This window comes from Myotis lucifugus, unplaced genomic scaffold (assembly GCF_000147115.1).
Source record: "Myotis lucifugus unplaced genomic scaffold, Myoluc2.0 scaffold_106, whole genome shotgun sequence".
In the NCBI taxonomy this organism is placed as follows: Eukaryota; Metazoa; Chordata; class Mammalia; order Chiroptera; family Vespertilionidae; genus Myotis; species Myotis lucifugus.
In genome coordinates, this window is record NW_005871154.1 from 465,841 (window position 1) to 537,929 (window position 72,089).

The 72,089-nt window shown below is 39.8% G+C and overlaps 2 protein-coding genes and 6 non-coding genes across 8 annotated transcripts in view; 7 read left to right on the forward strand and 1 right to left on the reverse strand.

The window, feature by feature from the left end:
* The first annotated feature begins 21,823 nt into the window (after positions 1–21,823).
* Positions 21,824–21,930, forward strand: LOC111826868. Its single transcript, XR_002830296.1, has one exon. It is a non-coding gene; the product is annotated as a U6 spliceosomal RNA (small nuclear RNA).
* Positions 21,931–27,378: 5,448 nt separating this feature from the next.
* Positions 27,379–27,485, forward strand: LOC111826860. Its single transcript, XR_002830288.1, has one exon. It is a non-coding gene; the product is annotated as a U6 spliceosomal RNA (small nuclear RNA).
* A 5,445-nt stretch (positions 27,486–32,930) lies between these two features.
* LOC111826862 lies at positions 32,931–33,036 on the forward strand. Its single transcript, XR_002830290.1, has one exon. It is a non-coding gene; the product is annotated as a U6 spliceosomal RNA (small nuclear RNA).
* Positions 33,037–37,382: 4,346 nt separating this feature from the next.
* Positions 37,383–38,283, forward strand: LOC102429506 (V-type proton ATPase 16 kDa proteolipid subunit-like). The gene has a single exon (XM_014459303.2). The coding sequence runs from the start codon at positions 37,422–37,424 to the stop codon at positions 37,749–37,751; it is 330 nt and encodes a 109-aa protein (XP_014314789.1). The 5' UTR covers positions 37,383–37,421; the 3' UTR covers positions 37,752–38,283.
* Positions 38,284–39,638: 1,355 nt separating this feature from the next.
* Positions 39,639–39,744, forward strand: LOC111826861. Its single transcript, XR_002830289.1, has one exon. It is a non-coding gene; the product is annotated as a U6 spliceosomal RNA (small nuclear RNA).
* Positions 39,745–50,809: 11,065 nt separating this feature from the next.
* Positions 50,810–50,916, forward strand: LOC111826867. Its single transcript, XR_002830295.1, has one exon. It is a non-coding gene; the product is annotated as a U6 spliceosomal RNA (small nuclear RNA).
* A 4,689-nt stretch (positions 50,917–55,605) lies between these two features.
* Positions 55,606–55,712, forward strand: LOC111826857. The gene has a single exon (XR_002830285.1). It is a non-coding gene; the product is annotated as a U6 spliceosomal RNA (small nuclear RNA).
* Positions 55,713–62,782: 7,070 nt separating this feature from the next.
* The window catches only part of LOC102429206 (glutamate carboxypeptidase 2), a 50,907-nt gene continuing 41,600 nt past the window's right edge, over positions 62,783–72,089 (reverse strand). The window contains 4 exon segments of the mRNA XM_006092872.3: positions 62,783–63,102; positions 65,336–65,428; positions 69,316–69,397; positions 69,665–69,929. Of these exon segments, the coding sequence (XP_006092934.1) occupies positions 62,913–63,102; positions 65,336–65,428; positions 69,316–69,397; positions 69,665–69,929 (630 nt within the window). The 3' untranslated portion in view covers positions 62,783–62,912.

A 72,089-nucleotide genomic window follows, 5' to 3' on the forward strand; every position in this document is an offset into this window, starting at 1 on the left:
CAGAGAAGTGAAGTGATGCAAGTAGATCTAGGTTTCCAATATCACTCATTGCCCCCTGTTATTCCCAAGGAGAGATCTGACCATTTGTCACAATAAAATCAAGACAGGGCATCCAATGAAAAACAGAGAGAGCTTTAAAATTGATTGCCAAATTCTAGAAATCGTGCCTAGGCAAGAGTCAAAACCTCAATGTCTTTAGCAAGTTGCTTTTATGGCAGTAACAGAGAGTGACAGCAGATCAGGTGAATGTAAACAGAAAATTGTAACAGCAAAGTTAATGTTGCCATGCTGAGAGATTGACTGAATTTGGACAATCTGTCTGTGGAGGTAGTGCTTTAGATTACACTGAAATCACCTTATCCTATGTCAGCTACTTAGGCAAAGAGCTCCCAAAGATTACCAGGATACAAGAAAATAAGTGCCTGACTGGATGGACACCATGATGGGAGTCCAGGAGCATAATCACTTAGCTGAGGGTAATGGTGTATGCAGGCATCATAGCCACATTGTCCAGAAAAGTATTCCAGTCTCAACTGATGAACATTCCCTTCTCACCTGGAGCAGCTCCACATCGGACTTGTGGCACATGTCCTTCAGCTCTCTGAACATTTCTCTCTGGTTTTCTATCTGTTGGATTATTCTGATTTTGCTCTCCTCCAGTTTATCGAGGTACTCATTTGCTTCTTTCTCCATAACAACCAGATGGAGGCGCTCTTCCTCACAGAGAAATTGATGCAACTTCTGATATTCAGCCCTGATCATCACCTTCCTAATGTCCACATACTCCTGCACAGATAGAGGATCAAAGGGCTTACACATTCTCACTCGAAAAAGATTGTCAAACTTCCATTTTTTTTCCCTTAGTCTCAGCAAGAAACTTTTTGTCTTATAACCTCAAAGTGTCTTGAATATTTGCAAGCCCTTCTGTTCACCCTGACCCTATGTTCCTAGTCTCTTTTCTTATTAAATCAAGCCCTCTTAAGGCTCCAATTCTAGCCAACCCTGTGTTGCTCAGTGGTTGAGTGTCCACTATGAACCAGGAGGCCACGGTTCAATTCCAGGTCAGGGCACATGTCAGGGTTTAAGGCTCGATCTGCAGTAGGGGTGGTTAGGGAGGCAGCCCAACAATGATTCTCTCTCATCAATGATGTTTCTGTCTCTGTCACCCTTTCTCTCTGAAACCAATAAAAATTTTAAAATCCTATATAATAAAAGCTTAATATGTTAAGTGTTTGGTCAACTGGTTGGCTGTTTAACCAATCAAAGCGTAATATGCTAATGATATGATAAGGCCACTCAACCACTTGCTATGACATGCACTGACCACCAGAGGGCAGACACTCCAACCCATAGATTAGCTTGCTGCTGGGGTCTGGCCGATCAGGACTGAGAGAGACATGCCAGACATGCCCAGGAGCCCTCCCACAGTTCCTCCCTGGCTGGCCAACCTCCCGTGTCCCTCCCCTGCTCCAATCATGCACTGGTGGGGTCCCCGGGCCTGGCCTGAACCCTCTCAAAATCTGGGACCCCTCGTGGGATGTCTACGAGCCGGTTTTGGCCTGATCTTGCAGACCAGGCTGAGGGACCCTACTGGTGTGCAAATTCGTGCACTGGGCCTCTAGTAAATAAATAAATAAAGGGTCCCTGGAATGCTTCTTCACAGTTCTTACTCCATCAATTATTTCTTCTCCTTTACCTTCTTTTTTATTGCTCCTTTGCTTGATTTTTTATTAAGTATTTAAAAATATTTAAGTATACACCATAATATACAGAATTTTTTAAATTCTCTATTTTTTTTCTCTTGGTCCTACTTTATTTTTCTCCTCTCCTTCACAGTCAGACTTAGTGTGGTTTTGTCTTATACTCTGTTTCTGAAAAGATTTATCAAACCTTCAAAGTTATACTGGGAATACCTCTCAAGCCTTGCATACACACAGCTGATTGACCCTTGAACAACATCTATGTGTGCAGGTTTCCTTGAAGATTCATGTCGGCGCAGACCAAAGATGATATATTTGACCTGATGTTGCAAATCCAATAATGCAGAAGGTCAACTGTATGCATTGTTTTACACAATTTTATATAAAGGACTTGAATATCCCTGGAATTTGGGTCCTGCAAACAATGCCTCATAGATAAGAAGAAATAAGGAAATTGTGGGAAAGTCAAAAGTTATATGTGGATATTTGGCTGCAAGCAGTTGGGACCCTAGCCTCCTGCCCTGTCAACTGTATTAGCATTCTTTCCTCTAGCTTCCATGAGTGCAGAGGGTGAACTGCATGCATTGTTTTACCATATATATATATATATATATATATATATATATATATATATATATATATATTAAAATGACTAATTTTTCCTGGGCAGAAACTATTATCATTTAAGCATTATTCATTAACTTCAATTTACCGAAAACTATAAACCAGAATTTCTCAATCTGCATAAATATATCAAAGTAAAAAATAAACAGAACATATTCATTATTACCTCCAGTGACTCAGCTTTGCAAGTTTCTAGCTTCAGATTGTTTTGCAATTGTTTAGACATATTCCATAAGTCAGCCATCCTCTTGAGAAGTTTCTCCTGCAAAATAACCATGAAGTTTAGTGACACCTAAGATGGTTACTGTAAATTATATCCTCTTTTTATGGTTACTAGTAAAGGCAGACGTTGAAAACACTGTCACCTTGAGTTAAAATGGAGAGGTCTGATCTTTTCATATTAATCTCATTTTATTCTTATATTTTGAATATCAGCGGTGACAGAAACATAACAATGAGTTTGGAGAGACCCTACTGAAAATAACCATTTCTTGAGAAATTGGCACCCAGATTTTCATCTATCCTGACTATGAAGAAGACAAACTTGCATCAGAAGCTAGTGTTCCCGGTGCTAGCCACCTGCCCCACAATAGCACCAATCCTACATATTTAGACAATATACCTAAGGAAATCTCCGTTAGTACAGGCTTAGCACAGCTCTGGTTATAGTGTCCATGTTGGCCAACAGCTTTGCCCGGATACATTTATATTTTGGAATTTACATTGAAACATCAACAGTTCCACCAGCTCTATTCTCATCAATAAATTTTTTTAATCATCATCCTCATCTTTCTCTCTCATTTAGAAGCCTACATCTACCAAATTGTACGAGAGGCACCACTTACCCTAAATTCCTCAGCAGCCCGTTGGGTTGGGCGGTGATTGTGAAGCATGTGCTCCAGGGAATCAGAGCAGAGCCCACAGAGCAGGTTCTTGTCAGCGTCACAGAAGACCCACTTTGCAGCATCGTGTGCCTCACAGATCTGCTCCTGAGAGCCATCGACAGGATCATCTCTGGCCTGTCTGGCCAGGGAAGCCATGTTCCTGAGTTGGGTGTTGGTTTTCAAATCTGACTTCTTCGACACTTGTCTGCAATGAGGGCAGCACATGGGAGTCTGGGTTGCATCCCAGCTGAGGAACAGGCAGGGACGGCAAAAGCTGTGCCCACAATCTAAGGTGACCGGGTCTAGGAAGTAGTTCATGCAGATGGTGCAGGTGAGTTCGTTCTGCATGACTTGAAAGGTATCTGAATCCATGTTTCTAAAACTAAAACAAAAGGCAGACAAAACAAGAGAGGGAGGTACAGAAAGTCATTCTTCTTCACAGATGAGGAAAGAAAGATCGTTGGATAAAGATATGTCTGCTTGAGCTCTGTCTACCTGTTAAGTAGGTATCTAATCTTCTCATTAATTTACCACCAATACAAACGTAGACAAAGCAAATCTAGACATGTTGGGTTTATATAAAAATAATCAAGTAATCTATTATAGCAAATATCAATATATTGCAATGCTCTAATCACAGATATTTTAAATATTGATGTCAATTCAATTAACTAGAAAATCTACTTGTTAGCTTGGAGAAGATCCATGCATTCTAACAAATAAATGGAAAGTATTTGTATAAGAGAACATAGGCATGAAGATATTTACTTTAAATCCCATACTCACCAGATTTTAAAATTAGTTTACTCACCTCTGGAAGTTCTTTCGAAATCAGAGTCGTAGGAACTCTTTGCGCTCAACTGGCAGCTCCGACTTTAGTCAGCCTACCCTGGAGACAAAGTGAAGTGGCCTCTGAAAAGACTGGCCTTTTATACCTAAGGCCACACCCACTTGCTGGGGTTGGCTTATATCTTAAAAAGGTAATAGAATAGTAGGATTCCTGGGACAGTAGGATGGCTGATTAAATTTAGAACTTATAGAAAACAACACTAGGGGGCTGACACCCTAACACAGTGGTCGGCAAACTGCGGCTCACGAGCCATATGCGGCTCTTTGGCCTCTTGAGTGTGGCTCTTCCTAAGCCTTAGGAGTACCCTAATTAAGTTATAACAATGTACCTACCTATATAGTTTAAGTTTAAAAAACTTGGCTCTCAAAAGAAATTTCAATCGTTGTACTGTTGATATTTGGCTCTGTTGACTAATGAGTTTGCCAACCACTGCCCTAACAGAATGTAAATGTGTTTTGCGATAAGATGCATGAAACTTTCAATTATGCAATACCGTATTATTAACTATAGTCCCCATCTTATAGATGCTGTAGAAAATCATTTTTAACAGAAGTGCCATGCTCCATGGTACCAGGTCAGTAAAAAGGGACCTTCAGTACACCTCACATGGCAGGGTGGGGACAGGTGGGAGGTGCTCTGAGAACCACGGAAGAAGCAGCAACACAGCCATCTGAACTGTAACAGGGATTTTAACATGACCAGCGCAAGACTCCCTTCACATTCTGGCACCTGTACATCCTGAGCAGAGCCGTCTGATTTTGTTATTAACAACCATTGATGAATTCTATTTGACATCAGTGTGATTGAAAGGATGAGTGACCAAGTTACAAAATTGCTTTCAGGACTCCTTGGGAAACTAGAGAGATGTGCACAGCTACTTAAGAAAAACAGCCCCAAAGAGGCTCACCTGGTCATCTGATGTTCAGCTGATAGGAGCCATGCTGACTGGAAGATCCAGAACAGACCCAGCCCTAAGCCAGTTATCAACTTGGCTTTCTCATTATGCTGGTAGAAACCCCCTGAAGGCAGCAGCTTCAAGCTCTATCAGAACTGGGTTTCAGGTGAACATTTTTCAGGGAAATATGTTACCGCCCCTTCAGATGCTATATCTCTTCAGAGGACAGTAACCCCTAGCATGTTTCCCAATAGGGCTGCGATGCACGTACTCACTAGCATACTTGGGATTCCACTTACAATATTTCAGAGGTTTTCCTGGGTCAAATGGGAGTTCAATTTTTAATTTGTTTGAAGAAACTCCAGTAATCCCACTCTTAGGAATATATCCCAAGAAACATGAAACACCAATCAGAAAGAACATATGCACCATTATGTTCATAGCAGCGCAATTTACAATAGCTAAGATTTGGGAACACCTTAAGTGCCCATCAGCAGATGCGTGGGTTAGAAAACCATGGTACATCTACACAATGGAATACTATGCTGCTGTACAATAGAAAGGACCCTTACCATCTGCAACAGCATGGATGGACCTGGAGAGCATTATGCTAAACAAAATAAGCCAGTCAGAGAAAGATCAGTATCACATAATCTCACTCATTTGTGGAATATAATGAACAACATATACTGGTGAACAAAAATAGATCCAGAGACACAGAAACATGGAACAGATCATCAAACCTCAGAGGGAAGGCAGGGGAGATTGGGCGGGGGGTGAGGGGGAAGTTAGAGGGGGGGAGCGGGAAGAGATCAATCAAAGAACTTGTATGCATATATGGTAAGTATAACCAATGGACACAGACATGTGGTGTGAAGGCCAGGGCTGGGGGGCAGGTGCAAGTGGGAGATGACAGTAGGGGAAAAGGGGGACATATGTAATACTTTCAACAATAATGAATTTATATATATATGTATATATATATATATGTATATGTATATATATATGTATATATATATATATTTCATTCAGAAGTACTTATGAAACCCAATGTAGCTATAGCTTTTGTAAGACGTGTTTTTCAAAGAATATGTTCATAATCATCTAAATTTTCAATTGCATAGGCACAATATTGTTCATAAAATTCTCATATTACCTCATTAATGTTTGCCTTCTTATTATTGATCTTATGTTCTTGATTTGAACACCTTCTTTTTCTCTGATGTTTATCAATTTAATTGCTTTATACAAAGAGCCAATTTTTCATCTTATCTATTGCATTTTTTTTTCAATTTCAGTGTTTCCTGTGGTTATGATTATAATTTTATTCCTAATTTATTTGGCATGGATTTTCTTTTCTTTTTCTTTTTTAAAATTGATTTCAGAGAGGAAGGGAGAAGAAGAGAGAGATAGACACATCAATGATGAGAATCATTCATTTTCTGCTTCCTGTATGCCCCACAGGGGGGATTAAGCCTGCAACCCGGGCATGTGCCTTGACCTAGAATTGAACCGTGACATTCTGGTTCATATTCCGTCGCTCAACCAATGAGCCATGCTGGCCGGGCAAATTTGCTTTTCTTTACCTCCTTGAGATAGGCTTTTCTTCTTTTATAATATATTCATTTAGTAGCCCATATTTTTCTCTAAGCATTGCTTTAATTGCAACTGAAAATTTTGTTTGGATGCATCCTTAATTTTACTCAAAAATACTTCCAAAAATATACTTCCATCATTGTTTTTCCTTTAATCCATGCAGTTGCAAGGGAACCACATAGGAGAACAAATGCTGTGCCAACAAGGATGGACTGTGCCTGGCTGGGACTTGTATGTGCTCAGCCTCTTTCCTCACCTCCTGGCTCCTTATCACAGGTAGCCCGACAGCACAGGCTGAGACTCCCAAGCTTTTCACAAAGTGGTTTCTAGCGCACACTGGAAGGACATTAGAGGGTGAGAGGAAGGGAGAAGCACTGTATTTCTCCACCCTCTCTCTACCTGGAGCACTGTCTCCTTCAAGTTCCAGGTTCCCTCGTGAATTTTGGCCTTGAGGGCTGGTAATACGTGGCTTTACAATATTTGTTATACGTAGAATTTTCCCAGGCAGAAGTGAAAAAATAACTCTTTGTGGAGATAATGACCTTAAGGAGAGAGAGAGAGAAGGTGTGTTCAGGAATAAGAGCGTTTGGCTGAAGTATGATGGACAGATACTGAAAGCACAGGAGAGAAAGCTGGAGAAGGCTTTGATCACACAGTGGAGGCCCTTCAATGGTCAGCTGGGGATGTTGCACTAATGAGTTGGCAGTGAAGGAGGCACCAGCATTTCTCAGCAGCACCGTTGCCACTCAGGATGTCAGAAGTGGGTCTTTCTTTGAGAAACATGGCAGCCTATATGCTTAGAGTGAAGGGTCAGAAGCACCAAAAACTTACAAAGATATTTCAACAAAAATGTCCATTTGAATCTCTTTTTAAGAATATCTATTATACACTTAAATTGCATTTGTGAAACATACTTGTTTTTATTCAAGTCTTTCAGTTGCTCGCTGAACTTAGAAGCAATTTCTGTAGTGTTCTTCACAGCAGAAAAGAGTGAGTCTGAAAGAGAAATTGGGACTTAATGGTATTTCTCTACAGCTGAAGCAAATAAAACAAAAAAGTAAACTGTTTTCTTGGTATTTTACAAGGTATTTACATTTTGTATATTATAAGATAAGCATGAGTGAAATAAAAATATATTTATAGACATGAAGAAAATATTTGATCATATAGAACAGCAATGAATAAAACTGGACCTCAGGTAGGTCATCATATTTTAGAGATTCAGAGAAACACACAGAAAATGAATTCTGAAAATGTATAGCATACCAAAGGACACACTGTATGTTTTCATTTCCTGTGGGTGTTTCATTGAAATGTAGATTTTGTCAGCTTACTGTCTTAAAACTACAGCATAATCTCAACAGTCGAAAGGGAGCACGATGGAATTGGCTAGTTCATATTCCATCCCTCCTCCCACCTGGGCCACGGCATGGTGATACCTAAAAAGGTGGATCATACCACTTTCCACCAATCCATACGTTTCATAAACACTGTGATACAGTGGATAGCTGCTGAATTTGTTTATTGCCTACAAAAAAAGCAAAGAATAAAATATATCTCTTGTAAGATAGCTTATAATAAAATACAGTGCCATATTTACTATTAATATTAGTGAGACTATTTTGGACAATAATGAATAAAGGAAAGTGTTTAAGTACCCCAATAAGCCACTTACTAAAGGGTTAATATAATATGAAAATATGTCCCAGGTGTTTACTACAGTAAACCCTACATTTTGGGGACCACGATTTAATGGGCTTTGGCTGTGATAGACAAAAAGTTCCTGTCCTTATGTCACATGTGAAAATTCACATCCTGTCAATTTTAAAATGCTTTTAACCAAGATTTGCTTATAATTGAATTTACAGGTTATTTTTTGTTATTAATTCACTGTTATTTTGAACCAATTTTACAAAATAGGCCTTATGTTCAAAAACAACAACACTGTAGTCATCTTACCACATCAATACATATTACATGTCTACAAATATAGTCTACATACTTGAATCCAAGTGGCACCACCCGAAATCAAGGAATGATTACCACGTGACCACACTGCATCCCATGCATTAATTGCTTCTGTTGTCACTGAACTGATTTCTACAGCAGTGTTAAAGTTGCTGGCTGATTTTCCACATACAGGGAGCCACCCCACAGCTGTGAGCATTTGTTTACTCCTGGTGACTTGTGAATACAAGCATTTGAGAGCTATTCAGTATAAATTTAAAATTACAATGTCTCTCTCACATCAATATTTTTCTGTCTCTGTCTCTCTTCCCCCATCTTCCCTCCTCCAAGTCTCTAAGAAAAAAAAGAAGATACTAAAAATCTTCTTTTAAAAAATATCAGAGACAAAGGAACTGGGATCAAATGGCCCAAAATCTCAACAGCAATGCTGAAGGCTGGAAAACAATGAAGCCATGAATTCAAATTTCTGAGGGTACAGAATCTTCAACCAAAAGTTGATGCCCAGCCAAACCATGGAAGACTTGTGTGTGGCATAAATAACGTTTTCAGACATGCATGGTCTTTAGCTTTCATACACCTTTTTCAAAAAGTTCCTGAAGGAACAAGTAGAGCATATACAAGAAACAGGAGGATACAAAATCTGGAGAACAGAAGATGAAATAGAGGAGATAAATGAAGGTACCCTCAGATTTCTCTGTGAATGGAAATTTCCAAACTTATCACAGCTCAAGGGAGAGAAAAACATGCAGTGGAGGCCAGGAGCCTGAGAGATCAACACAGAGGGGCACCTTCTCCAAGCCTCCAAGGTGTGGCTGGGGGCAGGCCCCCAGCAGACACACACACACTCTCTCTCTCTCTCTCTCTCTCTCTCTCTCTCTCTCTCACACACACACACACACACAGCGCCTGCTCTGAGCCTCCAATGCGGCTGGGGGCAGGCCCCCAGTGGACACATAGACACACACATACACACACAAACACACACACACACACACACACACACACACACACGGCGCCTGCTCCGAGCCTCTGCTGCCAGACTGTGGTCATCAGTAGGACATCCACTGAGGGCTCCAAGACTGCGAGAGGGGCAGTCTGGGCTGAGGGAACCCCACCACCCAGTGCACGAATTTCATGCACCGGGCCTCAAGTTATGGAATAATGATGAAGAAATTGTTAAGAGAATGTTCTATTGCATAACACAAAGGTAATATACTCCTACATCTAGCTCCCAGGATTGCCTACCTTGTTCCAAGTCTAACCCCCTCTCCCATAAAGGTAATCATATCTTGGTGACTAATAAGCCCTGATTCTAATGATCATATCTTGATATTTATATAAATAAAATCATATGGTATATACCCTCTGTGTGTGATTCCTTTTGTTTAAAAGTATGCTGGTGAGATTGATATATTTCCCTCTGTATAACAATTATTTTTATTGTTTTGTCTCAGAGTATTCCACTATATGAGTATACCACAATTTGCTCATGCTACTGTCGATGAACTTGCTCATTTCCAACTGGGTAAGCATGAAACGTGCTTCCATGAAGGCACTGCACATATCCACTTTGTGGTCATACACATGCATTGCTGTTGGGTGTGTAACATGGACTGAAATCATTGGGTCATAGTGTATTAACTTGTACTAACAAAGAGTTTGCCAAAGTGACTATGCCAGTTTACTTTAAGCAACAGATGAGAGCTTTGTTTCCTCTATTCTGCTTCCACAGTTCCTTACCTATTTTAATATCTGTGTCTTTTTGTGTTGGACAGTGCATTTACCTGATGACAAATGCATTTGAACACGTTTCATAGGCTTATGAATCTATGGATTCTTTTCTTTTAGCTCAAATTACCCCTTCCAATATTTTTCTGTCTAGTTGATTTGTCCTCTTCTTATTGACTCTTGGAATTCTTTCTGTTCCTTCTATAGAATCATTTGTTGGATACAGATATGTCAAATATCTTCTCCTATTATTGTCTAGCATTTCAATGGTGTCTCAATGCATACAGGCTACTAATTGAATACATTCCAGTTTATGTTTAATAAGTTATGTGCCCCAATTAGGAAAAACTTCACAGTTACATGGGAGTAAGCATACTGCACATTTATTTATTCGTTTTTCACCTTATATTTATTGCGATTTATTTTCTAAGTGTTGCATTGAATAGTGGGAAAAGGTAGTGACTAACACAAATATTGTCTTTACTCTTAGAATTTTCAGTCTAGTAGCAATAAATAGTTACCAATTTAATGAAAGTTTGTTGACTATTATGATAAGACTACTAGCCCATTGTGCAGTAGGCTGCCCACTGCTTCCGTGGGAGCTGGCAGGAACCCCAGTGCACTGCCCGGAGTTGCGCTGCTTCCACTGGAGGCAGGAGGGAGCCGCACTGATTCCGTGTGAGGTGGGAGGGAGTCACACCACTTTTGCTGGAGCATGGAGGGACTCATGCAGATTCCGTGGGAGGCAGAAGGGACCTGTGCTGCTTCTGCGGGGGGCAGGCCCACCGTCTCCTCTCCAGGACTGCGATCAGCTGCAGAGGCTGCAGGCCAGCCCCCTGTCCCTGTCCATGTCTGTTCCGGCCCGAGCTGCCTCCAAGCCTTTGTGATCAAGATCACCGGCTGCAGACAAGGAGGCTCCTAGGTCTCAGGGGTGCTGCCTTGCCTGCGGCCGGATTTCAGATCACAATCAGAATCATGGGCAGCAGGCAAGGTGGCTCCTGGCTCCTGGGGGTGCGGCCAGGCTTTCTGATCACAATCACCGGCTGGGGGCAGGCAAAGGCGCCCTGGTTCTCCGATCCAGGGTCAGGAGGCAGGGCAAAGGTGGCCCCCAGTTCTTGCCTGCCACCTGGGTTTCTGATCACCGTTCTTCCATCCTTCCCCTTTCGCCTCCCATCATTGCACCTACATATGCAAATTAACCATCATCTTTCTTGGCAGTTAACTTGCATATCACCCTGATTAGCCAATGGGAAGCATAGCAAACATATGGTTAATTACCCTGTTTGTCTTTTATTAGATAGGATACTATAATGTGCTCAGAAAGTTTGGATTAAGAAGAACTACACAGGTCTGTGGAGTCAGGAAGGCATCCTTCAAAAACTCTTATTTGAGCTGAAAAGTCATGAGCAACTAGATTTAGGGAAATGATCATTTATGTCAGACAGTGGGATCTACCCAACTGGTCAGATTGAAGAAGAAATTAAGCACCATTTATTTTGTTTATTAACCTGAAATATACACCTCTTTATTTTTCTATCAAATCTGGTTCAGATAGTCAAGTAACACACATCAGAAAATACTATGCCAAGTGAAAGGAGCCAGATGCAAAAAGCCACACATGGTGTGATTCCATGTACTTGAAATGTATATACTAGACAAGTCCACAAAGATTGAGAGTCAGTTCTGGGTTGACAAGGAGGGCGAAAGAGTGAATGGGAAGTGCATATTAATAAGTAATTGTTCCCTTTGGGGTAATGGAACTGGCCTGAAATTAGACAGTTTTGATTGTTGCACAACCCTTTGATATTACCAAAACTACTGAATTAGATACAGTAAAGGGGTGACTTTTATGGTATCAAATTTATCTTAGTATGATTGTTTTTTTCTTAAAAGCCATTGATTCATTGATTATATTTAGGAATAAATGCTCCATCATAAACATTTTTTATTAAAAGACAATTTATAAACATAGGGGTGCACATATTATTTCTGATGAGTATTTCAAGTTTTAAGGCTATATTCCCAGAAGTGGGCTGGTGGGGTCAAATGGAAATTCCATTTCTAATTTTTAGAGGAAACTTCATAATGTTTTCCATAGTGGTTACACCAATGCCCATTCCCAGGAGTAATGAAGTAGTGTTCCCTTTTCTCTACTTCCTTGCCAGCACTTGTTGTTTGTTGAATTTTTGATGATAGGCATTCTGACAGGTGGGAGGTGATATCTCATTGTGGTTTTAATAATAATTTCTCTGATGATTAGTGACTTCGGGAAATTTTTTATATCTCTTGGCCATTTGTATGTCCTCTTTGGAGAAATATCTAATCAGTTCTGTCCATTTTTTTAAGTGGATTCTTTGTCTTCCTTTGTTGAGTTGTATGAGTACTTTATATATTTTGGATATTAACCCCATATCGGATATATCATTGGCAAATATGTTCTCCCTTACAGTGGGTTCCCTTTTCATTTTGATGGTGGTTTCTGCTGTGCAAAATCTTTTTATGTTGATGTAGTTTCATTTGTGTATTTTTGCCCTAGTTTCCTTTGCCTAATAGCTAAGCTTTGGAAACATCCCAAGTGCCCATCCATAGATGTATGGATAAAAAAGCTGTGGGGTATTTACATGATGAATACTATGCAGTTATAAAATACAGGTATATCTAACCCTTTGGTATAGCATGGATGGACTTGTAGAGTATTATGCTACATGAAATAAGCTAATCTGAGAGAGACAAATAACACATAATCTCACTTTTCCTGTGTGGAGTCAAACAAAAAAAAATAAATTCACCAATAAAATAAGACCAGAAGCATGGGGGAGTGGAACAGACTGACATACAATGATGTGGGAATTGGAGAATGAGAAGAGAAAACAAAATAACATATATGTATAGCCCATGCAGCGGTGGAATATGGTGGTGAAGACCTGGGGGCTGGGGAGTGGGTAGGGCTGGGAGGCAGGATGTAAAGGGGGGGAATGGGAGACATCTGTAATACTATCAATAATAAAAAATATATATAAGAAGAAAAGACAATTTATAAGTACATTTATAAATTTAATGTGCTTATGCCATTTTATAAACATACAATAATTATATATCCTTAAATTACAATGTGCTAGGTATCACCCTGTTGCCTCAGAGGTCATTTCCTGAAAATAGTGTACAGAGTTATGAAAATTCATCAAATAAATGGCCAAATCTTAACTTTTCATAAAGCTTCCAAGCAAAGGAAAGGCTTCATAGGGGAAGAGAAGGAGGAAGAAGCTAAACTACATGTGAAGGAGCCATCTCCAGCATTATGGAAGCTCACAGTTCCACTGTCATAATCCAGAAACACTCCAATCTTACCCACAGGCACTTTCACATGATGAACTAAGAGTGGGCGGTTAGTGAAGAGATAATAATGATCATTCACCTTCAAGGAAAATAGAAGAGATGCTTCTCTCCAATCAATAAAGAAAGTGTTATCCCTCATGAAGGAATCTTTACAGACTCCCAGAATCCAACTCGAGGAACGTGGCACATCCACCTCCCAGTAATGTCTACCAGAGGTGAAGGTATGAGTTCCCCATGTCACAAAACTCCGCACTCTGGGGCTCCCTGGACATGTGATGGACAGCTTGAAACAGCACACTCCCCACATCCTCAGAAAGGCTCATGCAGAGACAGATGGTTCCAGGACATTATCCACTGCAGAAAGAGGCAAAAATCAGGTCAATAAATGGAATTTCCATGGCCAGAGGGGCAGGGTGTCTTCATTTGTCCCTCCTCCAAGGAAATACAAACTAAAGAAAGCAAAGAGAGTGCAGACTGGCTCATATACAAAGAGCAAATGATATCTCTTCCTCTACAGCACACGGAAGTCGTTCACAGTACACAGAAGAGGAAAACAAAACCTCTGCACATACCACAAAGAGTGTGACTGTGGGAAGCAGAGATTTAATGTCAACCTCTGGGTAGTTTGTTTCAGGTCACACATAAAACCTTTTCTTTCCTTTAGAAAACTCTTCCTGTGTTGATTGTCCTTGACATTATTTAATACATAGATAGCGCTTTGCTTTTATGTGGGTTGTTATTGGAGTATAAGTGGCACCGGTTACACTTTCTTTTTTTTATATATTTTATTGATTTTTTACAGAGAGGAAGGGTGAGGGATAGAGAGATAGGAACATCAATGAGAGAGAAACATCGATCAGCTGCCTCCTGCAAACTACCTACTGGTTATGTGTCCGCAACCAAGGTACATGCCCTTGACCGGAATCAAACCTGGGACCCTTGAGTCTGCAGCCCGATGCTCTATCCATTGAGCCAAACTGGTTAGGGCGGCACCTGTTACATATTCAAGAATATAAATATTTGATGGAAATACATATTATGCATAAGTTAGTAATTGCTGAAGAGAATGCTTTGGATTTTCATTATCTGTTCAGACCCTGCATTCAGTCTAATCTGAATTTCATTTCTGAGGGTTGAGATCTGCTCTCTAATACGAGCCTAATATGATTGGACCATGGTCACAATCCTTCTCTTTCAGTGGTTTTGACATTGATATAACAGCACTAAAATTATTCTGCTTATAACATTTTCAGTCCGTTTTTGGACTTTCTGATTTCATAAATAATAAATATTCTTAGTGCAATGCATGATATATGCACTTACAATATACAACAGATTGCTATCTATCAATGTCATATTTAAACATTCAAAAGTGGAGTAACTGATTAAATATATAATATTGATGGCTAGTCTGAGAACTAAATATTCTATCTCTTCGTGACCACATGGTCAACCGCATTGATCTTCTCTTCCTCTATGTATACCAAACATCAATAAAAATAGGTATCTTGCTTTGTATTTTCAATAAGTTGCAAAGTTCATTGTGATGTGACTTAACAAGGGAAGAAGATACTGAGTTTGGAAAGTGATGGACTGCCTTCATGACAGAAAAGACAAAATTAAAATAGAAAAAGAACCTATAAACCTAAGAACCACAAATAAATTGAGGCCTAATGCCACAGGGCAAGCTCTGACCTCTGAAACTGTTCAGCATGTCTAGGAGTCCAGTACAGTACCATGAGGTGACCTCAGGATTCACTGGCTGAGGCTTTTGATTCTGCACTAATTCAGTCCTATAAACAACGACACCAGTGGCATTTGGAGGCAAAGGTTCGTCACACAACCACTCTAAATATCATAGCTTTTCATTCAGGATATTTCATCAAGATCCTCCCACTCTAAGGGAATGGGGTATACATTATAGTCTACCCTCTTAGGGATATAAGAAATGTTACCTTACTTTTTTTCTAAATGTATCAATTATATCACATGTCAAATTCCCCATTCTCCTCAGATATTATTGCATTTCTAAAATGATTCAGAATCATTTCCTCCATCTACACCACCCCAGAGAATGCAAACCCCTGGGTATGTGACAGGGAGCAGAACATCCAGGCAGAGCCTTTGGGACTTGAGTTTCAACGTCACCAATGAGATATTCAGTGTCTGAAAGGGGAGAGTCCACAAAACAGAGAGCTCTCCCCCTTTTTTTTCTCAAGCAAGGAAATGTAACTCCTGCCTGGCAGCCTGCTCCTGAAGGTCTAACTTCTTAGGGGGCACCAACAGGTCATTCCCCTGAGGTCTGCCCAGCAGTGATGGAACAGGCTGAGTCATTGCTAGTGCTGGGAACAAATCAACCCCCATACATTCATAGCAAAGCTCCCATTCCTGCTCTTTTCACCTTCCACCTGTGCAGTGTAGGTACCTTTTCTGTGATTCCTTAAGAATCACTCCTGTGATGTTTATTGTGCTAAATAGGGAGAGGATAGGGGTGATATGCTGGAAGAAAACCCAGAGTTAAGATGTTTTTAGGTACATACAAATTCAGGCACATGGAAAGGAAACTTCGGAGACCAGAAGGCCTCAGGGCCACTTTAGAAAGAAAACAGGAAATACCTACAGAAGACAAGGTTTCTAGCTCAAAACATGTACAGCTCGCTCATCCAGAAGAGAATGACTTTCTCAGAAAGAATTAGTGTAAGCTCACCTTTCTAACACAGTTCCCAAATCCTGCAAAACAAACAGAAAAAGAAAGTAAAATTGCAAAGTGTGTCCTTTTATATATTTTCTCGAGTTTGTTTTAATAATGTACCTTTTTCTATTCCCCTTTAAGGAACAACCAGAGGCCATCTTAATAACAACACTTAAAGTAAAACCACAGAGCTTTTTTATAGTTTTCTGAGCATGGCAGAAGGTCAGGCAGAGAAGTGAATGATGCAACCAGATCTAGGTTTCCAATGTCACTAATTTCCCAGTATTATTCCCAAGGAGAGATCTGACCATTTATAACAATGAAAGCAAAACAGGGCATCAAATGAAAAACAGAGAACGCTTTAAAATTGATTGCCAAATTCTAGAAATCATGGTTAGGCAAGGGTCAAAACCTCAATGTCTTTAGCCAGTTGCTTTTATGGCAGTAACAGAGAGTGAAAGTAGATTAGGTGAATGTAAACAGAAAATTGTAACAGCAAAGTCATGTTGATGATTCTATCCCATCAATGTTTCCAACTCTCTATCCCTCTCCCTTCCTCTCTGTAAAAAATCAATAAAATATATATTTTTAAAAAAGATACATGTACATGTGTATATGAGGACATTTAATAAGTTAATGTGGGGAAAGGCCTCAAACATTTCTCAATAGGTTGCAAGTCATTTACATAAGGTATAGAGAACGAAATGTCTACTGTTCTCATTTTTTAGTTCATATCAAGTATTATGTGGGCAGTCTATTACATGGTGCTGTCCCTTACAGGGACTTGTCCAACCTTCCCTTGCACTATTAATTCCTGAATTTGTGATTGTGTCACATAGAATTTTAAAATTCTAAAACCTGAGCCCTGCAATCTTATTCCTTCTTCAAATAATAAATACAGACAGTAAGCCATCCTAACTAAGTTTTTCTAGGTAGCAGAGTAACTACAACAACATGTAAAGATAAAAATGTAAAAAGTGAAAATCTAATAGGATCTTGAAAAAAGGTATTATTTGTTAGGCAAAAAGAAAAAAATACTAGTATTTCAAATATCAGACACTTTGGAAATAAAAAACAGAAGGACCAAAAGCTATTTCCAAAGAACACTAATGCTCTGTAATGTAATACTTAGAGTTTCCCTTAGATTTCAGTTCACTAAAAAGGGACCTTCAGTTGACTTCCCATGGCAGGGTGGGGACAGAGTGGGGATGCTGTGAGAACCCAGGGCAGAAGCAGCAACACAGCCATTTGAACTACAACAAGGATTTTAACATGACCAGTGCAAGGCTCCTTTCACAGTTTGGCACCTCCACATCCTGAGCAGAGCTGCCTGACTTTGCTATTAGCAACCACTGATGAATTCTAGTTGACATCAGTATGATTAGAGAGAAGTGTTGGCAAGTGTTTCTAGCAGAAGGTGAACAAGTTACCAAATTGCTTTCAGGACTCTTTGGGCATGTAGAGAGAGATGTGAACAACCAGTTATGAAAAGCAGCCCCCATCAGGCTCACCTGGTCATCTGATGTTAAGCTAATAGGAGCCATGCTGACTGGAAGATCCAGAACAGACCCAGCCCTAAGTCAGCTATCAACTTGGCTTTCTCATTATGCTGGTAGAAACCCCCTGAAGGCAGCGGCTTCAAGCTCTATCAGAAGTGGGTTTCAGGTGAACATTTTTCAGGGAAATATGTTACCGCCTCTTCAGATGCTTTATCTCTTCAGAGGACAGTAACCCCTAGCATATTTCCCAATAGGGCTGCGATGCACGTACTGCTCATGAGCACACTTGGGATTCCATTTACAATATTTCAGAGGTTTTTCTGGGTCAAATGGGAGTTCAATTTTTAATTTGTTTGAAGAAACTTCAGTAATCCCACTATTAGGAATATATCCCAAGAAACGTGAAACAACAAACAAAAAGAATATAAGCACCACTATGTTCATAGCAGCACAATTTACAATAGCTAAGATTTAGAAACAGCCTAAGTTCCTAGCAGTAGGTGAGTGGATTAGAAAACCATGGTACATCTACATAATGGAATACTATGCTGCTCACAATAGAAAGAACTCTTTCCATCTACAGCAGCGTGGATGAACCTGGAGAGCTTTATGCTAAACGAAATAAGCCAGTCAGAGAAAGATCAGTATCACATGATCTCACACATTTGTGGAATTTAATGAACAACATAAACAGATTAACAAAGATAGGTCTAGTGACACAGAAGCATTGAACAAGACCATCAAACCTAAGAGGGAAGGCTGAGGAGGTTAGGCAGGGGGTGAGGGGGCAGTTGGGGGAGGAACTCATGAGGCCAGAATGGTGAGGGATTATCTGCTTATAACATTTTCAGTCCCTTTTTGGACTTTCTGATTTCATAAATAATAAATATTCTTAGTGAAATGCATGATCTATGCACTTACAATATACAACAGATTTAAATCTATCCATGTCGTATTTAAACATTCAAAAGTGGAGTACCTGATAAAATATATAATATTGATGGCTACTCTGAGTACTAAATATTCTATCTCCTCGTGCCCACATGGTCAACCTCATTGCTCTTCTCTTCCTCTATGTATACCAAACATCAATAAAATAGCTTTCTTGCTTTGTATTTTCAATAAGATGCAAAGTTCATTGTGATGTGACTTGACAAGGGAAGAAGATACTGCGTTTGGAAAGTGATGGACTGCCTTCATGACAGAAAAGATACAATTAAAATAGAAAAAGAACATATAAATCTAAGAATCACAAATAAATTGAGGCCTAATGCCACAGGACAAGCTCTGACCTCTGAAACTGTTCAGCATGTCTAGGAGTTTAGTGCAGCACCACGAGGTGATCTCAGGATTCTCTGGCTGAGGCTTTTCATTCAGCACCAATTCAGTCCTATAAACAATGACATCAGTGTCATTTTGAGGCAAAGGTTAGTCACACAACCACTCTAAATATCATAGCTTTTCATTCAGGATATTTCATAAGGATCCTTCTACTCTGAGCGAATGGGGTATACATGATAGTCTACCCTCTTAGGGATATAAGCAATGTTGCTTTACTTTTTTTCTAAAAAATTTATAAATTTTATCACATATCAGCTTCCCCATTCTCCTCAGATATTATTGCATTTCTAAAATGATGGACAATCAGTTCCTCCATCTGCTCCATCTCAGGGGATGCAAACCCCTGGGTATCTGACAGGGAGCAGAACATCCAGGCAGAGCCTTTGGGACTTGAGTCTCAGAGTCGTCACCAATGAGACATTCAGTGTTTGAAAGGGGAGAGTCCACAAACACAGACAGCTCTCCCCCTTTTTTTTCTCAAGCAAGGAAATGTAACTCCTGCCTGGCAGCCTGCTCCTGAAGGTCTAACTTTTTAGGGGGCACCAAGAGGTCATTCCCCTGAGGTTTGACCTGCAGTGAAGGAACAGACTGAGTCATTGCTAGTCCTAGGAACAAATCAACCCCCATACATTCATAGCAAAGCTCCTGTTCCTGATCCTTTCACCTTCCACCTGTGCAGTGGAGGTACCTTTTCTGTGATTCCTTAAGAATCACTCCTGTGATGGTTATGGTGCTAAATAGGGAGAGGATAAGGGTGACGCGCTGGAAGAAAACCCAGAGTTCAGATGTTTTCAGGTACATATGAATTCAGGCACATGGAAAGGAAACTTCTGAGACCAGAAGGCCTCAGGGCCACTTTTGAAAGAAAACAGGAAATAACTACAGAGGACAAGGTTTCTAGCTCCAAACATGTACAGCTCCCTCATCCAGAAGAGAATGACTTTCTCAGAAAGAATTAGTGTAAGCTCCACTTTCCGACACAGTTCACAAATCCTGCAAAACGAACAGAAAAAGAGTGTAAACATGCTAAGTATGTCCTTTTATATCTTTTCTCGAGTTTGTTTTAATAATGTACCTTTTTTTATTCCCCTTTAAGGAACAACCAGAGGCCATCTTAATAACAGCACTTAAACTAAAACACACAGAGCTTCCTCAAGGTGTTCTGAGCATGGCAGAAGGTCAGGCAGAGAAGGGAATGATGCAATGAGATCTAGGTTTCCAATGTCACTAATTTCCAAGTGTTATTCCCAAGGAGAGATCAGACCATTTTTAACAATGAAAGCAAAACAGGGCATCAAATGAAAAACAGGGAGAGCTTTAAAATTGATTGCCAAATTCTATAAATCATGCCTAGGCAAGGGTTAAAACATAAATGTCTTTAGCCAGTTGCTTTTATGGCAGTAACAGAGAGTGACAGTAGATTAGGTGAATATAAACAGAAAATTGTAACAGCAAAGTTAATGTTGCCATGCTGAGAGATTGACTGAATTTGGACAATCTGTCAGTGGAGGTAGTGCTTCAGATTACACTGAAATCACCTTATCCTATGTCAGCTACTTAGGCAAAGAGCATCCAAAGATTACCAGAATACAAGAAAATAAGTGCCTGAATGGATGGACACCATGATGGGAGTCCAGGAGTAGAATCACTTAGCTTAGGGTAATGGTGTATGCAGGCATCATAGCCACATTGTCCAGAAAAGGATTCCTGTCTCTTGATAGACCCTCCCCTCTCACCTGGAGCATCTCCACATCTGGCTTGTTGCACATGTCCATCTGCTCTCTAAACATCTCTTTGAGGCTTTCTGTCTGTTGGGTCATTCTGACTTTGCTTTCCTGCAGTTGTTGGAAGATCTCCTCTGCTTCTCTCTCCATTGTATCAACATAGAGTCGCTCCTCCTCACAGAGAAATAGATGCAACTTCTGATATTCAGCTTTGATCATCACCTCCCTAAGAGCCACATAGTCCTGCACAGATAGAGGATCAAAGGGCTTACACATTCTCACTCTAAAAAGATTGTCAAACTTCCATTTTTTCCTTAGTCTTATCAAGAAAATATTTGAGAAACTTTTTGCCTCATACTGAAAAGTGTCTTGAGTATTTATAAGCCCTTCTGTACATTCTGACCCCATGTTCCTGGTCCCTTTTCCAGTTAAATCAAGCCTTCTACAAGGTCCCAGACTAGCCCACCTGATGTGACTCAAGGGTTGGGTGTCCACCTATGAACCAGGAGGTCAGGTTCAATTCCAGGTCAGGACTCATACTGGGCTTTAGGGCTGAATCCCCTGCAGGGGATATAAGGAAGGAAGCTGATGAATGATTCCCTCTCATCATTGATATTTCTCTTTCTTTCTCCCTTCCTGTCTGAAATCAATAAGTCTAGAACTTATAGAAAACAACCATGGGGGCTAACAGCCTAAAAGACTGTAAATATGTTTTGAAATGAGATTCATGAAACTTTCAAATATGGAATACAGTGTAATTAACTGTAGTGACCATCTTATTGATGTTGTAGAAAATCATTTTTAACAGAGATGCCATGTTATTTGTATTTTGTTGCCACCTATCACAAGTTAGGAAATCAGTGATTCCCCGGCCATGTAAGTTGTTTCCCTAAATGATCAAATCTTTGAGAATTTAGCTCGATTTTATGAAAGTAATCTAACCTTGCAAGAAACATGAAAAGTAAAAATCTAAATAAAACTCACCTGTGCTCGCTTTGGCAGCACATATACTGAAATTGGAACTAAATAAAGAAGATGAGCATGAACCCTGGGCAAGGAAGACATGCAAATTCCTGAAGCATTCCATATTTTTAAATAAATAAATAAATAAATAAATAAATAAATAAATAAATAAATAATTAATTAAATATCACCTTTGAAAATCTATTGAAAAACAAATAATAAAAGCCATCAAAGTCAACAAAGCCCACATATCCTAGAAAGAGTTGAAGCAGCTGATCTCTTAATCAGATTATAGAAATATAAATTAACCCAAGGTTCATTGATCAGCAATGGCATTTCAGGCACTGTTTGCTGAGGAGACCAAGGAAAAGAAAGGGAATAGGGCATATCCTATTAAGATACATGGCCCTAATAGGTTTTGCTCAGTGGACAGAGTGTTGGCCTTGGGAATAAAGGATCCCAGGTTTGCTTCAGGTCAAGGGCATGTACCTTGGTTGCAGGTACCTTCCCAGTAGTTGGTGTGCAGGAGGCAGCTGATTGATGATTCTATCTCATCGATGTTTCCAACTCTCTATCGCTCTCTCTTCCTCTCTGTAAAAAATCAATAAAATATATATTTTTTAAGAAGATACATGTAAATGTGTATATGAGGACATTTAATAAGTTAATGTGGGGAAATGCCACAAACATTTCTCAATAGGTTGCAAGTCATTTACATAAGGTATAGAGAACGAAATGTCTACTGTTCTCATTTTTTAGACCATATCAAGTATTATGTGGGCAGTCTATTACATGGTGCTGTCTCTTACAGGGACTTGTCCAACCTTCCCTTGCAGTATTAATTCCTGAATTTGTGATTGCCTCATATAGCATTTTAAAATTTTAAAACCTGGGCCCTGCAATCTTATTCCTTCTTCAAATAATAAATACAGACAGTAAGCCATCCTAACTAAGTTTTTCTAGGTAGCAGAGTAACTACAACAACATGTAAAGATAAAAATTTAAAAGGGAAAATCTAATAGGATCTTGAAAAAAGGTATTATTTGTTAGGCAGAAAGAAGAAAATACTAGTATTTCAAATATCAGACACTTTAAAAATAAAAAACAGAAGGACCAAAAACTATTTCCAAAGAACACTAATGCTCTGTAATGTAATGCTTAGAGTTTCCCTTAGATTTCAGTTCACTAAAAAGGGACCTTCAGTTGACTTCCCATGGCAGGGTGGGGACAGAGTGGGGATGCTGTGAGAACCCAGGGCAGAAGCAGCAACACAGCCATTTGAACTACAACAAGGATTTTAACATGACCAGTGCAAGGCTCCTTTCACAGTTTGGCACCTCCACATCCTGAGCAGAGCTGCCTGACTTTGCTATTAGCAACCACTGATGAATTCTCGTTGACATCAGTATGATTAGAGGGAAGAGTTGGCGAGTGTTTCTAGCAGAAGGTGAACAAGTTACCAAATTGCTTTCAGGACTCTTTGGGCATGTAGAGAGAGATGTGAACAGCCAGTTATGAAAAGCAGCCCCCATCAGGCTCACCTGGTCATCTGATGTTCAGCTAATAGGAGCCATGCTGTCTGGAACATCCAGAACAGACCCAGCCCTAAGCCAGTTATCAACGTGGCTTTCTCATTATGCTGGTAGCAACTGCCTGAAGGCAGCAGCCTCAAACTCTATCAGAACTGGGTTTCAGGTGAACATTTTTCTGGGAAATATGTTACCGCCTCTTCAGATGCTATATCTCTTCAGAGGACAGTAACCCCTACCACAGTTCCCAATAGGGCTGCGATGCACGTACTGCTCTTTAGCACACTTGGGATTCCATTTACAATATTCAGAGGTTTTTCTGGGACAAATGGGAGCTCAATTTTTAATTTGTTTGAAGAAACTCCAGTAATCCCACTATTAGAAATATATCCCAAGAAACATGAAACACCAATCAAAAAGAATATAAGCACCACTATGTTCATAGCAGCACAATTTACAATAGCTAAGATTTGGAAACAGCCTAAGTTCCCAGCAGCAGATGAGTGGATTAGAAAACCATGGCATATCTACATAATGGAATACTATGCTGCTTACAATAGAAAGAACTCTTACCATCTGCAACAGCATGGATGAACCTGGATAGCATTTTGCTAAACTAAATAAGCCAGTCAGAGAAAGACCAGTATCACATGATCTCACACATTTGTGGAATATAATGAACAACATAAACAGATTAACAAAGACAGGTTTAGAGACAGCGAAGCATGGAACAGACCATCAAACCTAAGAGGGAAGGCTGAGGAGGTTAGGCAGGGGCTGAGGGGGTAGTTGCGGGGGGTAGTTGCGTGAGAAACTCATGAGGCCAGAACGGTGAGGGATTATTCTGCTTATAACATTTTCAGTCCCTTTTTGGACTTTCTGATTTCATAAATAATAAATATTCTTAGTGAAATGCATGATCTATGCGCTTACAATATACAACAGATTTAAATCTATCAGTGTCGTATTTAAAATTCAAAAGTGGAGTACCTGATAAAATATATAATATTGATGGCTACTCTGAGTACGAAATATTCTATCTCCTTGTGCCCACATGGTCAACCTCATTGCTCTTCTCTTCCTCTATGTATACCAAACATCAATACAAATAGCTTTCTTGCTTTGTATTTTCAATAAGTTGCAAAGTTCATTGTGATGTGACTTCACAAGGGAAGAAGATACTGAGTTTGGAAAGTGATGGACTGCCTTCATGACAGAAAAGAAACAATTAAAATAGAAAAAGAACCTATAAACCTAAGAATCACAAATAAATTGAGGCCTAATGCCACAGGACAAGCTCTGACCTCTGAAACTGTTCAGCATGTCTAGGAGTTTAGTGCAGCACCATGAGGTAAGCTCAGGTTTCTCTAGATGAGGATATTGATTCTGAACAATTCAGTCCTATTAACAATGATGTAAGTGGCATTTTGAGGCAAAGGTTAGTCACACAACCACTCTAAATATCATAGCTTTTCATTCAGGATATTTCATCAGGATCCTCCCACTCTGAGCTAATGGGGTATACATGATAGTCTACCCTCTTAGGGATATAGGAAATGTTACCTTAATTTTTTTCTAAATTTATAAATTTATCACATATCAGCTTCCCCATTCTCCTCAGATATTATTGCATTTCTAAAATGATTGACAATCAGTTCCTCCATCTGCTCCATCTCAGGGGATGCAAACCCTTGGGTATCTGACAGGGAGCAGAACATCCAGGCAGACCCTTTGGGACTTGAGTCTCAAAGTCGTCACCAATGAGACATTCAGTGTCTGAAAGGGAGAGTCCACAAACACAGACAGCTCTCCCCATTTTTATTCTCAAGCAAGGAAACCTAACTCCTGCATGGCAGCCTGCTTCTAAAGGTCTAACTTTTATGGGGCAACAAGAGTTCATTCCCTGAGGTCTGACCTGCAGTGATGGGACAGGCTGAGTCATTGCTAGTCCTGGGAACAAAATCAACCCCCATACATTCATAGCAAAGCTCCTGTTCCTAATCTTTTCACCTTCCACCTGTGCAGTGTAGGTACCTTTTCTGTGATTCCTTAAGAATCACTCCTGTGATGTTTATTGTGCTAAATAGGGAGAGGATAAGGGTGATGTGCTGGAAGAAAACTAAGGGATCAGATGTTTTCAGGTACATATGAATTCAGGCCCATGGAAAGGAAACTTCTGAGACCAGAAGGCCTCAGGGCCACTTTTTAGAGAAAACAGGAAATACCTACAGAGGACAAGGTTTCTAGCTCCAAACATGTACAGCTCCCTCATCCAGAAGAGAATGACTTTCTCAGAAAGAATTAGTGTAAGGTCACCTTTCCAACACAGTTCCCAAATCCTGCAAAACAAACAGAAAAAGAAAGTAAAATTGCAAAGTGTGTCCTTTTATATACTTTCTCGAGTTTGTTGTAATAATGTACTTTTTCCTATTCCCCTTTAAGAAACAACCAGAGGTCATCTTAATAATAGCACTTAAACTAAAACAGACAGAGCTTCCTCAAGGTGTTCTGAGCATGGCAGAAGTTTAGGCAGAGAAGGGAATGATGCAATGAGATCTAGGTTTCCAATGTAACTAATTTCTAAGTGTTATTCCCAAGGAGAGATATGACCATTTATAACAATGAAAGCAAAACAGGGCATCCAATGAAAAACAGAGAGAGCTTTAAAATTGATTGCCAAATTCTAGAAATCATGCCTAGGCAAGGGTCAAAACCTCTATGTCATTAGGAAGTTACTTTTATGGCAGTAACAGAGAGTGACAGAAGATTAGGTGAATGTAAACAGAAAATTGTAACAGCAAAGTTAATGTTGCCATGCTGAGAGATTGACTGAATTTGGACAATCTGTCTGTGGAGGTGGTGCTTCAGATTACACTGAAATCACCTTATCCTATGTCAGCTACTTAGGCAAAGAGCTCCCAAAGATTACCAGGATACAAGAAAATAAGTGCCTGACTGGATGGACACCATGATGGGAGTCCAGGAGCAGAATCACTTAGCTGAGGGTAATGGTGTATGCAGGCATCATAGCCACATTGTCCGGAAAAGGATTCCTGTCTCTATTTAGGGACCCTGCCCTCTCACCTGAAGCATCTCCACATCTGGCTTGTGGCACATGTCCATCTGCTCTCTAAACATCTCTTTGAGGCTTCCTGTCTGTTGGGTCATTCTGACTTTGCTTTCCTGCAGTTGTTGGAAGATCTCTGCTTCTCTCTCCATTGTATCAACATAGAGTCGCTCCTCCTCACAGAGAAATAGATGCAACTTCTGATATTCAGCTTTGATCATCACCTCCCTAAGAGCCACATAGTCCTGCACAGATAGAGGATCAAAGGGCTTACACATTCTCACTCTAAAAAGATTGTCAAACTTCCATTTTTTCCTTAGTCTTATCAAGAAAATATTTGAGAAACTTTTTGCCTCATACTGAAAAGTGTCTTGAGTATTTATAAGCCCTTCTGTACATTCTGATCCCAAGTTCCTTGTCCCTTTTCCAGTTAAATCAAGCCCTGTACAAGGTCCCAGACTAGACCACCTGATGTAACTCAGGGGTTGGGTGTCCACATATGAACCAGGAGGTCAGGTTCAATTCCAGGTCAGGACTCATACTGGGCTTTAGGGATGAATCCACTGCAGGAAGGAATGAAGCTTATGAATGATTCCCTCTCATCATTGATATTTCTCTTTCTTTCTCCCTTCCTCTCTGAAATCAGTAAGTCTAGAACGTATAGAAAACAACCGTAGGGGCTAACAGCCTAAAAGACTGTAAATGTGTTTTGAAATGAGATTTATGAAACTTTAAAATATGGAATACAGTGTAATTAACTGTAGTCACCATCTTATGGATGCTGTAGAAATCATTTTTAACAGAGGTGCCATGTTATTTGTATTTTGTTGCCGCCTATCACAGGTTAAGAAATCAGTGATGCCCTGGCCATGTAAGTTGTTTCCCTAAATCATCAAATCTTTGAGAATTTAGCTCGATTTTATGAAAGTAATCTAACCTTGCAAGAAACATGACAAGTAAAAATCTAAATAAAACTCACCTTGTGCTCGCTTTGACAGCAGGTATACTGAAATTGGAACTAAATAAAGAAGATGAGCATGCCCCCTGGGCAAGGGTGACATGCAAATTCATGAAGCATTCCATGTTTTTAAATAAATAAATAAATAAATAAATAAATAAATAATTAAATAATTAAATCTCACCTTTTAAAAAATTTGAAAAACAAATAATAAAAGCCATCAAAGCCAGCAAAGCCCACATATCCTAGAAAGAGTTGAAGCAGCTGCCCTCTTAATCAGGTTGTAGAAATGTAAATTAACTCAAGGTTCATTGATCAGCAATGGCATTTCAGGCACTGTTTGCTGAGGAGACTATGGAAAAGAAAGGGAATTGGGCATATCCTATTAAGATACATGGCCCTAATCAGTTTTGCTCAGTGGATAGAGTGTTGGCCTGGGGACTAAAGGATCCCAGGTTTGCTTCAGGTCAAGGGCATGTACCTTGGTTGCAGGTGCATTCCCAGTAGTTGGTGTGCAGGAGGCAGCTGATTGATGATTCTATCTCATCGATGTTTCCAACTCTCTATCCCTCTCTCTTCCTCTCTGTAAAAAATCAATAAAATATATTTTTTTAAAAAGATACATGTACATATGTATATGAGGACATTTAATAAGTTAAATTGGGGAAATGCCTCAAACATTTCTCAATAGGTTGCAAGTCATTTACATAAGGTATAGAGAACGAAATGTCTACTGTTCTCATTTTTTAGTTCATATCAAGTATTATGTGGGCAGTCTATTACATGGTGCTGTCCCTTACAGGGACTTATCCAACCTTCCCTTGCAGTATTAATCCCTGGATTTGTGACTGCCTAACATAGCATTTTAAAATTCTAAAACCTGGGCCCTGCAATCATATTTCTTCTTCAAATAATAAATACAGACAGGAAGCCATCCTAACTAAGTTTTTCTAGGTAGCAGAGTAACTACAACAACATGTAAAGATAAAAATGTAAAAAGTGAAAATCTAATAGGATCTTGAAAAAAGGTATTATTTGTTAGGCAAAAAGAAAAATACTAGTATTTCAAATATCTGACACTTTGGAAATAAAAAACAGAAGGACCAAAAGCTATTTCTAAAGAACACTAATGCTCTGTAATGTAATGCTTAGAGTTTCCCTTAGATTTCAGTTCACTAAAAAGGGACCTTCAGTTGACTTCCCATGGCAGGTGGGGCCAGAGTGGGGATGCTGTGAGAACCCAGGGCAGAAGCAGCAACACAGCCATTTGAACTACAACAAGGATTTTAACATGACCAGTGCAAGGCTCCTTTCACAGTTTGGCACCTCCACATCCTGAGCAGAGCTGCCTGACTTTGCTATTAGCAACCACTGATGAATTCTAGTTGACATCAGTATGATTAGAGGGAAGAGTTGGCGAGTGTTTCTAGCAGAAGGTGAACAAGTTACCAAATTGCTTTCAGGACTCTTTGGGCATGTAGAGAGAGATGTGAACAGCCAGTTATGAAAAGCAGCCCCCATCAGGCTCACCTGGTCATCTGATGTTCAGCTAATAGGAGCCATGCTGTCTGGAACATCCAGAACAGACCCAGCCCTAAGCCAGTTATCAACTTGGCTTTCTCATTATGCTGGTAGCAACTGCCTGAAGGCAGCAGCTTCAAGCTTTATCAGAACTGGGTTTCAGGTGTACATTTTTCTGGGAAATATGTTACCGCCTCTTCAGATGCTATATCTCTTCAGAGGACAGTAACCCCTACCACAGTTCCCAATAGGGCTGCGATGCACGTACTGCTCTTTAGCACACTTGGGATTCCATTTACAATATTCAGAGGTTTTTCTGGGACAAATGGGAGCTCAATTTTTAATTTGTTTGAAGAAACTCCAGTAATCCCACTATTAGAAATATATCCCAAGAAACATGAAACACCAATCAAAAAGAATATAAGCACCACTATGTTCATAGCAGCACAATTTACAATAGCTAAGATTTGGGAACAGCCTAAGTTCCCAGCAGCAGATGAGTGGATGAGAAAACCATGGTACATCTACATAATGGAATACTATGCTGCTCACAATAGAAAGAACTCTTACCATCTGCAACAGCATGGATGAACCTGGAGAGCATTTTGCTAAATGAAATAAGCCAGTCAGAGAAAGACCAGTATCACATGATCTCACACATTTGTGGAATATAATGAACAACATAAACAGATTAACAAAGACAGGTCTAGAGACACAGAAGCATGGAACAGACCATCAAACCTAAGAGGGAAGGCTGAGGAGGTTAGGCAGGGGCTCAGGGGGTAGTTGCGGGGGGTAGTTGCGTGAGGAACTCATGAGGCCAGAATGGTGAGGGGTTATTCTGCTTATAACATTTTCAGTCCCTTTTTGGACTTTCTGATTTCATAAATAATAAATATTCTTAGTGAAATGCATGATCTATGCACTTACATTATACAACAGATTTAAATCTATCAATGTCATATTTAAACATTCAAAAGTGGAGTAACTGATAAAATATATAATATTGATGGCTTCTCTGAGTACTAAATATTCTATCTCCTCGTGCCCACATGGTCAACCTCATTGCTCTTCTCTTCCTCTATGTATACCAAACATCAATAAAAATAGCTTTCTTGCTTTGTATTTTCAATAAGATGCAAAGTTCATTGTGATGTGACTTTACAAGGGAAGAAGATACTGAGTTTGGAAAGTGATGGACTGCCTTCATGACAGAAAAGATACAATTAAAATAGAAAAAGAACCTATAAACCTAAGAATCACAAAGAAATTGAGGCCTAATGCCACAGGACAAGCTCTGACCTCTGAAACTGTTCAGCATGTCTAGCAGTTTAGTGCAGCACCACAAGGTGAGCTCAGGATTCTCTAGATGAGGATATTGATTCTGAACAATTCAGTCCTATTAACAATGATGTAAGTGGCATTTTGAGGCAAAGGTTAGTCACACAACCACTCTAAATATCATAGCTTTTCATTCAGGATATTTCATCAGGATCCTCCCACTCTGAGCTAATGGGGTATACATGATAGTCTACCCTCTTGGGGATATAAGAAATGTTACCTTAATTTTTTTCTAAATTTATAAATTTATCACATATCAGCTTCCCCATTCTCCTCAGATATTATTGCATTTCTAAAATGATTGACAATCAGTTCCTCCATCTGCTCCATCTCAGGGGATGCAAACCCTTGGGTATCTGACAGGGAGCAGAACATCCAGGCAGAGCCTTTGGGACTTGAGTCTCAAAGTCGTCACCAATGAGACATTCAGTGTCTGAAAGGGGAGAGTCCACAAACACAGACAGCTCTCCCCTTTTTTTTCTCAAGCAAGGAAATGTAACTCCTGCCTGGCAGCCTGCTTCTAAAGGTCTAACTTTTTAGGGGGCACCAAGAGGTCATTCCCCTGAGGTCTGCCCTGGAGTGATGGAGCAGACTGAGTCATTGCTAGTGCTGGGAACAAAATCAACCCCCATACATTCATAGCAAATCTCCTGTTTCTACTCTTTTCACCTTCCACCTGTGCAGTGTAGGTACCTTTTCTGTGATTCCTTAAGAATCACTCCTGTGATGTTTATTGTGCTACATAGGGAGAGGATAAGGGTGACTCGCTGAAAGAAAACCCAGAGTTAAGATGTTTTCAGGTACATATGAATTCAGGCACACGGAAAGGAAAATTCTGAGACCAGAAGGCCTCAGGGCCACTTTTGAAACAAAACAGGAGATACCTACTGAGGACAAGGTTTCTAGCTCAAAACATGTACAGCTCCCTCATCCAGAAGAGAATGACTTTCTCAGAAAGAATTAGTGTAAGCTCACCTTTCCAACACAGTTCCCTAATCCTGCAAAACAAACAGAAAAAGAAAGTAAAATTGCAAAGTGTGTCCTTTTATATATTTTCTCGAGTTTCTTTTAATAATGTCCTTTTCCTATTCCCCTTTAAGGAACAACCAGAGGCCATCTTAATAATAGCACTTAAACTAAAACACACAGAGCTTCCTCAAGGTGTTCTGAGCATGGCAGAAGGTCAGGCAGAGAAGGGAATGATGCAACCAGATCTAGGTTTCCAATGTAACTAATTTCCAAGTGTTATTCCCACGGTACGATATGACCATTTATAACAATGAAAGTAAAACAGGGCATCAAATGAAAAACAGAGAGAGCTTTAAAATTGATTGCCAAATTCTAGAAATCATGCCTAGGCAAGGGTCAAAACCTCAATGTCTTTAGCAAGTTGCTTTTATGGCAGTAACAGAGAGTGACAGTAGCTTAGGTGAATGTAAACAGAAAATTGTAACAGCAAAGTTAATGTTGCCACGCTGAGAGATTGACTGAATTTGGACAATCTATCCGTGGAGGTGGTTCTTTGGATTAAACTGAAATCACCTTATCCTATGTCAGCTACTTAGGCAAAGAGCTCCCAAAGATTGCCAGGATACAAGAAAATAAGTGCCTGAATGGATGGACACCATGATGGGAGTCCAGGAGCAGAATCACTTAGCTGAGGGTAATGCTGTATGCAGGCATCATAGCCACATTGTCTGGAAAAGGATTCCTGTGTCTTGATGGACCCTGCCCACTCACCTGGAACATCTCCACATCTGGCTTGTGGCACATGGCCATCTGCTCTTTAAACATCTCTTTTAGGCTTTCTGTCTGTTGGGTCATTCTGACTTTGCTTTCCTACAGTTGTTGGAATATCTCCTCTGCTTCTCTCTCCAATGTATCAACTTAGAGGCGCTCCTCCTCACAGAGAAATAGATGCAACTTCTGATATTCAGCTTTGATCATCACCTCCCTAAGGGCCACATAGTCCTGCACAGGTAGAGGATCAAAGGGCTTACACATTCTCACTCTAAAAAGATTGTCAAACTTCCATTTTTTCCTTAGTCTTATCAAGAAAATATTTGAGAAACATTTTGTCTCATACTCACAGTGTCTTGATTATTTATAAGTCCTTCTGTACAGTCTGACCTCAAGTTCCTGGTCCCTTTTCCAGTTAAATCAAGCTATCTACTAGGTCCCAGACTAGCCCACCTGATGTGACTCAAGGGTTGGGTGTCCACCTATTAACCAGGAGGTCAGGTTCAATCCCAGGTCAGGACTCATACTGAGCTTTAGGGATGAATCCCCTGCAGGGGATATAAGGAAAGAAGCTGATGAATGATTTCCTCTCATGATTGATACTTCTCTTTCTTTCTCCCTTCCTCTCTGAAATCAATAAGTCTAGAACTTATAGAAAACTGTGATGGGGGCTAACAGCCTGAAAGACTGTAAATGTGTTTTGAAATGAGATTCATGAAACTTTCAAATATGGATTACAGTGTAATTAACAGTAGTGACCATCTTATGGATGCTGTAGAAAATCATTTTTAACAGAGGTGCCATGTTATTTGTATTTTGTTGCCACCTATCACAAGTTAGGAAATCAGTGATGCCCCGGCCATGTAAGTTGTTTCCCTAAATGATCAAATCTTTGAGAATTTAGCTCGATTTTATGAAAGTAATCTAACCTTGCAAGAAATATGAAAAGTAAAAATCTAAATAAAACCCATCTTGCGCTCCCTTTGGCAGCACGTATACTGAAATTGGAACTAAATAAAGAAGATGAGCATGGCCCTTGGCAAGGAAGACATGCAAATTCGGGAAGCATTCCATGTTTTCAAATAAATAAATAAATAAATAAATAAATAATGATTAATTAATTAATTAATTGAATCTCACGTTTTAAAAACTATTGAAAAACAAATAATAAAAGCCATCAAAGCCATCAAAACCCACATATTCTAGAAAGAGTTGAAGCAGCAGCCCTCTTAATCAGGTTATAGAAATGTAAATTAACCCAAGGTTCATTGATCAGCAATAGCACTTCAGGCACTGTTTGCTGAGGAGACCAAGGAAAAGAAAGGCAATAGTGCATATCCTATTAAGATACATCGCCCTAATCGGTTTGGCTCAGTGGATAGAGCGTTGGCCTGGGGACTAAAGGATCTCAGGTTTGCTTCTGGTCAAGGGCATGTACCTTGGTTGCAGGTACATTCCCAGTAGTTGGTGTGCAGGAGGCAGCTGATTGATGATTCTATCTCATCCATGTTCCCAACTCTCTATCCCTCTCCCTTCATCTCTATAAAAAATCCATAAAATATATATTTTTTTAAAGTTACATGTACATATGTATATGAGGACATTTAAAAAGTTAAATTGGGGATATGCCTCAAACACTTCTCAATAGGTTGCAAGTCATTTACATAAGGAATAGAGAATGAAATGTCTACTGTTCTCATTTTAGAACATATCAAGTATTATTTGGTCAGTCTATTACATGGTGCTATCCCTTACAGGGACTTGTCCAACCTTCCCTTGCAGTATTAATCCCTGGATTTGTGATTGCCTCACATAGCATTTTAAAATTCTAAAACCTGGGCCCTGCAATCATATTCCTTCTTCAAATAATAAATACAGACAGTAAGCCATCCTAACTAAGTTTTTCTAGGTAGCAGAGTAACTACAACAACATGTAAAGATAAAAATATAATAAGTGAAAATCTAATAGGATCTTGAAAAAAAGGTATTATTTGTTAGGCCAAAAAAATACTAGTATTTCAAATATCAGACACTTTAAAAATAAAAAACAGAAGGACCAAAAGCTATTTCTAAAGAACACTGATGCTCTGTAATGTAATGCTTAGAGTTTCCCTTAGATTTCAGTTCACTAAAAAGGGACCTTCAGTTGACTTCCCATGGCAGGGTGGGGACAGAGTGGGGATGCTGTGAGAACCCAGGGCAGAAGCAGCAACACAGCCATTTGAACTACAACAAGGATTTTAACATGACCAGTGCAAGGCTCCTTTCACAGTTTGGCACCTCCACATCCTGAGCAGAGCCTCCTGACTTTGCTATTAGCAACCACTGATGAATTCTAGTTGACATCAGTATGATTAGAGGGAAGAGTTGGTGAGTGTTTCTAGCAGAAGGTGAACAAGTTACCAAATTGCTTTCAGGACTCTTTGGGCATGTAGAGAGAGATGTAAACAGCCAGTTATGAAAAGCAGCCCCCATCAGGCTCACCTGGTCATCTGATGTTCAGCTAATAGGAGCCATGATGTCTGGAACATCCAGAACAGACCCAGCCCTAAGCCAGTTATCAACTTGGCTTTCTCATTATGCTGGTAGAAACCCCCTGAAGGCAGCAGCTTCAAGCTTTATCAGAACTGGGTTTCAGGTGTACATTTTTCTGGGAAATATGTTACCGCCTCTTCAGATGCTATATCTCTTCAGACGACAGTAACCCCTACCACAGTTCCCAATAGGGCTGCGATGCACGTACTGCTCTTTAGCACACTTGGGATTCCATTTACAATATTCAGAGGTTTTTCTGGGACAAATGGGAGCTCAATTTTTAATTTGTTTGAAGAAACTCCAGTAATCCCACTATTAGGAATATATCCCAAGAAACATGAAACACCAATCAAAAAGAATATAAGCACCACTATGTTCATAGCAGCACAATTTACAATAGCTAAGATTTGGAAACAGCCTAAGTTCCCAGCAGCAGATGATTGGATTAGAAAACCATGGTACATCTACATAATGGAATACTATGCTGCTCACAATAGAAAGAACTCTTACCATCTACAGCAGCATGGATGAACCTGGAGAGCATTATGCTAAACGAAATAAGCCAGTCAGAGAAAGATCAGTATCACGTGATCTTACACATTTATGGAATAAAATGAACAACATAAACAGATTCACAAAGATAGGTCTAGAAACACAGAAGCGTGGAGCAGACCATCAAACCTAAGAGGGAATGCTGAGGAGGTTAGGCAGGGGGTGAGGGGGCAGTTGGGGGGGGCAGTTGCGGAGGGCTTTTGGGGGAGGAACTCATGAGGCCAGAATGGTGAGGGATTATTCTGCTTATAACATTTTCAGTCCCTTTTTGGACATTCTGATTTCATAAATAATAAATATTCTTAGTGAAATGCATGATCTGTGCACTGACAATATACAACAGATTTACATCTATCCATGTCGTGTTTAAATAATCAAAAGTGTAGTAACTGATTAAATATATAATATTGATAGCTACTCTGAGTACTAAATATTCTATCTCCTCGTGCCCACATGGTCAACCTCATTGCTCTTCTCTTCCTCTATGTATACCAAACATCAATAAAAATCGCTTTCTTGCTTTGTATTTTCAATAAGTTGCAAAGTTCATTGTGATGTGACTTCACAAGGGAAGAAGATACTGAGTTTGGAAAGTGATGGACTGCCTTCATGACAGAAAAGATACAATTAAAATAGAAAAAGAACCTATAAACCTAAGAATCACAAAGAAATTGAGGCCTAATGCCACAGGGCAAGCTCTGACCTCTGAAACTGTTCAGCATGTCTAGGAGTTTAGTGCAGCACCATGAGGTAAGCTCAGGTTTCTCTGGCTAAGGCTTTTGATTCTGAACAATTCAGTCCCATAAACAATGACATCAGTGGCATTTTGAGACAAAGGTTAGTCACACAACCGCTCTAAATATAATAGCTTCTCACCCGGGATATTTCATCAGGATCCTCCCACTCTGAGCTAATGGGGTATACATTATAGTCTACTCTCTTAGGGATATAAGAAATGTTACCTTACTTTTTTTCTAAATTTATAAATTATATCACATATCAGCTTCCCCATTCTCCTCAGATATTATTGCATTTCTAAAATGATTGACAATCAGGTCCTCCATCTACTCCATCTCAGGGGATGCAAACCCTTGGGTATCTGACAGGGAGCAGAACATCCAGGCAGAGCCTTTGGGTCTTGAGTCTCAGAGTCGTCACCAATGAGACATTCAGTGTCTGAAAGGGGAGAGTCCACAAGCTCTCCCCTTTTTTTCTCAAGCAAGGAAATGTAACTCCTGCATGGCAGCCTTCTTCTAAAGGTCTAACTTTTTAGGGGGCACTAAGAGGTCATTCCCCTGAGGTCTGACCTGCAGTGATGGAACAGGCTGAGTCATTGCTAGTGCTGGGAACAAAATCAACCCCCATACATTCATAGCAAATCTCCTGTTTCTACTCTTTTCACCTTCCACCTGTGCAGTGTAGGTACCTTTTCTGTGATTCCTTAAGAATCACTCCTGTGATGTTTATTGTGCTACATAGGGAGAGGATAAGGGTGACTCGCTGAAAGAAAACCCAGAGTTAAGATGTTTTCAGGTACATATGAATTCAGGCACACGGAAAGGAAAATTCTGAGACCAGAAGGCCTCAGGGCCACTTTTGAAACAAAACAGGAGATACCTACTGAGGACAAGGTTTCTAGCTCAAAACATGTACAGCTCCCTCATCCAGAAGAGAATGACTTTCTCAGAAAGAATTAGTGTAAGCTCACCTTTCCAACACAGTTCCCTAATCCTGCAAAACAAACAGAAAAAGAAAGTAAAATTGCAAAGTGTGTCCTTTTATATATTTTCTCGAGTTTCTTTTAATAATGTCCTTTTCCTATTCCCCTTTAAGGAACAACCAGAGGCCATCTTAATAATAGCACTTAAACTAAAACACACAGAGCTTCCTCAAGGTGTTCTGAGCATGGCAGAAGGTCAGGCAGAGAAGGGAATGATGCAATGAGATCTAGGTTTCCAATGTAACTAATTTCCAGGTGTTATTCCCAAGGAGAGATATGACCATTTATAACAATGAAAGCAAAACAGGGCATCAAATTAAAAACAGAGAGAGCTTTAAAATTGATTGCCAAATTCTAGAAATCATGGTTAGGCAAGGGTCAAAACCTCAATGTCTTTAGCCAGTTGCTTTTATGGCAGTAACAGAGAGTGACAGTAGATTAGGTGAATGTAAACAGAAAATTGTAACAGCAAAGTTAATATTACCGAGTCTTGCTGCTGGGTCCTTCTGCTTGCCTCGTGCCCCCTGCCAGCTGCCTGCGCGCCTCGCCCCACCTGTCCTCGCCCCTGCCTTGGCCTGCTGAGCTCGCCCCCTCTCCACCGGCAGACATGTCTGAGGTCTAGAGCAGTGGCCCCGAGTACGCCTCCTTTTTCGCGGTCATGGGCGCCTCGGCCGCCAAGATCTTCAGCGCCTTGGGTGCTGCCTATGGTACCGCTAAGAGTGGCACTGGCATCGCGGCCATGTCTGTCATGCGACCAGAGCTGATCATGAAGTCCATTATCCCAGTGGTCATGGCTGGCATTATTGCCATCTATGGCCTGGTGGTGGCAGTCCTTATCGCCAACTCCCTGAATGAAGGCATCAGTCTCTACAGGGGTTTCCTCCAACTGGGCGCTGGTCTGAGTGTGGGCCTCAGTGGGCTGGCAGCTGGCTTTGCCATTGGCATTGTGGGTGACGCCGGTGTGCGGGGCACTGCCCAGCAGCCCTGACTATTCGTGGGCATGATCTTGATCCTCATTTTCGCAGAGGTGGTGGGTCTCTACGGTCTCATCATCGCCCTCATCCTCTCCACAAAGTAGCTCCTCTCAAAGCCCACCAGCCACAGGATATGATGTAAAGACCACCCCCTCCTCATTCCAGAATGAACAGCCTGATACGCATGCACGGGGCAGCTGCCCCCCTCTACCCCCAAGTAGTTGGTCTTGTAAATGGGCAGTGTCCTAGTGCCCATTGTCTGTTGCCCCCACCCGCCCCGTGCCGTGGACATCAGGGCCCACTCATCATCACCCTTCCAGGTCCCCTGACCAGTGAGGATGGTGGCTTCTAGCCACCCACACCCACTTACCTGCCCTAGAGTGCTCTGTGTATAGGGATGAATTCGAGTTGTCGTTTTCACTGGATGTTTATCCATAAAGATTTGGCCTGTTCGCACGTCTGTGGAGCAGCCCTACAGTCTCCCAACTATAATAATCTTTAGAGTGTCGCTTTGTGGGGTTACCCTGTGCCCTGAGATCTTTTGTATGGAACCACTGTCCTCCAGCCCTAGCTGCGGGGCCATGAGCTGGGCCTGCGAGGCCCAGAGCCATGTCCAATAAAATTCTCGGATGTGACTGGAAAAAAAAAGTGAATATTGCCAAGCTGAGAGGTTGACTGAATTTGGACAATCTGTCTGTGGAGGTGGTGCTTCAGATTACACTGAAATCACCTTATTCTATGTCAGCTACTTAGGCAAAGAGCTTCCAAGATTGCCAGGATACAAGAAAATTAGTGCCTGAATGGATGGACACCATGATGGGAGTCCAGGAGCAGAATCACTTAGCTGAGGGTAATGGTGTATGCAGGCATCATAGCCACATTATTCAGAAAAGGATTCCTGTCTCTTGATGGACCCTGCCCACTCACCTGGAACATCTCCACATCTGGCTTGTGGCACATGGCCATCTGCTCTTTAAACATCTCTTTTAGGCTTTCTGTCTGTTGGGTCATTCTGACTTTGCTTTCCTACAGTTGTTGGAATATCTCCTCTGCTTCTCTCTCCAATGTATCAACTTAGAGGCGCTCCTCCTCACAGAGAAATAGATGCAACTTCTGATATTCAGCTTTGATCATCACCTCCCTAAGGGCCACATAGTCCTGCACAGGTAGAGGATCAAAGGGCTTACACATTCTCACTCTAAAAAGATTGTCAAACTTCCATTTTTTCCTTAGTCTTATCAAGAAAATATTTGAGAAACATTTTGTCTCATACTCACAGTGTCTTGATTATTTATAAGTCCTTCTGTACAGTCTGACCTCAAGTTCCTGGTCCCTTTTCCAGTTAAATCAAGCTATCTACTAGGTCCCAGACTAGCCCACCTGATGTGACTCAAGGGTTGGGTGTCCACCTATTAACCAGGAGGTCAGGTTCAATCCCAGGTCAGGACTCATACTGAGCTTTAGGGATGAATCCCCTGCAGGGGATATAAGGAAGGAAGCTGATGAATGATTTCCTCTCATGATTGATACTTCTCTTTCTTTCTCCCTTCCTCTCTGAAATCAATAAGTCTAGAACTTATAGAAAACTGTGATGGGGGCTAACAGCCTGAAAGACTGTAAATGTGTTTTGAAATGAGATTCATGAAACTTTCAAATATGGATTACAGTGTAATTAACTGTAGTGACCATCTTATGGATGCTGTAGAAAATCATTTTTAACAGAGGTGCCATGTTATTTGTATTTTGTTGCCACCTATCACAAGTTAGGAAATCAGTGATGCCCCGGCCATGTAAGTTGTTTCCCTAAATGATCAAATCTTTGAGAATTTAGCTCGATTTTATGAAAGTAATCTAACCTTGCAAGAAACATGAAAAGTAAAAATCTAAATAAAACCCATCTTGTGCTCCCTTTAGCAGCACGTATACTGAAATTGGAACTAAATAAAGAAGATGAGCATGGCCCTTGGCAAGGAAGACATGCAAATTCGTGAAGCATTCCATGTTTTCAAATAAATAAATAAATAAATAAATAAATAATGATTGATTGATTAATTAATTAATTAATTGAATCTCACGTTTTAAAAACTATTGAAAAACAAATAATAAAAGCCATCAAAGCCATCAAAACCCACATATTCTAGAAAGAGTTGAAGCAGCTGCCCTCTTAATCAGGTTATAGAAATGTAAATTAACCCAAGGTTCATTGATCAGCAATGGCACTTCAGGCACTGTTTGCTGAGGAGACCAAGAAAAAGAAAGGGAATAGGGCATATCCTATTAAGATACATGGCCCTAATCGGTTTGGCTCAGTGGATAGAGTGTTGGCCTGGGGACTAAAGGATCTCAGGTTTGCTTCAGGTCAAGGGTAAGTACCTTGGTTGCAGGTACATTCCCAGTAGTTGGTGTGCAGGAGGCAGCTGATTGACGATTCTATCTCATCAGTGTTTCCAACTCTCTATCCCTCTCACTTCATCTCTATAAAAAATCCATAATATATATATATTTTTTAAAAATACATGTACATATGTATATGAGGACATTTAAAAAGTTAAATTGGGGATATGCCTCAAACACTTCTCAATAGGTTGCAAGTCATTTACATAAGGAATAGAGAATGAAATGTCTACTGTTCTCATTTTAGAACATATTAAGTATTATTTGGTCAGTCTATTACATGGTGCTGTCCCTTACAGGGACTTGTCCACCCTTCCCTTGCAATATTAATTCCTGGTTGTGTGATTGTGTCACATAGAATTTTAAAATTCTAAAACCTGGGCCCTGCAATCTTCTTCCTTCTTCAAATAATAAATACAGACAGTAAACCATCGTAACTAAGTTTTTCTAGGTAGCAGACTAACTACAGCAACATGTAAAAATAAAAATATAATAAGTGAAAATCTAATAGGATCTTGAAAAAAAGGTATTATTTGTTAGGCCAAAAAAAAAAGTAGTATTTCAAATATCAGACACTTTGGAAATAAAAAACAGAAGGACCAAAAGCTATTTCCAAAGAACACTAATGCTCTGTAATGTAATGCTTAGTAGAGTTTCCCTTAGATTTCAGTTCACTAAAAAGGGACCTTCATTTGACTTCCCACGGCAGGGTGGGGACAGAGTGGGGATGCTGTGAGAACCCAGGGCAGAAGCAGCAACACAGCCATTTGAACTACAACAAGGATTTTAACATGACCAGTGCAAGGCTCCTTTCACAGTTTGGCACCTCCACATCCTGAGCAGAGCTGCCTGACTTTGCTATTAGCAACCACTGATGAATTCTAGTTGACATCAGTATGATTAGAGGGAAGAGTTGGCAAGTGTTTCTAGCAGAAGGTGAACAAGTTACCAAATTGCTTTCAGGACTCTTTGGGCATGTAGAGAGCGATGTGAACAGCCAGTTATGAAAAGCTGCCCCCATCAGGCTCACCTGGTCATCTGATGTTCAGCTAATAGGAGCCACGCTGTCTGGAACATCCAGAACAGACCCAGCCCTAAGCCAGTTATCAACTTGGCTTTCTCATTATGCTGGTAGCAACTGCCTGAAGGCAGCAGCTTCAAGTTCTATCAGAAGTGGGTTTCAGGTGAACATTTTTCTGGGAAATATGTTACCGCCTCTTCAGATGCTTTATCTCTTCAGAGGACAGTAACCCCTACCACAGTTCCCAATAGGGCTGGGATGCACGTACTGCTCATTAGGACACTTGGGATTCCATTTACAATATTTCAGAGGTTTTCCTGGGTCAAATGGGAGTTCAATTTTTAATTTGTTTGAAGAAACTCCAGTAATCCCACTCTTAGGAATATATCCCAAGAAACATGAAACACCAATCAAAAATAATATAAGCAGCATTATGTTCATAGCAGCACAATTTACAATAGCTAAGATTTGGAAACAGCCTAGTTCCCAGCAGCAGATGATTGGATTAGAAAACCATGGTACATCTACATAATGGAATACTATGCTGCTTAAAATAGAAAGAACTCTTACCATCTGCAACAGCATGGATGAACCTGGAGAGCATAATGCTAAAGGAAATAAGCCAGTCAGAGAAAGATCAGTATCACATGATCTCACTCATTTGTGGAATATAATGAACAACATAAACAGATTAACAAAGACAGGTCTAGAGACACAGAAGCATGGAACAGACTATCAAACCTAAGAGGGAAGGCTGAGGAGGTTAGGCAGGGGGTGAAAGGGTAGTTGTTGGGGGGAGTAGTGGGAGGAACTCACGAGGTCAGAATGGTAAGGGATTATGAATTTACTGAATCATCTGCACAATAGGTGGCTGAGTCTGGATGGCTCCAGCACCCAATGACAGGAGATGGCAGTTTTTAAAGGACTTTGGGTGGGCTTTTTCTGGGCGGAGAATTCTCTGTGCAGGTCTGAGGGGAGGAATAAGGGAATGTGAGCTCAACAAGTAAAGTATGGTCTCAGCAAAAGGGAATGTCCATAGTGAAATGGCCTGATAAGTCTGTTCCCGGGGGAGGGGTATGGATTCACTTATTTGACCAGACCTAACAGGAAGAATGACGTGATCTAAGGCTTACCAAAGCAAACTACACTAATCCTTAGTTTCCTCATAAAAGAGAAATAATGAAAGTGACAACAAAAAAACCTCATATGGCTTGCATAACCACATATTAGAGATTTTTAATTTTGGGTTGGAAAGTCCTTATAATTACATGAAATAATTCATCTAAAGCACATAGTGCATTACCTTCCATATTGAATACACATAATATTAATTAATTATAAAAGGCCACGCAGGAGCTATTTCAACACTGACCAGACCCCAACTAGGAAACATTGCTGGCACTCCTGAACATCCATGGGGTTCCTGCTGGAGAAACTGCTGCCGTGCCACACGTGGGCACTGAAGGAGTGGGGTGCGACCATTGCCAAGGACTGCCAGAGCCTGGTGACCTTCCTGTGAGCTTGGCTCATGGGGCAGTGCCGCACCTGGCTGGAGATACAGAGACACAGGGCCGCTGAGATGGCTTTTGTCAGGACTTCAGAGCTGTAAGGCCTCCTCGGAGCAGACTGCTGGCTCACTCACACTTCTGCCTTGCCTTACACTAACAATCTTAGCCTATTTGGGTGCAAAATTATTGTGAGTTGCAAAATTATTACCCCATTTCTTTCTCCCTACCTGTGATTAGTCAAGTGAATTTAAGACATGAAAGAACAGAGTAAAGAACCTTCTGACACCTTCTTACAGGCATCCGGATAAGGAGTCCTATGGTGATACTGCAGCCAGTGTTTTAGCTCCTGACAAATACTCAAAGGTGATAAGACAAAGGCACTTGAGTGGCTCTTTTTTGTCTGGGGACAAATGGGAATCTAAAGGCTTAATGCTCCCATGAATGGTAAAAGAAACTGCATTTCATTAAATGGGAAAACGGTGCTATTTACTACATTTAGATTAATATGAGTATGAGACTCTCATCTATCCACAATTTCATGTGCTACTGCTGACCAATTATACAGGCAACTGAGTCAGGGGTGAAATAATGACATGATATCAAAGGTGCTCTAATTACCAGTCTAACAAAGAACATAATAGTAGCACCTTCATAAGGAATTCTTTCTAAAGCCTTTCAAATTGAATTCTTGGGTTTCTAGAGTTAACATTCAGAATTTAGCCCTAATTGGTTTGACTCAGTTAGAGGATCAGCCTGTAGACTGCAGGGTTTGGGTTCAATTCCAGTCAAGGGCACATTCCTGAGTTGTGATCTTGATCCCCAGAAGAGGGCATGCAGGAGGCAGCCAATCAATGATTCTCTCTCATCATTGATGTTTCTCTCTCTCTCTCTCTCTCTCCCTTCATCTCTAAAATCAATACAAATATCTGTTTAAAAACATAGTTTCTAATTTGATATGCACATAATAGAATAGAACATTATTTTTATTTGTATTTTTTAATTATTATTGAATTTGAATATTTTTAATATCTGTTTCTATACTGGTGGCATCCTCTTTTAGATTTGTTTATCTTGGCAATGGACAAGACCAGCAGTATTTCCAACTTTGAGCTTTTGGGTTTTTTATTAATTTAAAAAATATATATTTTTTATAATGGTTATATTGCTCCCTTTACATTTGATGAAATGTGGAAAAAAACAGGAAAAAGAGGAACTGTCTTTGGTGAGGGGGGCGGGGAGGAGCAGGAACACTTATGACAATGTGAGCTCCCCCCTCTCCCATCCTCTGACATTAGTGAGGAGACAGCCTGTCCCTCAGGGACTTCAGAAGAGGTTCCCCACTCTTTTACCTTTGTATTTCATGATTTGTTTTCATATAATTAACCGTTGCATTGTTCTCAAATCTGGTTGTATCATCATTTCCCTGTGGCTTCTAAACTTGAAATGTTACTTCCAATTTTTAAAATTTAACTAAAGAATTCCTCCACGCCTGTTGCTTATGTTTGGATGCAGTGTGAAGTGAGACTTTGAATTCACTTGTTTATCAGTTGCTAAAGAAACTAATACAACATTATGTTTGAATATGTCTTTCTTTCTCCATTGATCTTGTATGTATCCTTCATTACAAATACATCCTTATCGAGCACTAGCTTATTTTCAGACCATATATTCTTGTATTTCCATGAAGTTTTTAAGATTTTTATTGCTTTTTAGAGAGAAGGAGAGGGGGAGAAAGAGGGAAACATAGATCTTCTACAGTCTGCTACCTGGGATGGAGCCTGAACCCCAGGCATGTGCCCTGATTGGGAATCAAACCAGCAACCTTTAGATGCAGGGCTCTTTCTATGTAATTTGCCTTGATACCCAAGGATTTGATATTTGTGTGATCATAAGGTGTTTAAGAGAACATAGATGTTCACCCACAAAATTCTACCTTAAAAAATATAGACATGAAGAAAATATTTGATCATATCGAACAGCAATGAATAAAAATGGACCTCAGGTAGGTCATCATATTTTAGAGATTCACAGAAACGCACAGAAAATGAATTCTGAAAATGTGTAGCATGCCAAAGGACACACTGTATGTTTTCATTTCCTGTGGATTTTTCATTGAAATGTTGTAGATTTTGTCAGCATACTGTCTTAAAACTACAGCATAATCTCAACAGTAGAAAGGGAACATGATGGAATTGGCTAGCTCATATTCCATCCCTCCTCCCATCTGGCCCACGGCATGGTGATACGTAAAAAGGTGGATCATAACACTTTTCCACCAATCCATACGTTTCATAAGCACTGTGATACAGTGGATAGCTGCTCAATTTGTTTATTGCCTACAAAAAGAGCAAAGAATAAAATATATCTCTTGTAAGATAGCTTATAATAAAATACAGTGCCATATTTACTATTAATATTAGTGAGACTATTCGGACAATAATGAATAAAAGAAAGTGTTTAAGTACCTCAATAAGCCATGTACTAAAGGGTTAATATAATATGAAAATCTGTCCCAGGTTTTTACTACAGTAAACCCTATATTTTGGGGACCACAATGATTTAATGGGCTTTGGATGTAATAGACAAAAAGTTCCTGTCCTTATGTCACATGTGAAAATTAACATCTTGTCAATTTTAAAATGCTTTTAACCAAGATTTGCTTATAATTGGATTTACAGGTTATTTTTTGTTATTAATTCACTGTTATTTAGAACTAATTTTACAAAATAGGCCTTATGTTCCAACAAAAAATACAACACTGTAGTAATCTTACCACATAAATAAATATTGCATGTCTACAAATATAGTCTACATACTTGAATCCAAGTGGCACCACCCGAAATCAAGGAATGATTACCACGTGACCACACTGCATCCCATGCATTAATTGCTTCTGTTGTCACTGAACTGATTTCTACAGCAGTTTTAAAGTTGCTGGCTGATTTTTACATACAGAGAGCCACCCCCCAGCTGTGAGCATTTGTTTATTCCTGGTGACTGGTGAATACAAGCATTTGAGAGCTATTCAGTATAAATTTAAAATTACAGTGTCTCTCTCACATCAATGTTTTTCTGTCTCTGTCTCTCTTCTCCCAACTTTCCCCCTTCCACTCTCTAAGAAAAAAAGAGAAGATACTAAAAATCAGCTTTTAAAAAATATCAGAGACAAAGGAACTGGGATCAAATGGCCCAAAATCTCAACAGCAATGCTGAAGGCTGGAAAACAATGAAGCCATGAATTCAAATTTCTGAGGGTACAGAATCTTCAACCAAAAGTTGATGCCCAGCCAAACTATGGAAGAATTGTGTGTGGCATAGATAACGTTTTCAGAAATGCATGGTCTTTAGCTTTCATACACCTTTTTCAAAAAGTTCCCGAAGGAACAAGTAGAGCGTATACAAGAAAGAGGAGGAAACAAAATCTGGAGAACAGAAGATGAAATAGAGGAGATAAATGAAGGTACCCTCAGATTTCTCTGTGAAGGGAAATTTCACAGGCAGGAGCTGTGCCCTGGGCAGCAGAACCAGAGAACCCAGGGGAGCCAGAGAACAGCTCCCTGAGGGATAATGAAATCTGACACATCGCCTGATGTGTTTGAATAGATGAAGAGTGTGTGGTAAATGGCTTGTGGGTACATGGAGGAAAACAGTATAAGTGTTGTAATCCACAAGTGTAGCGCAGCTATAAACCGAGAAAATGGGATGCAGGTTAAGTATTTGGAGGTTAAGAGAAGAAGCCATGTGAGAAAACTGAATGCCTATTTTCCCTAGTCAGAGGTAATCGGGTGATACATAGAACTGATCAGTTGAAAGCACTTTAGTCTGCTGAACAGAATCAAAGGTGGGTAAGTTGGATAGAGGACCGATGGTTTTTCACTATCAATTCTTCTAGTTCTGTGTGACATTTTATGAAGTTTATGCCTATGTTACTTTCTCAAAAGTAAAAGCTATAAAATTATCATTATGATTATCAGCATCAACAATAAAAAAGTAAGACTTGTATTATGCCATTGGTTATGATAACTTTCATGTCCACTGATTGGAGATGTCGCCAAATACAAAGTCAAATGTTTGCAGATTTTGATATGAGATTGGTTTTGAATGACAAAGGGTTGAGAGGAACCAAAGACAATTCATACAATTCTAGTTTGAATAGCTCAGTGAATGAAATACTATTAAATGAAAGGGAAGATGTATATAAGGGAGTACATGGAAGTTCAGGTTACAAGGCTCAGGGAACCAGATTCAGGAACTGTTCCCCAGTAGGAGCACCATCTTAACTATTGAGACATCATCCATCTGATTCAAATTCCTCTATTCCACTAGTGACTAAAGGTTAGGGTCTAGTCACTTTTCTTGATTCAGAATGATTTGTTTAACTAAATTATATTCTAAATGATGCTGAAGTGCTTATGGACAGACTTACCCACTTTTTAGTACACTGCGCTTTGCCTAAAGCAACTCCGAGTCTTTGGAAGAACACCCCAAAATCACTACCAGATCCCAACTTGCTGATCCTGGTAGGGATAGAATTCAGGACCAGAACCAGAACAACCCACAGCATCCTTTCCCAGTTTGTGCTGCAGAGGCAGGACTGAGAACAATAGGGCTCTAGATAGGGGTTTCCACTTGAACCTTGCCTGGTTCTCACTCCAGGCCCCATAAATGCCCTCATAACCAGGGAACCTGGCCTGGGTAGTGCTTGGGAACTCTCTGGGTTGCTGTCTCCCAGACAGCAGGCAGGGGAGCTCTGGGCCTCTGTCTCCTGGACAGCATTGTTCTCTCAGCTTTGCACACTGAGTTGGCTGTGTTAGTAAGCCAAGTTCAGGGTCATCTCAAACACATCCTTTTGGTAAGAAGGCCACCCAGTATCAAGATCTCAGCCTGGCCTCCAAGGCCCCCCTGACTGACACAAAGCAGGTTCTGCAACACACACTGAACGTGAGGAATATGCTCTCTGCATCTGTGACCAAACCTCACTTCCACTGGCGCCCGTTCCTGGTGAAGTGCCTTCAGGCTCTTCAGGGACTCAGAGTGGACCCAGGAGGAGCACTGGGTGATGTGTCTGAGCACCTGGAAGGGTGTCCCTTCCCCCTGCTCCACTTGCAGGAGCATCTGAACTGCTTGGTGGTGGCCATGGTGCGGAGGCCCCAGCAGAGAGTGGAAGCACACATGTCAGCCAGCAGGTCACAGCTGGGCCGGGCTGCAGCCTGGTTTTCATTCTGTATTCATGTGTGTGTGTTTGTGTGTGTGTGTGTGTGTGTGTGTGTGTGTGTGTGTGTGTGTGTGTTTAATTGTATCAATTTGAAAAAGACAGAAAGCCCAGAATCAGGTACAAACCCCCAAAACTCTATGATACCTGTGATCTGTTCTTTCCATTTTCTCTATCTGTCTTCATTCTTTTATTCCCCTCTCTCTTTATCTTCACCTTCCTCTGCATTTTTTACACTGGTAACATTTTCTGTTTAGCTTTTTTTGATGAATTATCACTTACCAACTTTAATTGTATTATGTGATAAGTTTTGAATAATGTGAAGAGTTGTGTAGAAAAGCAAGCTACAAGCTGTAGCTAATGCTAGGGGACAGAACAAAAGAGATGAGTATTCCTTGAAAATGAGCATTTTTATGAAATTATACTGAAAGTTTCATGTTCAGAGAAATAAATATGTTTCACAAAGGAAGATAAAATTAAGCGGTTATTGGAGCTGACTTCTCACATCAGTTAAAGCAGTTTTATGTCCCTTTTATAGATGACATGGGGGAGATGATGCTCTGAGACCTCCCTGGAATCCATAATGTAGGAAACCATAACTGAAATAGTGTTTAGAAACACAGTGTATACCAAACATCTATAACAATATGTATCTTGCTTTGTATTTTCAATAAGTTGCAAAGTTCATTGTGATGTTAATCCACAAGGGAGGAAGATACTAATTTTGGAAAGTGATGGACTGCCTTCATGACAGAAAAGATAAAATTAAAATAGAAAAAGAACCTATAAACCTAAGAACCACAAATAAATTGAGGCCTAATGCCACAGGGCAAGCTCTTACCTCTGAACCTGTTCAGCATGTCTGGGAGTCCAGTGCAGCACCAGGAGGTGAGCTCAGGATTCTCTGGATGAGGCTTTTGATTCTGCACCAATTCAGTCCTATAAACAAAGACATCAGTGGCATTTTGAGGCAAAGGTTAGTCACACAACCAATCTAAATATAATAGCTTTTCAACCAGGATATTTGATCAGGATCCTCCCACTCTGAGCTAATGGGGTATACATGATAGTCTACCCTCTTGGGGATATAAGAAATGTTACCTAATTTTTTTCTAAATGTATCAATTATATCACATGTCAAATTCCCCATTCTCCTCAGATATTATTGTATTTCTAAAATGATTGCCAATCAGTTCCTCCATCTACTCCACCCCAGAGAATGCAAACCGCTGGGTCTCTGACAGGGAGCAGAACATATAGGCAGAGCCTTTGGGACTTGAGTCTCAGAGTCGTCACCAATGAGACATTCAGTGTCTGAAAGGGGAGAGTCCACAGAGCCAGACAGCTCTCCCGTTTTTTTCCTCTCAAGCAAGGAAACCTAACTCCTGCCTGGCAGCCTGCTCCTGAAGGTCTAACTTCTTAGGGAGCCCCAAGAGGTCATTCCCCAGAGGTCTGACCTGCAGTGATGGAACAGGCTGAGTCATTGCTAGTGCTGGGAACAAATCAACCCCCATACATTCATAGCAAATCTCCTGTTCCTGCTCTTTTCACCTTCCACCTGTGCAGTGGAGGTACTTTTCTGTGATTCCTTAAGAATCACTCCTGTGATGTTTATTGTGCTAAATAGGGAGAGGATAAGGGTGATGAGCTGGAAGAAACCTCAGGGATCAGATGTTTTCAGGTACATATGAATTCAGGCACATGGAAAGGAAACTTCTGAGACCAGAAGGCCTCAGGGCCACTTTGGAAAGAAAACAGGAAATACCTACAGAGGACAAGGTTTCTAGCTCAAAACATGTACAGCTCCCTCATCCAGAAGAGAATGACTTTCTCAGAAAGAATTAGTGTAAGCTCACCTTTCCAACACAGTTCCCAAATCCTGCAAAACAAACAGAAAAAGAAAGTAAACATGCAAAGTGTGTCCTTTTATATTTTTCTCGAGTTTGTTTTAATAATGTGCCTTTTCCTATTCGCCTTTAAGGAACAACCAGAGGCCATCTTAATTAATAACAGCACTTAAACTAAAACACACAGAGCTTCCTCAAGGTGTTCTGAGTATGGATTAAGGTCAGGCAGAGACCTAGTGCAACCACATCTAGGTTTCCAATGTCACTTATTTCCAAGTGTTATTCCCAAGGAGAGATATGACCATTCATAACAATGAAAGTAAAACAGGGCATCCAATGAAAAACAGAGAACGCTTTAAAATTGATTGCCAAATTCTAGAAATCATGCCTAGGCAAGGGTCAAAACCTCAATGTCTTTAGCCACTTGCTTTTATGGCAGTAACAGAGAGTGACAGTAGATTAGGTGAATGTAAACAGAAAATTGTAACAGCAAAGTTAATGTTGCCATGCTGAGAGATTGACTGAATTTGGAGAATCTGTCTGTGGAGGTGGGGCTTCGGATTACACTGAAATCACCTTATTCTATGTCAGCTACTTAGGCAAAGAGCTCCCAAAGATTACCAGGATACAACAAAATAAGTGCCTGACTGGATGGACACCATGATGGGAGTCCAGGAGCAGAATCACTTAGCTGAGGGTAATGGTGTATGCAGGCATCATAGCCATATTGTCTGGAAAAGGATTCCTGTCTCTTGATGGACCCTGCCCTCTCACCTGGAGCATCTCCACATCTGGCTTGTGGCACATGTCCATCTGTTCTCTAAACATCTCTTTGAGGGTTTCTGTCTGTTGGGTCATTCTGACTTTGCTTTCCTGCAGTTCTTGGAAGATCTCCTCTCCTTCTCTCTCCATTGTATCCACATGGAGGCCCTCCTTCTCAAAGAGAATTAGATGCAACTTCTGATATTCAGCTTTGATCATCACCTCCCTAAGGGCCACATACTCCTGCTCAGATTGAGGATCAAAGGGCTTACACATTCTCACTCTAAAAAGGAACATGAAAATTAAAAATCTTAATAAAACTCACTTTGTGCTAGCTTTGGCAGCACATATTCTAAAATAGGAATGATACAGAAAAGATGAGAATGGCCCCTGCCCAAGGATGACATGCCAATTTGTGAAGCATTCCATGTTTTTAAATAAATAAATAAATAAATAAATAAATAAATAAATAGTCTCACCTTTTAATAACTATTGAAAAACAAATAATAAAAGCCATCAAAGCCCACATATACTATAAAGAGTTGAAGTAGCTTCCCTCTTAAGCAGTTTATAGAAATGTAAATTAACCCAAGGTTCATTGATCAGCAATGGCACTTCAGGCACTGTTTCCTGAGCAGACCAAGGAAAAGAAAGCGAATAGTGCATATCCTATTAAGATACATGGCCCTAATCAGTTTGGCTCAATGGACAGACTGTTGGCCTGGGGACTAAAGGATCCCAGGTTTGATTCAGGTCAAGGGCATGTACCTTAGTTGCAGGTACATTCCCAGTAGTTGGTGTGCAGGAGGCAGCTGATCAATGTTTCCAACTCTATCCCTCTCCCTTCCTCTGTGTGAAAAATCAATAAAATATATATTTTTAAAAAGATACATGTACACATGTATATGAGGACATTTAATAAGTTAATTTTGGGAAATGCCTCAAACATTTCTCAATAGGTTGCATGTCATTTACATAAGGTATAGAGAACAAAATGTCTACTGTTCTCATTTTTTAGTTCATATCAAGTATTATGTGGGCAGTCTATTACATGGTGCTGTCCCTTACAGGGACTTGTCCAACCTTCCCTTGCAATATTAATTCCTGGATGTGTGATTGCGTCACATAGCATTTTAAAATTCTAAAACCTGGGCCCTGCAATCTTATTCCTTCTTCAAATAATAAATACAGACAGTAAGCCATCCTAACTAAGTTTTTCTAGGTAGCAGAGTAACTACAACAACATGTAAAGATAAAAATGTAAAAAGTGAAAATCTAATAGGCTGTTTAAAAAAAGGTATTATTTGTTAGGCTAAAAAAAAATACTAACATTTCAAAAATCAGACACTTTAGAAATAAAAAACAGAAGGACCAAAAGCTATTTCCAAAGAACACTAATGCTCTGTAATGTAATGCTTAGAGTTTCTCTTAGATTTGAGTTCACTAAAAAGGGACCTTCAGTTGACTTCCATGGCAGGGTGGGGACAGAGTGGGGATGCTGTGAGAACCCAGGGCAGAAGCAGCAACACAGCCATTTGAACTACAACAAGGATTTTAACATGACCAGTGCAAGGCTCCTTTCACAGTTTGGCACCTCCACATCCTGAGCAGAGCTGCCTGACTTTGCTATTAGCAACCACTGATGAATTCTAGTTGACATCAGTATGATTAGAGGGAAGAGTTGGCGAGTGTTTCTAGCAGAAGGTGAACAAGTTACCAAATTGCTTTCAGGACTCTTGGGGCATTAGAGAAAGTTGTAAACAGCCAGTTATGAAAAGCAGCCCCCATCAGGCTCACCTGGTCATCTGATGTTCAGCTGATAGGAGCCATGCTGACTGGAAGATCCAGAACAGACCCAGCCTTAAGCTACTTATCAACTTGGCTTTCTCATTATGCTGGTAGAAACCCCCTGAAGGCAGCACCTTCAAGCTCTAACAGAACTTGGTTTCAGGTGAACATTTTTCAGGGAAATATGTTACCGCCTCTTCAGATGCTTTATCTCTTCAGAGGACAGTAACCCCTAGCATATTTCCCAATAGGGCTGCGATGCACGTACTGCTCATCAGCACACTTGGGATTCCATTTACAATATTTCAGAGGTTTTCCTGGGTCAAATGGGAGTTCAATTTTTAATTTGTTTGAAGAAACTGCAGTAATTCCACTCTTAGGAATATATCCCAAGAAATATGAAACACCAATCAAAAAGAATATAAGCACCACTATGTTCATAGCAGCACAATTTACAATAGCTAAGATTTGGGAACAGCCTAAGTTCCCAGCAGCAGATGAGTGGATGAGAAAACCATGGTACATCTACATAATGGAATACTATGCTGCTCACAATAGAAAGAACTCTTACCATCTACAACAGCATGGATGAACCTGGAGAGCATTATGCTAAACGAAATAAGCCAGTCAGAGAAAGACCAGTATCACATGATCTCACACATTTGTGGAATATAATGAACAACATAAACAGATTAACAAAGATAGGTCTAGAGACACAGAAGCATGGAACAGACCATCAAACCTAAGAGGGAAGGCTGAGAACGTTAGGCAAGTGGTGAGGGGGCAGTTGTGGGAGGAGCTCATGAGGCCACAATAGTGAGGGATTATTCTGCTTATAACATTTTCAGTCCCTTTTTGGACTTTCTGATTTCATAAATAATAAATATTCTTAGTGAAATGCATGATCTATGCACTTACATTATACAACAGATTTAAATCTATCCATGTTGTATTTAAACATTCAAAAGTGGAGTACCTGATAAAATATATAATATTGATGGCTACTGTGAGTACTAAATATTCTATCTCCTCGTGCCCACATGGTCAACCTCATTGCTCTTCTCTTCCTCTATGTATACCAAACATCAATAAAAATCGCTTTCTTGCTTTGTATTTTCAATAAGATGCAAAGTTCATTGTGATGTGACTTCACAAGGGAAGAAGATACTGAGTTTGGAAAGTGATGGACTGCCTTCATGACAGAAAAGATAAAATTAAAATAGAAAAAGAACCTATAAACCTAAAAATCACAAAGAAATTGAGGCCTAATGCCACAGGACAAGCTCTGTCCTTTGAAACTGTACAGCATGTCTAGGAGGTTAGTGCAGCACCAGGAGGTGAGCTCAGGTTTCTCTGGCTGAGGCTTTTGATTCAGCACCAATTCAGTCCTATAAACAATGACCACAGTGGCATTTTGTGGCAAAGGTTAGTCACACAACCAATCTAAATATTATAGCTTTAAATCCAGGATATTTCATCAGGATCCTCCCACTCTGAGCTTACTTTTTTTCTAAATTTATAAATTTTATCACATATCAACTTCCCCATTCTCCTCAGATATTATTGCATTTCTAAAATGATGGACAATCAGTTCCTCCATCTGCTACATCTCAGGGGATGCAAACCCTTGGGTATCTGACAGGGAGCAGAACATCCAGGCAGAGCCTTTGGGACTTGAGTCTCAGAGTCGTCACCAATGAGACATTCAGTGTCTGAAAGGGGAGAGTCCACAAACACAGACAGCTCTCCCCTTTTTTTTTACTCAAGCAAGGAAATGTAACTCCTGCATGGCAGCCTGCTTCTAAAGGTCTAACTTTTTAGGGGGCACCAAGAGGTTATTCCCTGAGGTCTGACCTGCAGTGATGGAACAGGATGAGGCATTGCTAGTCCTGGGAACAAAATCAACCGCCATACATTCATAGCAAAGCTCCTGTTCCTGCTCTTTTCACCTTCCACCTGTGCAGTGGAGGTACTTTTCTGTGATTCCTTAAGAATCACTCCTGTGATGTTTATTGTGCTAAATAGGGAGAGGATAAGGGTGATGAGCTGGAAGAAACCTCAGGGATCAGATGTTTTCAGGTACATATGAATTCAGGCACATGGAAAGGAAACTTCTGAGACCAGAAGGCCTCAGGGCCACTTTGGAAAGAAAACAGGAAATACCTACAGAGGACAAGGTTTCTAGCTCAAAACATGTACAGCTCCCTCATCCAGAAGAGAATGACTTTCTCAGAAAGAATTAGTCTAAGGTCACCTTTCCAACACAGTTCCCAAATCCTGCAAAACAAACAGAAAAAGAAAGTAAACATGCAAAGTGTGTCCTTTTATATCTTTTCTCGAGTTTGTTTTAATAATGTGCCTTTTCCTATTCCCCTTTAAGGAACAACCAGAGGCCATCTTAATAACAGCAGTTAAACTAAAACACACAGAGCTTCCTCACGGTGTTCTGAGCATGGCAGAAGGTCAGGCAGAGAAGGGAATGATGCAATGAGATCTAGGTTTCCAATGTAACTAATTTCCAAGTGTTATTCCCAAGGAGAGATCTGACCATTAATAACAATGAAAGTAAAACTGGGCATCAAATAAAAAACAGAGAGAGCTTTAAAATTGATTGCCAAATTCTAGAAATCATGCCTAGGCAAGGGTCAAAACCTCAATGTCTTTAGTCACTTGCTTTTATGGCAGTAACAGAGAGTGACAGCAGATTAGGTGAATGTAAACAGAAAATTGTAACAGCAAAGTTAATGTTGCCATGCTGAGAGATTGACTGAGTTTGGAGAATCTGTCTGTGGAGGTGGGGCTTCGGATTACACTGAAATCACCTTATTCTATGTCAGCTACTTAGGCAAAGAGCTCCCAAAGATTACCAGGATACAACAAAATAAGTGCCTGACTGGATGGACACCATGATGGGAGTCCAGGAGCAGAATCACATAGCTGAGGGTAATGGTGTATGCAGGCATCATAGCCATATTGTCTGGAAAAGGATTCCTGTCTCTTGATGGACCCTGCCCTCTCACCTGGAGCATCTCCACATCTGGCTTGTGGCACATGTCCATCTGTTCTCTAAACATCTCTTTGAGGCTTTCTGTCTGTTGGGTCATTCTGACTTTGCTTTCCTGCAGTTGTTGGAAGATCTCCTCTCCTTCTCTCTCCATTGTATCCACATAGAGGCGCTCCTCCTCACAGAGAAACAGATGCAACTTCTGATATTCAGCTTTGATCATCACCTCCCTAAGGGCCACATACTCCTGCTCAGATTGAGGATCAAAGGGCTTACACATTCTCACTCTAAAAAGGAACATGAAAATTAAAAATCTTAATAAAACTCACTTTGTGCTAGCTTTGGCAGCACATATTCTAAAATAGGAACGATACAGAAAAGATGAGAATGGTCCGTGTGCAAGGTTGACATGCCAATTTGTGAAGCATTCCAAGTTTTTAAATAAATAAATAAATAAATACATAAACAAACAAATAAATAAATACATAAACAAACCAATAAATAAATAAAAAGTCTCACCTTTTAATAACTATTGAAAAACAAATAATAAAAGCCATCAAAGCCCACATATACTAGAAAGAGTTGAAGTAGCTTCCCTCTTATGCAGTTTATAGAAATGTAAATTAACCCAAGGTTCATTGATCAGCAATGGCACTTCAGGCACTGTTTGCTGAGGAGACCATGGAAAAGAAAGGGAATAGGGCATATCCTATTAAGATACATGGCCTTAATCAGTTTGGCCTAGTGGACAGAGTGTTGGCCTGGGGACTAAAGGATCCCAGGTTTGATTCAGGTCAAGGGCATGTAGCTTGGTTGCAGGTACATTCCCAGTAGTTGGTGTGCAGGAGGCAGCTGATCAATGTTTCCAACTCTATCCCTCTCCCTTCCTCTGTGTGAAAAATCAATAAAATATATATTTTTAAAAAGATACATATACACATGTATATGAGGACATTTAATAAGTTAATTTGGGGAAATGCCTCAAACATTTCTCAATAGGTTGCAAGTCATTTACATAAGGTATAGAGAATGAAATGTCTCCTGTTCTCATTTTTTAGACCATATCAAGTATTATGTGGGCAGTCTATTACATGGTGCTGTCCCTTACAGGGACTTGTCCAACCTTCCCTTGCAATATTAATTCCTGGATGTGTGATTGCGTCACATAGCATTTTAAAATTCTAAAACCTGGGCCCTGCAATCTTATTCCTTCTTCAAATAATAAATACAGACAGTAAGCCATCCTAACTAAGTTTTTCTAGGTAGCAAAGTAACTACAACAACATGTAAAGATAAAAATGTAAAAAGTGAAAATCTAATAGGCTGTTTAAAAAAAGGTATTATTTGTTAGGCTAAAAAAAATACTAACATTTCAAAAATCAGACACTTTAGAAATAAAAAACAGAAGGACCAAAAGCTATTTTCAAAAGAACACTAATGCTCTGTAATATAATGCTTAGAGTTTCTCTTAGATTTGAGTTCACTAAAAAGGGACCTTCAGTTGACTTCCCATGGCAGGGTGGGGACAGAGTGGGGATGCTGTGAGAACCCAGGGCAGAAGCAGCAACACAGCCATTTGAACTACAACAAGGATTTTAACATGACCAGTGCAAGGCTCCTTTCACAGTTTGGCACCTCCACATCCTGAGCAGAGCTGCCTGACTTTGCTATTAGCAACCACTGATGAATTCTAGTTGACATCAGTATGATTAGAGAGAAGAGTTGGTGAGTGTTTCTAGCAGAAGGTGAACAAGTTACCAAATTGCTCTCAGGACTCTTGGGGCACTAGAGAAAGTTGTAAACAGCCAGTTATGAAAAGCTGCCCCCATCAGGCTCACCTGGTCATCTGATGTTCCGCTGATAGGAGCCATGCTGACTGGAAGATCCAGAACAGACCCAGCCTTAAGCTGGTTATCAACTTGGCTTTCTCATTATGCTGGTAGAAACCCCCTGAAGGCAGCACCTTCAAGCTCTATCAGAACTGGGTTTCAGGTGAACATTTTTCTGGGAAATATGTTACCGCCTCTTCAGATGCTATATCTCTTCAGAGGACAGTAACCCCTAGCATATTTCCCAATAGGGCTGCAACGCACGTACTGTTCATTAGCATACTTGGGATTCCATTTACAATATTTCAGAGGTTTTCCTGGGTCAAATGGGAGTTCAATTTTTAATTTGTTTGTAGAAACTCCAGTAATCCCACTCTTAGGAATATATCTCAAGAAACATGAAACACCAATCATTTTTCTCTAAGGATTGCTTTAATTGCAAATCAAAATTTTACTTGGATGCATCCTTAATTTTACTCAATTAAAAATATTTCCAAAATATACTTCCATCATTGTTTTTCCTTTAATCCATGCAGTTGCATGGGAACCACATAGGAAAACAAATGCTGTGCCAACAAGGATGGACTGTGCCTGGCTGGGACGTGTATGTGCTCAGCCTCTTTCCTCACCTCCTGGCTCCTTATCACAGGTAGCCCGACAGCACAGGCTGAGACTCCCAAGCTTTTCACAGAGTGGCTTCTAGCGCACACTGGAAGGACATTAGAGGGTGAGAGGAAGGGAGAAGCACTGTATTTCTCCACCCTGTCTCTACCTGGAGCACCATCTTCAAGGTACCAGCATCCCTCCATGATTTTGGCCCTGAGGGCTGGTAAAACCTTTAATGTCCTTATTCCATGGTCTAGGGTGGTAGTGTCTCCCTGCTGATGCCAATGTCCGATTTTCTCACTGTGTCTTGTTTGGCTTTTAAACATTGGCTTCACTAGTATAGCCAGTTCCTTGCATTATATCCCCTCTTTTAAATGCAAAGATTAATTTTCTTTTTCTTGTTTTGATTCTTGGAGACCTGGTTCCCTTTCATATTTCTAAAGCCTAAAGACAAATTATAATGAGATACAGCACCATGTAACAAATTATACCTTTAAAAATAAAATAAATGCAGTACTGAAATCTGTTTTAAAGCAAACCTAAGGGTTTTCTATTTGTGTTTCAACATAGTCTTTTCTCTCTCTCTCTTTTGTTTTTTGTTTGTTTTGTTTTGTTTTTTGTTTGTTTGTGAGATATTTTTCATTAATTCTCAACTGAGGGTATTTTTCCCATTGATTTTTAACTGGGAGCAGAAGGGAGTGGGAAAGACAGAAAGAGAGTAACATGGATGTGAGAGAGACACATCAATTGGTTGTCTCCTGTACACTCCTGGAATGGCTCTGGAGGTTGAGTCTGTAACCACAGCATATGCTTTGTCGGAAATTGAACCCATGACCCTTCAGTCCATAGACAGAGGATCTAACCAATGAGAAAAACCAGCCAAGGCTTATCACATATTTTTAAATGTATTTTTATTGATTTCAGAGAAGAATGGAGAGGGGGAGAGAGATATAAATATCAATGATGAGAGAGAATCAATAGCAGTACCATCTATGGGTGCTGAGTTATTGGTCTGAAACTATAACCATTGTGGGTCATGGGACCCGTGTCCTGAAGCATAAATTAGTTGAAGTGACTTAGAAAAATTCTGAAATCGCAGAGCACATGGTTTCATAGATCAGAAGTTTGCAATGAGCTGGTGAACTTCCCTGAAGATTGTCTAAACTTCCTATAACTATGAAAAACAAGAAGCAATCAAAACATTTTTGATGAAATGGGTCAGACTGAGTAGCGTCTCTTGTTATAGGAGTCCTTTCAACTCAGAGTCACTACATTAGGGAGATTAATCTTTTCTGTGACCTAATCCTCTCATTCTCCTAATTTATTCTTGTTCAATAATCCTCTTTACTCTTTATCTAAACTTAAAATCATATTGTCCCATTTTTTATCTTTATTTCTATTTTGCTTCTCCTGGTAATAGATTTCATTCTATCTTATGGTTGTGACTAAATTTCAAGGGTAGAAATCTTAACAGTATGCATTTTCATTCTACACTTCTTTCTGGCTTGGCTTTATGTCTTTATTCCTTTTATGTATTTTCTCCTACACACAGATATAGATACACACAAACACAGACACACACATACACACACATAGATACACACACACACTCACACATAGTCACGCACCCTTTTGGGAGGGATTTGGAATTGAATTATTAATATTGAACTTATTGATATAAAGTGTCTTTACATTAGTTATGGTTACACTTTGTTATATTTTTTGAAAAATATTTTCCCCTGTATGCTCTTTTGACTTGTTTACATTCACTTTGTGATTTTTCCAATTTTTAAATTTAGTAGGTCATCTAGACTTATTAATCTACACTCCCATTTTCTTCTGCTTTTATGGTTCACATTCAATGGTTATTGCATCTGGAAATAATTATGCCATTTGAATATATTTTGGATTGAATAGAAATTAAATCAAAGTTACCTGATTAAAATATAAATAGTAATTTGCTAAAAATTAAGTATATATTTTGGAATAAACAGAAATTGAATTTAAATTATTTGAAAATTTCACTATTTGGTTTTTTAAATTGATTTCTTCACAAATAGCCCAAACCATTTATCGAAAACCCAGAAAGATCTGACTTACTCAAGTAAATGTAGTGGACAGTGCCTGAATTAAAATGAGAAATCAGAGTGATAGGCCCTAGTAACCAGAGTTGAAATTCTATCTATATTGGTCTTTATAAGCTTTCCAGGTTTTTAAAGCAGTGTATGTTTTATAAATTTTCCTATCAGATGAGTATGAGGCATTAAATTTGTGGATTAATGTAGCCCCTAGAATAAGATGGAGTTATAGCCCTGGCCGGTGTTGCTCAGTTGGTTGGGCCTGGTTCCGTGCACTTACAGGTTGCTGTTTAGATTCCTGATCAAGGGATCAGGCCCAGAATTCCCAGTAGGGGGAAATGCAGGAGGCAGCCAAATAGATGTTGCGCTCTCACATCAATATTTCTCTCCTTTTTCCTCTCTCTAAAAATCAATGAACTAATATTAAAAAAAAGATGGAGATATACAGTACTATCCCTTTGATATAGCATATAGACATGTACTTTTATTTACTTGTAAGATTCCTATCTGATACTTTATTATTACAAATGCATTGGCAGGCATAGAGCAAAATATAGAAAACATTCCAAATGCCCACCAGCAGAAAATTGAACAAATACATTTTGTTATGTGCCAGTTATCCAACTTACTACAGTACTTCTAAATTTACTCCTCACTGCCTGATCTTTGCAAGTCGATCTGGACGCTTTAAATATATTTTCCTTGCCAAGGGATCAATGTTAAACTTTGTGAGTGTACGGCATTAGAGAGACATTGAAAGGTGGGGGTTTCTTTCTCCTTTGTTTTTTGTTTTGTTTTGCTTTGTTTTGTTTTGTTTGTTAATCCTCACTCAAGAATATTTTTCCATTGATTTTTAGAGAGGGAAAAGAGAGAGAAACATCAATGTGAGAGAGACACAGGGATTGCTTGCCTCTGCACGCCCGTGGACCAGGGCCTGGGATGAAACCTGAAACCAAGAAATGTGCTCTTGACCTGAATCAAACCCAGGATCCTTTAGTCCAAGGGGCCAACACTCTACCCACTGAGCCAAACCAGCTAGGACAGGACGGGGTTTCTTTGGAAGGCTCCTGCATGCAAAAGATTTCTCCAGCCTCAGGCCCTGCCATGGAAATGGCTTCACCAGCATGCCCATCCTGTAGTGAAGCTGCTGCTACAGCGCTTGCCTGGTACTTGCAGTTCCCAGTGGCCAGCAAAACCAGCAGCAGGATCTTCTTCTTCCAACGCTGCCCTTGGCTGGTTTTGTTGTCAAGTGTCTCTGAAAGACACTTCTCTGTCAACAGCTCCCACCGTGGGAGTCAGGTTTCTGGGGGGTTCTGGGGTAGATTTAAAGCAAGTTCTCCTAGTGCAGCTCCATAGTACTTCTCTAATAATTGGGAGGACCAGAGTGGGGCAAGACTTCATTGGCTGCTCCATCTCAGACCTAGGGATAGTGACCACTCCTTGTATCTGCTATTCTCTTGTCTTGGAGTTCTCTTTCCTTTCACTAGACAGTACCTCGTTGCTGCAGTGTTGTTATGATCAATCATTCTTTAGAGTCACTTTCCTTATTGATGTTTCTGTGTCTTGCCTGGACCTTGGCTCATAAATGTAATATTCATGCAAGTGTATGCTCTGTGTCAGTGAAATCTAGTGAACTACAGCCACAATAATGCATTCGCCAGCCTCCCAAGGTTAGTGAAAAAACTCAAGTCCTAGACTAATGCACGTGGTATAATTTTATTTATTAAAAAAGCTCAAAAAATACACAAAGCCAAAATCACATACATGATCTAGCCATGCGTGGTAAAATTATAAATAACGGGAAACAGCAACAAAATTCAAGAAAGTGGGTATCTCTGCCAGGAGAGGAAGGCACACCAGGCAGCAGTACATGGTGGGGACCAAGGGTATTGGTAATGTTCCTTTTGTTCCTATGGTTATTCAGTTGGGAGGGGTTACAAATGTTATTTTCTTTATTATTTTTCACCACACATGTTGTCTATCCTCTCAGCCTTGGCGACCAGGCAGGGCTTAAGGCCCCTGACCTGGAGCAGCCCTATGAATTTTCCCGTGTGTTCTTACACAAACATGTTTTCTCTCTTTCACTTTCCCTTTCTTTCTTCCTTTCTTCCTTTCTCTCTCTCTCTCTCTCTCTCTCTCTCTCTCTCTCTCTCTCTCTCTCTTTCTTCCTTCCTTCCTTTCTTTCTTTTTCTTCCTTCCTTCCTTCCTTCCTTCCTTCCTTCCTTCCTTCCTTCCTTCCATCCTTCCTTCCTTCCCTTTCTTCTTCTTTCTTCCTCCCTTCCTTCCTTCCTTCCTTCCTTCTTCCCTCCCTCCCTCTCTCTCTCTCTTTCTTTCTTTCCTGAGGATATTTTTCCATTGACTTTTAGAGAGAGTGGAAGGTAGTGAGGGAGAAGAAGGTGAGAGGGAGAGAAAGAGAGATTGATCTGGGAATGGTACATCAATTGGTTGCCTCCCACACACACCTGGGCCAGGACCTGGGATAGAACCTGCAACCCAGGTATGAGCCTTTGAGTGTGAATCAAACCCGAGACCCTTCATTGCTCAGGCCAAAGCTCTAACCATTGAGCTTACTGGCCAGGGCCAAACTGATGCTATCTTTGTGTGCAGTGCCAGGAGTAGGTTTGAAAGTGCTGAATTAGACTTGATTCCCTGATAATTCCACATAAGTCTTGACATATTAAGCTGTTCTCCTTCGTTTTAACACAGTGGTTCTCAACCTTGGCTGCACATTAGAATCACCTGGAAATCTTTTTAAAATCCTGATTTCTGGGCCTCATCCTCCAGAAATTCTGTTTCTTTGTTACTAATGTTGTGGCCTCACCCCATAACAAAGAAACAGAATTTCTGGAGGATGAGGCCCAGAAATCAGGATTTTGAAAAGATTCCCAGGTGATTTTAATGTGCAGCCAAGGTTGAGAACCACTGTTTTAACACATACTTCTACTCCAGGATAATCTATTGTAATTAGAGAATAAAAATCATCTATCTTTCTGTTTTGATCCAGAGGGAGAAGAAAACAAATACTAAGATACACACAACTTTAATTTTTTAGTTTGTCAATACACCCATGAGGATTCTTTCTGAGTGACAGATACTAATTCAATATGGGTTCTCCACAGCAGGGCGTTAGGCTACTTCTCTCAGAGTCCCGGCTGCAGCCTGCACCGTGAAGGCTGCGACAGAAATCTGTCTCTTCACTTCTCCCCAGGCCTTGGAAGGATCCACTTTGCTTTCGATATCAAACAGAGCATCATAAATCCCTGGGAATGACTCTCCTGCGTACTTATTGTGGCTGCTTGGTGCAAAGATGACATGCCTGTTGATAAAAAATGGTTTACCATCTGTTAGTTGCCCAGTGACATATTCAAGGGAAAACAGGAGCACGCTACAATTCCTGGGTCGCATAATTCTAATTTTATGGTTTCAGTAAGCCACGTCTCAACTTCCAAGTTCAACCACCTCCAAAGACTAGTCTTTGGAATGACTGTGCATTAATTAGCTAATTTAACTTTAGAAAGACAAAGTGGTTCTGAGCAAGAAAAATAACAAGGATAGCAAAAACAGCTTGTCGCCTACTATGGGCCACACCTGAAAGAATTTACCTATAATTTTACAACGCTTAAAAATAAACTCGAGACAAGATAATATTAGCACTTCAAAGAAGGGGAAATTGAGGCCTGGGAGACTAGGTGATCAGTCTCAAGGCACATGGCAAAAAAGTGCTGACTTTTCACCATTCCATTCTATCCTCTGAAGTGCAGCAAAACTATTATTAAAGTCCTATTTGTGACCAACCAACTTACTATTTTGTTTTCCTTCTCTTTAAAATGAAGCCATGCAAACATGTTAGACATTCCCCAGCTTAAAGCATGAGGAATCTTTAAAAACAGTTCTGTAATCTTCAACCAGATCTAGGCAAGAGGGGAGATGTTTTGTTGAGAGTGATGTCAGTTTCTATAGTAGCCCTGGCCGGGAAGAACAAGTTCCAACGTAAAAAGTAAAGAGCCGCCGGCATGGCTCAGTGGTTGAGAGTCGACTATGAAACTGGAGGTCAAAGTTTAATTCCAGGTCAGGGCATATGCCCAGGTTTTGGGCTGGAGCCTCACTGATGGGCATGCAAGCAGCAGCTAATCAATGATTCTCTACCATCATTGATGTCTCTCTCTCTCTCTCTCTCTCTCTCTCTCTCTCTTTCTCTCTCTCTCTCTCTCTCTCCCTTCCTCTCTGAAATCAAATTTTTTAAATGAAGAAGAAAAGAGGCACAATCATTCCACTCTATCCCCTGAAATGTAGCAAAACTCTGATTATCAAAGTCCTATTTGTTAGCAGCCAAGTTACTATTTTGCTTTTCCTCTTTAAAAAAGAAGCCAGGCAAACACGTTAGAATGCCTAAGCCAGGCAAACACGTATCATTCAAAACAGTTCTGCCTAATCATTCAAAACAGTTCTGCCTTGTCCAGCCAGCATGAATCAGTGGTTGGGCATCGACCTATGAACCAGGAGGTCACGGTTCAATTCCCGTTCAGGGCACATGCCCAGGGTGCAGGCTTGATCTGATCCCCAGTGTGGGGCGTGCAGGAAGCAGCCAATCAATGATTTTCTCTCGTTAGTGATGTTTCTAGCTTTCTCTCCCTCTCCTTTCTTCTCTGAAATCAATAAAAAAAACAAACAAAAAAACCCAGTTCTGCCTCCTGCATAATCATCCCACCAGGGAACCAGTCACCCTGTCTGGATAATGCCCTTACTGCCAATTCCAATCCTTTGATAAACCCTACAGAAAGATTGGGCCATTTATAATTGTCAATAATAATTCATTCTGCAATACTTAGTAAGACCAACCTGGGGACAGAAATAATTACATCTCTCAAAATTAGAAAGAAAAAACAAACAAAACATGGTATCAATATTAGAGTAAATATTTGAGTAAATTATTGTTATATATTGTATATATTTATACAATAAGAGTAAATTTACTCTTGTTTATACAATGAGTAGATTATTGTTATATATTGTATATATTTAATTATAAATACAGGGATGAGCATAAGTATCTTTACAGTTGTGAGTACATGAAACACAGTTTATTATTATATTATTATCTATGATTGTATTATTTATTTGCATTACAACTATAAAACTGCTTTTGCCCAACCCTGTATATATTCATTATGTCTTATGTATATACATAAACACAAATATATTTAAAATGAGAGAAGGGCTAAAATTATACACATCAAGATATAAACACAATTTTATGTCTGACTGATGGAAAAGGAGAGATTTTTATTTTCTCTTTGAGACTTTCTGGGTCTCCTAAGTTTCTTGTAATGAACATATATTCTTTTACTAGTATAATCAGAAACAAGACACTAAAAAGAAACATACATACTGATTATATTATATCATATGAAGAAGAAAAGTATAGTCTTCATATGCTGCATATAGTATTTTAACCTTTTCTATTTGCTTGCAAAAAATCAATTATGATAATTTTTTTACAGTGCAAAAAATAGAAATGGAGTTTTAATGTGTCATTTTTTCCCCCTTACCTATAGAATGGCCTGTCTGGTAGCCCTAAAGGATCAATAAATGCTCGTTCCAGATACATCAGTTGATCATTCATAATTCTCAATAACATTAGGCTAAAAAGGAAATGAATACAGTTATAACATCATGAAAATGAGTGCACTACCTAGCAAACAAAAAATTTAGAACAAAACTGAAAATGCTAATATATTTTAAATTCCTATACTTTCCCATTAAGAACAATAATGTAGTTACATTTTTAAAAGTTTATAAAATACTATTTTGGTGAGGCTTATAAAACCACAGAAACAGTTATGCGTGCCAATGGAAAAAATGACAGTAACTTTTAATTATGTTGAAATAATTAATTGATTAACCCAGGTATTCAAACACAGGCAGACTTCTTGTTGTTGTTGTTGTTAATTCTCAACTGGGGATATTTTCCCATTGATTTAATAGAGAGAGTGGAGGGGGAGAGACAAAGAAAATGAAACATCAATGTGAGAGAGACACATGCATCCCAACCAAGCCTGGGGATCCAGGCTGCAACCGAGATATGGGCCCTTGACCGAAATTGAACCCAGGATCCTTCAGTCCATGGGCCAATGTTCTATTCACTGAGCCAAACTGGCTAGGGCATAGGCAAGACTTTTTTCATCTTGTTATCTTATTAATCTACTCATAGATGTAATTTCAATACACACAAACCTCTCTCTCTCTCTCTCTCTCTCTCTCTCTCTCTCATCCTGTGGTTACCACTGAAAACCATCGAATATTTCTTTTACAGAGAGAGTCAATGTGAAGTAACCCTGGGAGGTACTGGTTGGAATAGCAGAGTTCTGTGAATGGGACCTTTCACTCCTGAAGCAGCTGGCCTCCCAAGGAGACGGGAGAAAGACAGGTCTTCAGGCTGAGTACTATGTGAGCATGAAGGTACCAAGTAGTCAACACTGTATCCTTTGATGGGTCGAGAAACTGATTCAAGAAAAGCAGGATTAAAGGAGTGTCTCCTCAGATTTTAGTTTTAGTTGAAAAATTCAACATCCAGTTTAATTTATTTTAGCCAGCATTTGCTATTATGACCTGCACTGCACTGCTGTCACTGTTCAGACTTTATGAATATAACATAGAGACACAAACTGTGCCTAAAGTATCATTTGGAGCAAATAAAACAAATAGAAATACTCAAGGAAGTGAAAGCCGAGTGTCCTTGAAAGCCATAATCCGAGCATAGGTGGTTTGCCAGAGGAAGAAAATATCATTATTTTAAGACTAGAAAATCAGCTCATAGAATATATGGTGTTTGGATCTCTTTAAAATTTGTTTTTCATTGTTGATTTTTTTTGGCACATAAATATTTGGAAAATATTACAAAGTATAATGAATAAAATCTCCATAATAGTCCAGGGTAACACAATTATTACACAAATTGGTTGACTTGTTCTGTTTGTTCAATAAAAATGTAATCAACTAGCTCTGGCCAGTTTTTCTCAGTGGTTAGACCTTCAGCCTGAAGACTGAAGGGTCGCGGGTTCAATTCCTGTCAAGATGCTCCTGACCAATAGAAGTGTCTCTCTCACATCATGTTTCTCCCCTCTTTCTGCCTCTCCCCCTCCCTTCCACTCTCTATGAAAAAAAAAAAATCCATGGGAAAAAAATATCCTTAGGTGAGGATTAACAACAGCAACAAAAAAAGTTAAAAAAATGTAATCAACTAACTTACAATTTTATATACTTTTTGTTTACTTCACATTTTATTATAAATATCTTATATTTCTTTTTTAATTATCAATTTTAATGTTTACAAAATGTTTAAATTGGTGAGTATCTAGTTCAAGTAATCTCTTTCCTCTGAAGTATTAAAATTAATTTTAATTATTCAAGATTATAATCCATATTTTTCTTTGAGAAGCCTTTTTTTTTCAAACTTGAAACTCCTTAAGAAAAAGATTCAAGCTGAAACCGGTTTGGCTCAGTGGATAGAGCGTCGGCCTGCGGACTGAAAGGTCCCAGGTTTGATTCCGGTCAAGGGCATGTACCTGGGTTGCAGGCACATCCCCAGTAGGGGATGTGCAGGAGGCAGCTGGTCGATGTTTCTCTCTCATCGATGTTTCTAACTCTCTATCTCTCTCTCCCTTCCTCTCTGTAAAAAATCAATAAAATATATTTAAAAAAAAAAAAGAAAAAGATTCAAGAAACAGAAATCCTACAGCAAAATGTAACAACTATGTGATGGTTCTTAAAAACTTCAGCAATATGTATATTTTTCAGAAGGTTAAAATAATTTACAATGCTTCAGTGAATAGCCTATAGCAATCGGTACAACCACGTTTAAAATAGTTACTAATTTGATATGCACATAGTATAACATTATTTTCATTTGTTTTTGAATTATTAATAAATCTGAATATTTTTATATCTGTTTCTATACAGGTGGTACCCTCTTTTAGATGTGTTTATATTGTCCATTGCCAATATTTCCAATTTTGATATTTTGGATTTTCTTATCAGTTTTCAAAAAAATATTTTTATGTTTATATTACCCCCTTTTCAAATCTGCCGAAAAAGGTTTCCCAAGCTTTTTGGGGGGACATGAGGGATCTTAGTGAGGACAACGTGAGCTCCCCGCTGCCATCCTCTGGCAATAGTGAGGAGATGGGCTGTCTCTCAGGGACTTTGAAGAGGTTTCCCACTCTTTTACCTTTGTATTTGATAATTAAATTTTATATAATTAACCACTGCTTTGTTCTCAAATCTGGTTGTATTGGCATTTCCATGTGGCTTCAAAACTTGAAATTTCACTTCCAAAATTTTTAATTTTTGAATTCACTTTTTAAAAAAATATTTTTTTTTATTGATTTTAGAGAAAGGGAGGAGAGAGAGATTGGAACATAAATGATGAGAATCATTGATTGGCTGCCTCCTGCACACCCCCTACTGGGGATCGAGCCTGCAAACTGGGCATGTGCCCTTGACTGGAATCAAACCCCGGATCCTTCAGTCCACAGGCCAAGTCTCTAACCACTGAGCCAAATCAGAGAGGGCTGAATTCACTTTTTTATCAGTTCCTAAAAAAGCTTATACGACATTATTTTTAATACGTCTTTCTTTCCCCATTGACCTTTTTATGTATCTTTCATTACAAATACATCCTTATATATCACTAGGTTATTTTTGGACCATCTACTCTGATCTTTCTATGTATTGATTTTTAAGATTTTTTATTGTATTTCAGAGAGAAAAGAAGAAAAAGGGAGAGAAAGAGGGAAACATCAATCAGCTGCCTCCTGCTACTGGAGATGGAGCACTAAACCTAGGCATGTGCCCTGACTGGGAATCAAACCAACAACCTTTTGGTGCATGGGACTATGCTTAATCCACTGAACACACTGGCCATGGCTCTTTCAATGTATTCTTGCATCAATCCCCAAGGGTTTGATATGTGTTTCATTGTAATATGTTTAATATAAAGATATATTCACCTTCAAATTTCTACCATTAAAAAAATTCCTTAGTGCTTTCACATTATTTACTTCCCATCTTAAAAATATGTTCAAATTACATTTTATTTTTGTGACTCTATACAGAATTAATCCTAAAATAATGGCTTTACAATATTTGTTATTCCAGATAAATAGAATTTTCCCAGGTGGAAGTGGAAGAAAATAACTCTTTGCAGAGATAATGCCTTTAAGGAGAAGGAGAAAGAAAGTGTGTTCAGGATGAGGTATGATGGAGAGAAACTGAAAGCACAAGAGAGAAAGCTGGAGAAGGCTTTGGTCACACAGTGGAGGCCCTTCAATGGTCAGCTGGGGATGTTGCACTAATGAGTTGGCAGTGAAGGAGGCACCAGCATTTCTCAGCAGCACCATTGCCACTCAGGATGTCAGAAGTGGGTCTTTCTTTGAGAGATATGGCAGCCTCCATGCTTAGAGTGAAGGGACAGAAGCAGCAAAAAACTGCAAAGATATTTCAACACCAAACTTGTATATGTGGAACATACTTGTTTTTATCCAAGTCTTGCAGTCTCTCGCTGAACTTAGAAGCTATTTCTGTAAAGTTCTTCACTGCAGAAAAGAGTGAATCTGAAAGAGAAATTAGGACCTAATAGTATTGCTCTAGAGCTGAAGCAAAGAGAAAAATAGTGTAGGCTGTTCTTTGTATTTTACAAGGTATTAACATTTTATATATTTCCAGATAAGCACAGGTGGGAAAAATGCACTTATAGATGTAAAGAAAATATTTGATCATATAGAACAACAATAAATGAAAAATGGACCTCAGGTACATCATCATATTTTAGAGATTCACAGAAACATACAGAAAATGAATTCTGAAAATGTGTAGCATACCAAAGGACACACTGTATGTTTTCATTTCTTGCGGATGTTTCATTGAAATGTTGTAGATTTTGTCAGCATACTTTCTTAAAACTATGGCATAATCTCGGCAGTCGAAAGGGAGCACAATGGAATTGGCTAGTTCAAATACCATCCCTCCTCGAACCTGGGCCACAGCATGGTGATACTTAAAAGTTGGATCATAAAACTTTTCCACCAATTCATAGGTTTCATAAACACTGTGATACAGTGGATAGCTGCTGAATTTGTTTACTGCCTACAAAAAAAAGCAAAGAACAAAATTTATCTCTTGTAAGATAGTTTAACATAAAATACATATTTACTATTAATATTAACTAGGCTATTTTGGTCAGTAATAAATACAGCAAAGTATTTAAGTACTTCAATAAGCCACTTATTAACAGGTTAATACAATATGAAAACCTGCCCCAAGTTTTTACTACAGTAAACCCTCAATTTTATGGACTTTGATTTAACGGACTTTGGATTTAATGGACAAAATTTCCTGTCCCTATGTGATATGTGAAAATTAACATCCTGTTCATTTTTAAACACTTTTAACCTAGATTTGCTTATAATTAAATTAACAGGTTAATTTTTTGTTATTAAGACGGTGTTATTTTAACACATTTTAGAAAATGGGCCATACATTTAAAAAAAAACAGCCCTATAATAATTTCGCTGATGTAAAGAAATATTACATATCTACAACTATAGTCTACCTATTTAAATCCAAGTGTCACCACTCGTAAATAATGTTTGAGGAATGATTAGTACACGATCACACCGAATCCTACACATTAATTGGTTCTGTTGTCACTGAACTGATTTCTACAGCAGTTTTAAACTCGCTGGCCGATTTTTCATGTGCACTAAGCCACCCCCCAGTCATGTGCATTTGTTTGCTCAGGCTCAATGGTGAATGCCCACGTTTATGAGAGTTATTCAGTATAAATTTAAAATTACAGTGTCTCTCTCACATCAATGTTTCTCTCTCTCTCCTCACCTCACTCCCTCCCACTCACTAAGAAAAAAAGAGAAGATACTGAAAATCTTCTTTTAAAAAATATCAGAGACAAACGAACTGGGAACAAATGGCCAAAAATCTCAACAGCAAATCCTGAAGGCTGGAAAACAATGAAGCCATGAATTCAAATTTCTGAGGGTACCGAATCTTCAACCAAAGTTGATGCCCAGCCAAACGATGGAAGAATTGTGTGTGGCATAAAGAACACGGTTTTTAGCTTTCATAGTGCCTGAAGGATGTGCTCCAAAACAAGTAGAGAGTATACAAGAAAGAGGAGGAAACAAAATCAGGAGAACAGAAGATGCAATAGAGGAGATAAATGAAGGTACCCTCAGATTTCTCTTTGAAAGAAAATTTCACAGGCAGGAGCTTTGTCCCAGGCAGAGAGAACAACCAGAGAACCCAGAGGAACCAGAGAACAAATGTTGAGGGATAATGAAATCTGCCACATCACTTGATGTGTTTGAATATTTGAAGAGTTTGTGATAAATTAGTTATGGGTACATGGAAGAAAACAATAAAAGTCTTCTAATCCACAAATATAGTGTCACTATATACCGAGAAAATATGTTCAGGATTAAGTATTTTCGGGTTGAGAATAGAGGCCATTTGAGAAAACTGAATGCCTATCATCCCTAGTAAGATGTAAATGGATAATGCATAAAACTGATTAGTTGGCCCTAGCTGGCTTGGCTCAGTGGATAGAGCATCGGCCTGTGGACTGAGGGGTCCCATGTTTGATTCTGGTCTAGGGCACGTGCCCTGGTAGCAGGCTCAATCCTCAGTGGGGGGTGTGCAAGGTGGCAACCAATCAATGATTCTCTCTCATCATTGATATTTCTATCTCCCTCTCCCTTCATCTCTGAAACCAATAAAAAATATATATGTCCTATATAATAAAAGCCTAATATGCAAATTATCCCCTCGGGCAGTCGTTCAACCAGGAGACCAGGAGACCAGGAATTCAACCGCTCTCTATGACATGCGCTGACCACCAGGGGACGGTGCAGAACATGGTGGGTGTCGGAGATGTGGCGCTGGCAGTGGGCAACAGGGGAGGTGCTGCCAGCCCTGATGTGTGCCAACAAGAGCAGAACTGCAGTGGGATGGTGGAGCATGTGAGCAAGCAGTGCCAGGCCAAGGTGGGTGCAAGTGGGGGCCTGATTGCCCTGCCAATTGTCCCGTGGCATTGGGGGGTGGTGCTGCCACCCGGCTCCCAGGCACTGAGGGAGCCAGGCGGGGGGGGGGGGGGAGGGCGCCTGGCCCTGATTGATTGCTCCACAGACAGGATAGTGGAGCAGGTGAGGGGGTGGTGCCAGGCCAAGGTAGGGTGCCAGGCGGGGCTGTGGGGCTGTGGGGCTGCGAGGCTTGGGGCGTAAGCAGGGGCTC

Excerpts from the sequence above, each read along its gene's own strand:
- LOC102429506 (XM_014459303.2), top strand. The coding sequence starts at position 37,422 with ATGGGCGCCTCGGCCGCCAAGATCTTCAGCGCCTTGGGTGCTGCCTAT.